General features: G+C 53.1%; 15 protein-coding genes across 15 annotated transcripts; 6 read left to right on the forward strand and 9 right to left on the reverse strand.

The window, feature by feature from the left end:
* Positions 1-1,833: 1,833 nt before the first annotated feature.
* Positions 1,834-5,167, forward strand: JN550_013580 (uncharacterized protein; the record flags this gene model as incomplete). Its single annotated transcript, XM_049312183.1, has 3 exons — positions 1,834-2,178; positions 2,335-4,983; positions 5,048-5,167. The coding sequence occupies 3 exons, from the start codon at positions 1,834-1,836 to the stop codon at positions 5,165-5,167; spliced, it is 3,114 nt and encodes a 1,037-aa protein (XP_049164437.1).
* Positions 5,168-6,210: 1,043 nt separating this feature from the next.
* Positions 6,211-8,617, forward strand: JN550_013581 (uncharacterized protein; the record flags this gene model as incomplete). The annotated part of the gene is made up of 8 exons (XM_049312184.1): positions 6,211-6,384; positions 6,539-6,734; positions 6,804-6,898; positions 6,962-7,075; positions 7,166-7,766; positions 7,900-7,980; positions 8,040-8,424; positions 8,488-8,617. 8 exons carry the CDS (start codon positions 6,211-6,213, stop codon positions 8,615-8,617), a joined length of 1,776 nt encoding a protein of 591 aa, XP_049164438.1.
* A 6,947-nt stretch (positions 8,618-15,564) lies between these two features.
* On the forward strand, positions 15,565-16,719 carry JN550_013582 (uncharacterized protein; the record flags this gene model as incomplete). Its single annotated transcript, XM_049312185.1, has 1 exon — positions 15,565-16,719. The coding sequence occupies one exon, from the start codon at positions 15,565-15,567 to the stop codon at positions 16,717-16,719; it is 1,155 nt and encodes a 384-aa protein (XP_049164439.1).
* A 2,221-nt stretch (positions 16,720-18,940) lies between these two features.
* Positions 18,941-19,589, reverse strand: JN550_013583 (uncharacterized protein; the record flags this gene model as incomplete). Its single annotated transcript, XM_049312186.1, has 2 exons — positions 18,941-19,294; positions 19,365-19,589. 2 exons carry the CDS (start codon positions 19,587-19,589, stop codon positions 18,941-18,943), a joined length of 579 nt encoding a protein of 192 aa, XP_049164440.1.
* A 2,797-nt stretch (positions 19,590-22,386) lies between these two features.
* Positions 22,387-23,616, forward strand: JN550_013584 (uncharacterized protein; the record flags this gene model as incomplete). The annotated part of the gene is made up of 4 exons (XM_049312187.1): positions 22,387-22,413; positions 22,463-22,811; positions 22,866-23,253; positions 23,334-23,616. 4 exons carry the CDS (start codon positions 22,387-22,389, stop codon positions 23,614-23,616), a joined length of 1,047 nt encoding a protein of 348 aa, XP_049164441.1.
* A 634-nt stretch (positions 23,617-24,250) lies between these two features.
* JN550_013585 (uncharacterized protein) lies at positions 24,251-25,277 on the reverse strand (the record flags this gene model as incomplete). The annotated part of the gene is made up of 2 exons (XM_049312188.1): positions 24,251-25,039; positions 25,104-25,277. The coding sequence occupies 2 exons, from the start codon at positions 25,275-25,277 to the stop codon at positions 24,251-24,253; spliced, it is 963 nt and encodes a 320-aa protein (XP_049164442.1).
* Positions 25,278-31,834: 6,557 nt separating this feature from the next.
* Positions 31,835-35,419, reverse strand: JN550_013586 (uncharacterized protein; the record flags this gene model as incomplete). Its single annotated transcript, XM_049312189.1, has 4 exons — positions 31,835-31,980; positions 32,047-32,780; positions 32,982-35,271; positions 35,374-35,419. 4 exons carry the CDS (start codon positions 35,417-35,419, stop codon positions 31,835-31,837), a joined length of 3,216 nt encoding a protein of 1,071 aa, XP_049164443.1.
* Positions 35,420-36,379: 960 nt separating this feature from the next.
* Positions 36,380-37,267, forward strand: JN550_013587 (uncharacterized protein; the record flags this gene model as incomplete). The annotated part of the gene is made up of 1 exon (XM_049312190.1): positions 36,380-37,267. The coding sequence occupies one exon, from the start codon at positions 36,380-36,382 to the stop codon at positions 37,265-37,267; it is 888 nt and encodes a 295-aa protein (XP_049164444.1).
* A 195-nt stretch (positions 37,268-37,462) lies between these two features.
* Positions 37,463-38,501, reverse strand: JN550_013588 (uncharacterized protein; the record flags this gene model as incomplete). The annotated part of the gene is made up of 3 exons (XM_049312192.1): positions 37,463-38,034; positions 38,093-38,287; positions 38,339-38,501. 3 exons carry the CDS (start codon positions 38,499-38,501, stop codon positions 37,463-37,465), a joined length of 930 nt encoding a protein of 309 aa, XP_049164445.1.
* Positions 38,502-39,549: 1,048 nt separating this feature from the next.
* JN550_013589 (uncharacterized protein) lies at positions 39,550-41,717 on the reverse strand (the record flags this gene model as incomplete). The annotated part of the gene is made up of 4 exons (XM_049312193.1): positions 39,550-40,510; positions 40,558-40,925; positions 40,976-41,280; positions 41,330-41,717. 4 exons carry the CDS (start codon positions 41,715-41,717, stop codon positions 39,550-39,552), a joined length of 2,022 nt encoding a protein of 673 aa, XP_049164446.1.
* A 553-nt stretch (positions 41,718-42,270) lies between these two features.
* On the reverse strand, positions 42,271-43,528 carry JN550_013590 (uncharacterized protein; the record flags this gene model as incomplete). Its single annotated transcript, XM_049312194.1, has 2 exons — positions 42,271-42,687; positions 42,749-43,528. 2 exons carry the CDS (start codon positions 43,526-43,528, stop codon positions 42,271-42,273), a joined length of 1,197 nt encoding a protein of 398 aa, XP_049164447.1.
* Positions 43,529-44,146: 618 nt separating this feature from the next.
* Positions 44,147-45,502, reverse strand: JN550_013591 (uncharacterized protein; the record flags this gene model as incomplete). Its single annotated transcript, XM_049312195.1, has 1 exon — positions 44,147-45,502. One exon carries the CDS (start codon positions 45,500-45,502, stop codon positions 44,147-44,149), a length of 1,356 nt encoding a protein of 451 aa, XP_049164448.1.
* Positions 45,503-46,130: 628 nt separating this feature from the next.
* JN550_013592 (uncharacterized protein) lies at positions 46,131-47,102 on the reverse strand (the record flags this gene model as incomplete). The annotated part of the gene is made up of 2 exons (XM_049312196.1): positions 46,131-46,862; positions 46,941-47,102. 2 exons carry the CDS (start codon positions 47,100-47,102, stop codon positions 46,131-46,133), a joined length of 894 nt encoding a protein of 297 aa, XP_049164449.1.
* A 1,680-nt stretch (positions 47,103-48,782) lies between these two features.
* On the forward strand, positions 48,783-49,712 carry JN550_013593 (uncharacterized protein; the record flags this gene model as incomplete). The annotated part of the gene is made up of 1 exon (XM_049312197.1): positions 48,783-49,712. The coding sequence occupies one exon, from the start codon at positions 48,783-48,785 to the stop codon at positions 49,710-49,712; it is 930 nt and encodes a 309-aa protein (XP_049164450.1).
* A 2,459-nt stretch (positions 49,713-52,171) lies between these two features.
* JN550_013594 (uncharacterized protein) lies at positions 52,172-53,218 on the reverse strand (the record flags this gene model as incomplete). The annotated part of the gene is made up of 1 exon (XM_049312198.1): positions 52,172-53,218. One exon carries the CDS (start codon positions 53,216-53,218, stop codon positions 52,172-52,174), a length of 1,047 nt encoding a protein of 348 aa, XP_049164451.1.
* Between the last annotated feature and the right edge of the window lie 2,860 nt (positions 53,219-56,078).

Genomic DNA, 56,078 nt, shown 5'->3' on the forward strand with positions numbered 1-56,078 from the left:
TCTACTTTGGGTGCGACTGGGCTATGATTGCTGGCCTGCCTGCCTGCCTGCCTGCCTGCCTAACGCTGGACCACATTCGTTCACGGTCGTCGCTGTTCCAACCGCCAACCAACGCTGCCAACGCCAGTTGAGAGACAACGGGCCAGACTAGCACTTTACGCGTTGAATCAGAATCAGGTTCACGGACGGAGGAGAGACAAATCGCGGGAGGCGGCGGTCCAACAAGTCGCAAGCCACTGGCCCCTGGTCTCCCCTGCAGTCCCAAGTCACCTCCTTTCCAGATGGGTCGGTTTGTTGCTATTGTTTTTGTTGCATGTTGGTTGCTGGCGAACCTTGGGTAGCGCCCGTTCTATTGTCCGGGATCCATCCGTCGTCTACTGTGACGACAAAGTGTTTGTGCCCTCCTAACCCGTAGTGGATGTGAAAGTGCCTCCGTCGTTGCGGTCAAGGGACTCAAAATCTCCAGGTGCCCGGCTGGGTCCCAAGCAGGCGGCTACGCCAGGAAGAGACAGTGCCGCCGACTGGAACGACCCACCGGGCTGGCGGGCTGTTGGCGGGCACTGGCTTCCCGATTGAATCCCTAATGGCCGCGGGGGCTGGGGCTGGGGCGGAAGAGGAAGGGGTAGGGGGTTTCCATGTCGGCCTGGTTGGCCTGGTTGGGCGCTGCGGATTTACCGTGTATGTACTCCCGGTACCAGTACTGTCTGCCCTGCCCTGCCCTGCCCTGCCGTCCGATGGGATGGATTGGATACAGATACAGGTACGTACGTGTGATGGACGAGAGGGATGGGTGGATGGGATGGCTCACGCGCGCGTGCGCTGCCCTGTCGCTGGCTGGCTGGTGGGCGGGCAAGCCTTATTAGCAGTCTTGGTTGGAGTCTACCATGTAACTATGTAGGAGTAGGAGTCTGGGACGGACCAAAAGGGCACGCTACCAGCCCAGTTCTCAACTCATCTTGTTCACAGTGCATGCCTGAGCAGCGACTGCCACCTGCACACCTACTCGTGGCCGTGGTCGTGGTCGTGGTCGTGGTCGTGCTCCCTGTCCGTGGTACTTGCTCGTTCATAGTGTGCCTATTAGTTAGCGAACTAGTTTTCCTCAAGTCTTCCTCCTCCCTCTACTAGTCCGCCTCGCCTCCCTCCATCCCACCTTCACCATCCCCATTCCCATTCCCATCCCCATTCCCAGTCCCAGTCCCAGTCCCTGGCCAGGTCCAAAAAGTTCCCCATCTTCCGTCTGGGCCCACCGCCAGCACAAACACAACCCAGGCCCACGGTTCAGGCCCCCCTCCGAAACCACGAGCAAACTACAACCTCGACGGCCCCCTTCGATCAATCCTTCGATCTCCTTGACACGACACGACAACACGACATTTGAAGAACACGATAAGAAGACACGATAGACACGATACGACACACGACACCGGCGGGCGTCGCCTTCGTCTCCGTCCACGTCCTCGGCCGTTTCTGTTCCGGCTGCAATACAGCGTCCCTGTTCTTCTGTCTCGCTTTCTGCCCTTCCCTCTCTCTACGTCCCGCTCCGCCCGCCACCCACAGGTTCGAGAAAGAACGACAGGATACGTGCCCAAGGTTGGCCGACTACCCACTTGCACGCTCCCTTGCGACTTCAACTCCTGCTACGACATTTGGGGCGACGACGGAAACGCACTCACACAACGTACTACACTGCACGGCACGACCACTCGTCCCATCCGACAGAGCAGAAGTAGAAGCAGAACGATAACCAGGGCAAAACCGACTCCTTTTTCCCTCGACCACCCGAACAAAACACATGCAGTCGGCAACGGCACTGTGAGGGTCAAAACCGTCGACATGGACCAGCAGCCTTCGCAACTGCTGCCGAGATCGCGCCCTCGTTCCAGCCAGACCACCGTCTCGGTCAACTGGGACGACGCCGACTCGCTCTCGCCCCATCCCCGCATCAAGTTTGAGGTTGCCGAGTGCATCGAGACAAAGACCGTCACCACAACCACCACCACCAAGAGGGCCTTCCCGCCCATGTTCGTGCGCGAGCCCCGGCCCCTGCTGTCCCTCGACTCCAAGGAGTACCCTCTCGCCCGCCGCCCGACGCCCCCCGAGCTGGCCAACTTCACCTTTGACCTGGACGAGCACGGCTCGCTTTCGTGGCCGACAGACACCGATGTTGACCATCACGAGGTACGCCCTTCCTCTCCTCTCCCCTTCTCCTCTCTTCTCACATTTCTCTCCTCTTCCACCCCGGCCTTAGCGAAGCCCGCTCCCCGCTCGCCTGCCCACGCTTCCCCTCATCCCCCTTTCCCTCCCGTGGCTGACCGGCGACACGCCACATTCCAGTCCTTCCAGTCCTCCCAGTCCGCCAGCGATGGCTTCAGCCAGGAGATCAAGACCGAGCCTGCCCTGGACTCGGAACCTCGCCGACGGCCCTCCAGGACCCTGCCCGACCTTTCCGCACGCAGATCCCACAAGATGAGCACGCGCTCGTCCTCTCCCAGCGCCAGGGGCATGGCCAAGAGGGCCGCCTCCAAGTCATCGCGTTCCCATGCTAGTGCCGTGTCGGACAAGCTGCGGCGAGCCATCGCCAACGGTGCCCGGAAGGAGAACGACCACGACGGCAGCGCCAGGCTTGGCGTCGGCCTTCCCATCACTCCGGACACGTCCGAACTGGCAGGATCCAGCGCCGGCGGCCCGGGCCGTCCGCCTTTAAGGCTCCGACGCTCCAACCTGGACACGTTCGAGACCCCGGACTCGGATCCAAGCCAGGTGCCCCAGGACGAGTACTTCAACATATCCAGCCCCTCAGGCAGCGACTCTCACACCGTCTTCAGCAGCAACGTGGCCACGCCTCCCGTTACGGACGCCGATGTCGAGCCCTTCACCGACGCCGACGAGTCCCTCCAGCAGTCCATCCGGGCCCTGCACCACCCGCGCCCGATCAACACCCTGGCTGCTCAGGATGCCAGCCTGCCTAGCCCGCGCTTGTCCCCCACCTTGCAGGCTGCCCAGCTGCACTCGGCCGATCGGGAGGACGAGGACGAGGATCTGTCGGTCCTGGCCAACGACGACGGGCAGAACATGGCGGACGACGAGTACGGTGAGTCCTCGGCCTTGGTTCAGACGACGCCGACCGCCCTCCAGCGTTTTGGCTCCTCGCAGGCGGCCAGGTCCGGCCTGATGGACAGCCAGTCCATGCTCGAGACCTTCGACGCCATGCCCGCCGAGATGAAGACTTTCATGATGTACCAGCTGCTCCGCAGATGCTCGAGGAAGGTCCTCCACGTGGTTGCGGGCGTTGTCAACCCGGCCCTCAAGTGTGATATTCTCAAGGATCTCCCCCTGGAGCTCACGCTGCACATCATATCCTACCTGGACTGCCGCGAGCGATGCCGGGCGGCCCAGGTCTCCAAGACGTGGCGCAACATCATCGACAGCGACGAGACGGGTTGGAAGGACCTGCTCGACCGCGACGGCTTCACCCTGCCGCCTGGCGAGGTCGACCGGGCCGTCAAGGAGGGATGGGGCTGGCAGGACCCCGTCGGCCCCGAGGGCTGTGAGCGCGACATGAGTCTCCAGAACCGACTGACAGCGAGCGAGGCCGAGCTGCGCGCGACCAAGCCCGACCCGCCGCCTCAGAAGTTGCGAAGTTCCAAGCGTAAGAGAGCTCTGAACAACTTCGGCTCGGATCGATACAAGCGACGCGCCAGCGCCCAGGACAACGTCATCCGGGAGAAGGAGCGGGAGGACAAGTCGTTCGAGGTCAAGACACACCGGTCCGAAGGCCCCATCACGGCCGCCAACGCCGCCGCCGTGGCCGTGCCCGACCCGCACATCGGCCTGTCATCGCTGCGGAAGCTCCACCTGTTCAAGTCGCTCTACCGCCGACACTACATGATCCGGAAGAGCTGGACCAGCGGCAAGGTGAAGCCGAGCCACGTTGCTTTTGCCGCACACCCTCGCCACGTCATCACCTGCCTGCAGTTTGACGAGGACAAGATCATCACTGGCAGCGACGACCAGCTCATCCACATCTATGATACCAAAACGGGCAAGCTGCGGAAGCGGCTCGAGGGGCACGAGGGCGGCGTCTGGGCGCTGCAGTACGAAGGCAACATCCTCGTGTCCGGATCCACCGATCGCTCGGTGCGTGTATGGGATATCGAGAAGGGACTTTGCAGTCAGGTCTTCTACGGTCACACTAGCACTGTCCGGTGCCTGCAGATTCTCATGCCCACGGACACGGGCCGTGTGGAGAATGGTGCACCAGTCATGATGCCCAGCAAGCCTCTGATCATCACAGGCTCGCGCGACAGCCAGCTCCGCGTCTGGCGCCTACCCGAGCCCAATTCGCGCCGCTACATCCAGACAGGCCCGCCAGCTAATGACGCCGACTGCCCCTATTTCATCCGCACCCTCCATGGCCACGCGCACTCCGTACGCGCCATCGCCGCCCACGCCGATACGCTGGTCAGTGGGAGCTACGACAACACGGTGCGTGTCTGGAAGATCAGCACCGGCGAGACAGTCCACGTTCTCCAGGGCCACACGCAGAAGGTCTATAGTGTAGTCCTGGACACGGCACGTAACCGCTGCATCTCCGGCAGCATGGACAGCTACGTCAAGATCTGGGACCTCGAGACCGGTTCCTGCACACACACCCTCGAGGGCCACACCCTTCTCGTCGGCCTGCTGGATCTGCGTGACGAACGCCTGGTATCGGCTGCAGCTGACTCTACCCTGCGCATCTGGGATCCTGAGAGCGGCCGATGCCAGTCCACCTTGACGGCCCACACGGGGGCCATCACCTGCTTCCAGCACGACGGGCGCAAGGTCATCAGTGGCAGCGACAGGACCCTCAAGATGTGGGACATTCGGACGGGAGAGTGCATCCAGGATCTGCTCACGGACCTTAGTGGGGTCTGGCAGGTACGCTTTGACGAGCGCCGCTGCGTTGCCGCCGTCCAGCGGGATTCGCTCACATACGTCGAGGTGAGTCCTCAACATGTCTATTATACTGGGTGACTTACAGGTAAAACTAACTCATTGTCATCAGATTCTCGACTTTGGCGCTGTACGCGATGGCAAAAACCCCGAAGAGCTCGGCCGGCGAATATTACTAAATCCTTCCGAGGTGCAGCGTCTGACGGCTGGCAATGACAACGATGACAACTAGGAAACATCTTGACCCTGCGCTGCCGACAGGCTTGATACCAGCTGCGACATCCTCTCACATGCATACACAGCCGCAAACACACAAACACACACACACACACACACATACAGAGATACACCCAGAAAGCAAGTTTGAGCTTTGAACCCCCTTCCAACTTTGGCGTTCATGGACACAGTCAGCCATTGCGATAAAAAGATACCTCATCACGGCTTTGTATTCACGAGTTGCGTTCGACATACGTTCATATATACCACTTTTTTGCGAGCATCGGCGACATTCATCCGGACAGACTCTGTCACGGCGTTGGAGAAGCATACATCACATAGAGCACATCATGTTGCTCATGCCCATTCCGAGGAGGAGCGCACCGGCGATTGGCACATTCGAGTTCATGATAATGAGGAGACCTGTTGATTGGTACGGTATAATATGGAGGGCAGGGAGGTATACAGGAGTAGCGATACACCAAGGTCTGAGCGAGGGCTAGCAACCGACCCCGCATCTCCATAATTACGAGGGATTCACATCTGTCAGTTTGGCATGGAGTTCAGGGCTGTTCAGCATGCGTTGGTCGGACAAGCGTGCAGAGAAAACCTCGCAGCATATCATGCGGGACTGTTTTCGTCCGGCGGATGCCATCATGTGTATTTAGTACTAGAGGATCGGTAATGACATAACGCTACTGCACTCAGATATTTCTTCCTTTTTCCCAATGGCGATAGTGTGTACACTTGCACCTACCTCGCACTTGTTTACGCAAGGCCCTATTCTTGTTACTCGGGCTGGCTTCTATCTCACTCGATGCAACTTTGTGGCATGCATGCAACACGGCCAATAGAAGAAATGCCCCTAAACTCCAAGGAGACGAGGGCGGGGTTGGGTTCGGTGCGAGGCCATGCTGAGGGGACGGCTGTGTAGCAGGCGTTGTTAGCGGTATAAATTCTCAAACATTGTGGTAATGTAAATGATAACTAGGCTTACTCTTCTCGACGTACACTGGCTGAGAATTTCTAACGAGGATTGAATGAAGAACCTAGTTCGAAATGTCATCCCGAGCCGTGTTTCGCACGTCGATTCTGATCGTAGCCTTGATGTTCCTAGTCGCTACCACAACCCATGCTACGATTATCACCAACGACACGGCTCATTTGGCCGATGGAAGGTTTGATTATATCATCGTCGGCGCGGGTCTGACAGGTATCACCGTCGCCAACAAGGTAATGCAGCACCGTGCAGCGCCGACCTTCCTTCCTTCCGAACCGATAGCTGCATTTTGTTGTGCCAGTGCCTCTATCCAGGCCCCTAGAAACCAGCCGCTGTCCCTTGCTTTGAATTGGCTGTCGTTATGCTTTTCACTTACTATTTTTACAGCTCAGCGCCGCCAATCACTCAGTGCTGTTGATTGAGGCAGGGCCTGATCCGAGCTGGAACCCAGCCGTCTACAATGCCGAGGAGCGTGGTGACTTGAATGGTTACTGCAATTGGCGCTATCCGGCTTACAATGAGTCTGGGGTTCGTCTAGATTGGGAAATCGATTCTGGCAAGTGTGTTGGGGGTGGAACGTCAAGTAAGTGCTGCACACAGCCAGAAGGCAAAGATAATGGTATCCACTGCAGAAAGCTGAATATCACGTCAGTAAACGGGATGGTGTGGTACCGGCCAACAGAGATAGAGGTCAATAAACTGCAAGATCTTGGGAATCCCGGGTGGAATTGGGCTGCGCTGGAACCTGTGAGTGTGTGCAAAGTCCAGTGACGAGTGGAATCGCGTTGTGAGAATGCTGATGACAAGCAGTACATGCAAGCAATCGAGAAGTTCCATCCCCCTGATGAAACTCAATCCCAGCAAGGTGCAGGCTATGATCCTGATGTGCATGGCTATGTTGGAGTCGTCAACGTCTCATTCCCGGTGCGTCTCGCCGTTGCTGACTCCTTGGAACCCTGCCGTTTCTAGCACCCCTTTTCCTCCACTGCATGGCCTTCCTAACACAACTGCCAGACGCCGATGCGCATCCCGAAAGCACAAGTAATATATAAGCAAGCCCTACCTATAGTGTTCCCAGGCTTGACAGTCGGTAATGACCTCTCGAACCGCTCATCCATTGTCTCGGCTTCCAGTTCATGGACTATCTGGTACGACCCCGTCAGCGGCAATAACCGCCGCTCTTCGGCCGCCAACGCACTACTGTCGGCACCTGACCAGAAACGCGCGAGCTTCGTTGTCCTCACAGACCATAAAGTCGACAAGGTAGTCTTGAACTCGAGCCTGAGAGCCACCGGCGTGACATTTGCGTCGAGTCCAACAGGCGAGACATCGACAGCCTACGTGAGCAGGGAAGTCATACTGGCGGCCGGGTCCCTCGGAACTCCTCCCATACTCGAACGCTCAGGAATAGGCCGTGGCGATATCCTTGAGCGTGCTGGTGTAAGTCAGCTTGTTGACCTGCCCGGTGTCGGTGCCAATCTCAATGATCAGCCTGGCACGGGAACGTCTGCCCTGGTGCGAAAAGACTTATGGAACGATACGGGTCTCATTGACGGGAGGAATCTCTTCGCCCCTGAAATCAGCCTGGTCAATGTGGATGAGCTCTGGGCTGCTGGTAGGTGTACCTTTTCCTTTCGCGGTGGGGTCATAGTGCTGACTTCAGGGGCTTAATGATGCCGAAAATGAGTCTCGGCACGTGCGTGACCTTGTATCAACGGAGGCCCTGATCAGCCGGGCACATGCTTTAGTCAATGCTGGTTCTGCTGCAACTCTGGAGGGCGCTCAGCGTGTCTTGAATACTTCCATCGATTTGATTCTGAACTCCAGGCGTACGTCCCCTACATTTGCGTCGAGTCTCGAGTGCAGCACTTCTAACGAAATATCTCAGTGCCTGTTGGTGAATTCGTGGCGGAGTCCTACCCCACGATACTCTTCGCCGCCTTCTGGCCTTCGATGCCGCTCTCGCGGGGACATATCCACATCAACGCCTCAGATCCATTTTCCGACCCCATCATCACGCCAAGACTGCTCACGGATTCTTTTGATCAGGCTGTTGGTGTGGCCCTTGCAAAACGGTCTCGGGACCTCTTCTCCAGCATGCCGTTCGCCGAAGTTGTCCAGGACTCGTACTACGACCCGCATATCGGGGTAAATGGGACCGATGAGGAGTACTTAGCCTGGTACAAGAGCACCACGTTTGGTGCGAGTCACTGGATTGGAAGCACAGCTATGATGAAGAGGGAGTGGGGTGGTGTTGTAGATGCCAAGTTACGGTAAGTTGCTGTTGCCCTTCTTGAGAACCTGCTATCACATCTGGAAGATGCTGAAACTTGTAGGGTCTATGGGGTCCGGGGTCTGCGAGTCGTGGATGCTGGCACGTTACCATTCCAGATCACGAGTCATCCAATGGCTATGCTGTATGCCATTGCACAGAGGGCAGCTGACATCATTATGGGCAATATTTGAGACAGGTTTGGTGTAGATTATCTTCTACGAGATACCGCTCCACCACGATCAAGCACTTTTGGTCAACACTGTTCGCAGATAGTTGAGTAGTTAATATTCATCATTCAACCTGGTAGCCTTGTCTCCCGTGTCACAGCCGCAATTCACGTGTTGAGCAAAGAAGTGGATGTGGGAAGGAATATGAATTTCGCAGAATGCGACTTGACAGCACAACAGCTCATTATGATACATTGGGGTACAGGTTGTCAACGGTCTGATTAGTAGTAGGCAAACTACTACAAGAATCCAGGTCGGAGGACGCAATGTAGCTGTTGTTATATCACTAGAGTGTGGAAGAAACATGGTACCTTGTGTCGGTACCGCAGTGTATCAGGGAGTTTCCAAGCTGCCAGTCGGCAGTGGTATGCGACACTTACAGCGCGTATCCTATCCGACCAGTTCTCAAAAGGCTTCACACATACCCGTACTAGCACGCCACGGCTATTCCACACATACATGGATATACACTAGACAATTCGTGATACTTGCTTGTCGCTCAATATAGATGTGTGACCTGGATCCCTCTTCAATTGATGCTGCACTCCGGATTTCCTGCCTTCCCACTGGGATTTGTCTCATTATAAGCTACTAGCAGGCAATATATGAGCCGTTGGCAATCCAACAGCCCTCAAGGGAGGCCATCGAGTTCTTTGCCCGTCTGACCCTTTTACGTGGCGACCTTTGTTGGTGCGTGAGGCTAGGAGATAGAGTCGTCAAAGACGCTTCCGGCAATGAGCGCAGGTCAAAAAATGCGCCACTCTCAGGAAGCCTGTACGCATACTTTCACACGCTTGACAAACGCCAAGCCAATAGCTGACTATTAGACAGTCAGTTCGGTTGCACAGCAGTGGGTTGAATCCATGGCCCCTTACGCCTGCTGCTGCTATCCCCAGTTCACAAAAACAAGCATTGCTCGGGGCCGGTAAATATTGACGCAATAACACCAGGTTTCCACCGTGATTGAGTCGTGCTTGGCACGATTGCTATAATCTTAGGTCGAGTAGATCAGAGCAACTTGGCGTCTAAAGGCTGCTGCAAGACCGATTCTTGAATACACACTTTTGTGAGATGAATGGGTCACTTACGATATGACAGGGATGTTACAGAGAAATGCCCATCTAATGAAAGAAACGTTGCCATCTGAAGCGCCTCCACTGTCTGTGAACAAGCCGGCTACTATTTTTACTAATGGCAATTTCACACGGCGCAACTTGAAACATGGACGCCGCGTCCTGGGATGTCTGTCCTTGTGTTTATTGCGGCTCTTTGCATCTCCTCGCACCGGCACGTCTGATAACCGCCTTGCAAGCATGCTTTTGCTGCCGCAGGTCAAAATTAGCGACGGATTGAGCCGGTGCCGCCGCAATACATACTTCCGATCCCGTTTCTGTAATTGGCTGTGCTGCCGCAGCTGAGAGCAGGCCTTCGATTGGCTGGCTGGGAACAACGAGCGAGGGGCTTGTCTAAAACAGTGCGCGGTAAGCATCTTAATTGGGTATCTGGCCGGGGCCGTTGATAATTTGCGGGGCCGGGATCCTTGGTAACTTAGGGTAGAGCGCTTGAATTGGCCCCCAGACAGACTGCGAAAAGCACTGCTGCAGAATTCCATCGCGCAAAGTGAGACAGAAGCGATGCATGGAGAAATTGTGGTATTGGATAACGGTGACTCGCCAGAGCCTTGCCCGTTGTCCAAGGCAGGCGCCTCAGCCACGCTGCTGCAGCGGGCCGGCGACATGTTTTGATGCCCTCCACTATCATGATGGAAAGGGTGTAGCTCTAGCTATTGCGATTTGGATCCTGGTGCTTGTTATATGCGAACGAGAGCGCCAATGGCGTCTTGCCTTTGCCTGGCTGTCGCCCTAAGACATTGAGTCCACCTTGTATGAGAGGCCGCTGTTGCACAAGTAAGCATAGAGCCCTGTCGGTATACGCAGGCTTTGAAGCACAAGTGAGGTACTGTAGTAAGACCTTCGATACTCGTGGGCATAGAAAAAGATGAGCTTGAGCCTTCAATGCTACGGAACCTGCGAGAGGTTCACGATCTAGAATGTCGTCGGGCGTCGGGAGCCCACGGCTTGGACTCGGCAGTGCCGCGGCAGAGCCAGTGGCCAGAGCGTTCTCGCTGCTTATTGGGCCTACGTAAACATAGTATGCATCTTGAGTGCATCTTGTCGCGGGCTCGGGATCCGAGGCTTCGTGTTGCAAAAGAGGTGCCCACAAGTTTCGTCGGCCTTTTCCGGGCTTGCACATGGTTTGGACAGCCATAATGAATCAAAGCTACGCCATCATGGGCGAAGGTTGAAGTGCAAACCTCGCACTCGCTGACCCTGTGGCTGTGGCTGCTGGTGCCCTCCCCTGTCCTGCTGAAGCTCTTAGCGGTAAACACCGGGACTTACATATTCAGTTTAGCTTGGATAGCCAAAAATCCATGCGCATCGAATCATGAATTATACAATGCGCATATAATCATTGTTTTTAGACGCATGCAAGCAGGTCATGTCCTTGGTGCAGTCTGTATCCAGAATGATCGTGTGTCTTTTACCGCGTGAGGCCTCTATTATTGAGACACGCATCACCAGCGACGACAGAGCTGGTGACTGAATGTCTTACCAAAGTCGCAATATGGACGCCATAGCCACAAGGTCACCCACCAAGTTCGCAGTGAGGACAGCGCGTGAACGGGCTACGGCTATTGGAGTAGGAGGCCTGACTCGGGACGTTTCGTTTGTGATCCTTCGGGCCAATGGTGGCTCAAGGAGGAGGGGTCACGGCATATCTCCGATGCAGAGGACTCCAGGGATGGATTAGCCAGGCCATACTGCCAAGCTAGCGAGGGCCATAGTTGCCGAACCAAATCGTGGGGCAACAAAGATTCGTAGGGCGATCTGGCGGTGAAAAAGCACCGGGGCTCGGATGAAGGCTCAACCATCTGATCTCCAGTCCCAATGGAGCCCAGGAGGCCTAGTTCAGCCATTCGTTTCTGGTGTCTTTCACCTCGTGAAGCGGGATGCTTGAAGGTATTCATGCACTGGAATGCGGGGGCGCCTTACTTGGACCAGGGTTTGAGTCAGGAAGAACAAGATGCGGTCTATAGATGGTCACTGAGGACTCAGAACGCTGTGGATATAGACGCATGTAAGGGAAGAGGGATGGCCGAAAACCCAGACGTACCCGCATTGGCACACATTCCAGAGGACACGCCAGCGCCGCGGAGAGGAGTGGTAAACCCTCAATCACCCAGCCATATGGGCCTGTGTCGAAACAGATCGCCGAAGAGGACAGGGCAAACCACAGCGATCGTGCAATCCGAGTCTCTCCACGTGGCCAGCACGAACATCCATACGTCTATGCATCGTAACGATATCCTCCAATTTAGGCCCGGCCAGGTGCACGCATAAAGGCGTATTCCTATACGAAGCCTAAAGAAGATTGCACATAATGCACGTATGGCAGCACATTGACGCTCCCCTATCGCATCAGTACCAGTACGTACTGACAAGTGTCCAGTGGGGCCAGCTCCTGCGTCGAAAACTCGGGATCAATTAAAGGAGAACTACAAAATAGGGGTCGAGTGGTTCACATCAAATAAGCCACCAAGGCGATAACTTGCGCCACATGCGCAGTGCATCAATACATATACCATAGTAGTTGCATGCCCCTATGCTAAGCTCACAAGTATGCCAGAGAGTTGCCTGTTTAGGACGCGGCTAACTCCCATGGCTGGAGTAGCATTGCTTCTATTGCCCCATATCTCGAGCCTCGTCTCTGCTTTTGAGCTTTCTTGAGTCGTGACGGTGGCGCGCCGCGGCGCGCCAGAGGGAGTCGTGGATTACTACTCGTGCCGGTTGGTGGCAGGCCCAGCAGGTTGGCGGGCATGAAAAACGTCCATCGATGGCCAAGCACTGCGAATGACTGGGGGACATGAGGATGTTTCGTTTCACAACGGCCATAGCCCCCTGTACGAGTTTCCTACATATTGGGTGGCCCACTAAGAGTTAGGGATTACGCCGGTTACATATCCAAATTCAACGTTATGCTACACTGGGCAGAGACAAGATTGATTGGATTTAATATCGCCCGTGCCCTGATCTTCGTTCCTGAATAAGGTCATGCAACGGTGACATTGGGGTTTGTCCGGCTCGCGGTCGACAACCCAGGCCTGCCAGGCAAGCCGCTGGCGTCGGTTGGTACCATTGCAGATCTGTGACTGGCAGACGGCCACTTGTCTTACACCAAGACGTTACTTGTATGGAAACTAGACACTAGACAGTCCCGATCTTCAACAAGGCCGCTCTCACACAGGGCATCTTGGCTCCAAGAATACATACGTATATACGTATATACATGCAGGCGGACTCATGAGAGCAACTAGCCGGCGGTCTTGGACCACGATAGCCAGCCGTTTGGCCCGGCATGGCGTGGCAGTTAGGATTCCCGCTCGAGGTTGAGAAGCTGTCGACGAATTGATTGGCTGCCTGGGGGTTGGATCTGGCCCCCAGAATTGGCTGCGCGCTGCGCTGGCCACTGGCTGACCAGCCTGACCTACCAATTGCGGCTGGTGGCGGGCTTCCAGTGGATCCCACAGGCTTGGATCGTCTGTTTCACGTCTCGCTGTCTCTGGGCCACTCCCGCCAATGGCCCCTCCGCAAATCTCTCGCCAGTCCAGCATCTTTAGCCATTCATCACGAGCTTCATGCGGCGCATAGCGGATACTCCTGTCCCCATGGCGTGCCATGGCAAAGCGCCAACCACTCAAGTGACAGCAACGCGGGCCATCCAGCCATCTCAGAGCATCGGGCGCCTGTAGGGGGGGCGTGTCGGGAGCACGGCGATTCGAGCTGGCGACCAGATTAGCATCCCTCTGGCCCAATTGTCTTGGGACTGGGCAGGGCCCAAGAGACAGAAACCTCGAAACGGGAATCCTGCCAGTAGTGCTGGCGGCGGGTATGAGTAGAATCAGGGGACGCAAGTAGATATATGACACCGGTCCACCCTTTTTGCAATCTCCCTCTGCCCTTTCCATCTCAAACTAGTAAACGACCTCTCCACGTGTGCGTTGAAAGGGCGGAACAGCGTCCACCGGGTTAAACTCCTTGACACGCTAGGCGACGACTTATCACGAGCTTACGATCCGAGTTGCGTTGCATCGGGCCCCCCCCCCAGACTCTGGCTAGTCTCAGACGTGTGCGAATCGTTTTTCTAATTGTCGACAATTAATTATCAGCATACCTTTGGAATTCCCCTCCCCTTGCTTCCTTTCATTCGATCTTTTCAGCCATTTGCACTTCTAGCCTTCTAGACGGAAGAAGGCTGTTTCCCTCCCTTGAGAGTGATCGATATCGACATCAGCATCGACTTCGCCCAAGACTCACCGCAAGGCAGAACTTATAAAACAGGCTGTGCCGCCCGACAGGTACGGGAAGATCGGAGACATCTCAACAGCCCGCCGACAAGCATTGTGTTTGCAGTTGTGTCCAGTGGCATTTTCCTTACTCAGCCGAGCCCGCAGTGTGACGAGGTTATTTGCGCGTCCTCTTCGCCATTCGCCTCCCCGTGATCTGCCATCTCGTCGCGCAGCACCCCGGCTATTTGACACCGCCTCAGCGCAGCGTTCTCCCTCTTCTCTCTCCCCTTGGTGCATCCACACGGCGCTGGAGAATCGACCCAGCCCATCGCCGACTCTTGCCGGTTCGGAGAAGAACTGCACACCGTCTTGCCAGTCTGTCAACGTGTCGTTCACGATTTTCAGGCATCACCAGCCAAAGCCCGCCGAGTTTCCGCAGGCTCCGGATGCTCCATTCTGCCGACCCCCAACAATACGAGACGGTCAAGCACCACACACGTTCACTCGTATTCTCTATTGACTAGAGGATTCGCTTGTGGATCAAGCTCGCATCCCACCGGTTTTGTAGCGATTATTGCATAATAGTTCGCCTTCGCCTTGGCCTTCGCCTTTTTTTTTTTTTTTTCTTTTCTTGCTTTGCCCTTCCATTCATTGGCAACCTCGGCCGTGAGCAGTCTCTTGGGACTCAGCCACATCCCAACTTGCAGCAACCCTCGGCAACACCTGACATCGGCTTCGCAACATCCCGCCTGCTCCGCGCTGGAGGCTCCGAGTTGCATGCGAGACCCCGTTGATCTGATCCGGATCCTTTGGTTACTCGACCAGCCGCAGTCCGCCATCCGAGGAATTCAAGAACTGAGCCATCTCTGCAGGACGAATACCACCCTGGTCGGACAAAGCCGTGCCCAGGACCCCCTGCGCAAGGAAAACCCCCTACGACCGACAGGTGGTGCTAAATCCACCATCCCTGCGCCTGCCAACCCCCTGGACCCCCCTTCTGCCCCTCATCAGGACTGCTCACAGGACCGCCCTGTCCACTGTCCAGCCCAGCCCAGGCACTTGCATAGCGTCGATCGCGGCCAAGCCCAAAGCATCCCAACGCGCTGGCTCAGCCTCGCCCACACTGGCGTCACCCACTTACGCATCTGCCATTAACACACAACGCAGGGGCCCCAGTCCCAGTCCCCCATTTATCAGTGGGACTAGCCCAGTTCATCCATCTGAGCATCCTTCAGCCATAGTGGTAGCGTTAGCTTACCTCTGCGTGTACGTACTATCACGCCGCCCTAGTTTGGCTTGAGCGACACCGCCCGCGTGATACCTGTCACTCCGACTTACTACACACCCAATCCTCATTGTGCACTTGGCTAGTTGGTTCTTATATTACCACCCGCCTTCCCGCACACTTGCAGTACTTCCCCGGATTTTCATTTCGACTTTCGTCACATCTTTCTGTATTGTTGTGTCCCTTCTTGGACACTAACAAGCCACCCGCAACCGTACCACACCTCCCCTCGGCTTTCATACAATATATAGCCGCTCACATCACACATCACATACCACCATGGCGTCGTCGATATCAGGGCTTAGCTTAGCCGAGCTCAACGCCGCGGCTCTTGACCACTTCGTATACCAGCCGGTGGACACCGCCATGATTTCATATCTGGCCCAGGCTGCTTGCGACGTTATACAGTGTGACCCGGGCATGATGCCGCCCCCGCCACCCGTTAACAGATCACACCTACCCCCGACACCACCGAGGACGCCGTCTCCAAAGGCGATCCGGGTCGACGACAGTGCCCTCCCGTCACTCGACGAGTTCATCACTCAGCTGGTCGTCTCTTCCAATGTGCAGGTCCCTACCTTGATGTCGACGCTGGTCTACCTTACCAGGTTACGGTCCCGTCTTCAGCCCATGGCCAAGGGTCTGCGTTGCACTTCGCATCGAATCTTCCTGGCAGCGCTTATACTGGCTGCCAAGTATCTCAATGACAGCTCTCCAAAAAATAAGCACTGGGCAAACTACAGCAACATCAGCACTGACAGCTGCACCTTTGGGTTCAGCCGAACAGAGGTCAACTTGATGGAAAAGCAACTCCTCTTTCTTCTGGACTGGGAGCTGAGGATCACGGAGGAGGATCTGTACCGAGAGCTGGATGTTTTCTTGGCCCCCATCCGAGCCACCATCGATGCCAAGTATGCTCGTCGTCAACAACGCAAGAGGGAGGAGGCACTTCGCAAGCGGGCCGAGGCCGAGGCCTGGGCTGCGGCTGCTCGCTTTCCGACCCCTCCGAGCTCTCGAGTCAGTTCGAGATCGCGACCACCGGTCGTTATGGAGCAGGAGAATGTTCGCTTGGTGCACGACGCCTCAACTCCGCCAGGTCTTGCCTACAGCTCGGCGGCAAGCTCCAGCAGCTCGTATGCTTCTTCAATTTCCTCACGACAACACTCACGGTCCAGCACCCCGGTCTCAGTCGTGGAGGACCCTTACGTCTACGCCGAGGCCGAATTTTACGAGTCGCCTGTTGAGATTGTTCTGGATGTACCGCAGCCGGCTGCGATACGGAGCCACAGGAAGGGCGACCACCTGTTACCTTACGAAATCAGCGCTGAGGAACTGAGGGAGCTCCAGGATGGTGGGAGCAAAGCGAAACGTGCACGAACGGGAAAAGGCATGTGGGGACGGATGTTTGGTGGCAACGCCGTGGCAGTACGGTGATCAATAGCATTGCATCAGCATGGAGTTCGGGTCGTGTTTCGAAGAAAAGAGACTGATTTACTTAGAGAGCGGCCCGGCGAGGCCCAACACAATACCTGGAGGCGTTCACGGGGATCAGGGTTATATCTATATATCTATATATCGATGGGATTGCATTTACTGGAGCCTGGAGCCGGAGTTACCGGCTAGACTAGCGAGAAGCATACTTAGCGATCGGGTTGATACCGAATTGTTTTCTAAGATGCATGAGGCAATGGGTCTGCGGAGTTCACAGGCAGTCAAGCATTTGCATCAAGGATGGCATAGTGCCAGGGCACATGGTAGCATCTAGTCTTAGAACCGATGCAAAGGATTAAAAAGATAATACCAACCCAATATCTTGAAAAAATTGTGGAAGAAAGGAAAAGAGACTCTGATGTAGAATTCAAGCTTCCAAACGAGCCGGTGACATCAGTCTCTGTACAGCCTGCAACTCTGTCGCAGTCCTCACGCCACCGTCGGCCGAAAACCCTGGTCACAACCCCTGTCTCGCTTCCCAATTGACAGACAGACTTACGCAGTACACTCCCTTGGGTTTGCAGGAGACAGGATCGCCTTCCCAGTAACTAACAACTTCTTCCACCGCTGCGTCCAAGCACATCGCGCCTTAAAAATCATCGTGGTGACCCACGCCCGAAAATAGGCATTCGTCACCTTCAAACAAGATCAACGATGGAACTCTGGTCCCACAACCAGGAATGATTCAACATCCCCCAGGATGACACCAGTAATCCATCGCCGCAGCGCATAGGCCCCACAACTTCGAGCCCAAGTGAGCTACGTATACCCGAGTTACCACGCTGGTCACTAGACAGCGTTCCTGCGAAGACATGGAAGCATGTGGCTCAACGCTGATACCGATCGGGGGCTTCAGGTCGATCCTTTGGCTCCTCGCAATTGCGTAGTGGGCATCACATAAGGGTTACCCGAAGGGAGCGACAAGGTCGCATTCATTTCAGGCGACAGGATTGTACAGATCATCTCAAAGTGGTATAGAGCCACACTGCACCTGAGGCTGTACAGCCCCTCGCTTGAAAATGACGCCCCACCTGCCTGGCGATTGGTTATAGATCCGTTAGCTTGGGCCAAACATGAGTAACTGGTGATGTTTGGCTTGCTTGTCTGGATGCTCAAAAGCAACCCGGGGGTTGGATTAGATTGGATTAGGTTGGAAGGCTACGGATCACCAAGGAGTTTCCGCCATCAATTCCTTACTACATCGCTGGTAACGGTAGATCATGTCGATATATTCAGGGTTCAGGGTTCGGGGTTGGCTAAAGCGGCTCAAAATCGACTTACTATACTTGCATACGTACATCGTGTTTCTTAGCCGTCAGGAAAAATGTCAAATGCCCCTCGATGAAAGACATGCGAGACTTGACGCCGCTTGGCCAACTTCAGATCCTTCCGGGAGCTGAGACCGGGAAGAGTGGAGAACCCGAAACTATGCGCCGGATGTCTTTTGATTACTGTACAATTGCGAAAACATGATCTCCAAACATGCGCGACTTCTGCCACCCGTGGTGTTTGTGCGTATATTCCTTTTCCTCATGTTTCGCTTCCTGAACCTATTTATAGAGGGGTGCGGCCATGGCAAAGGCGTATTTGCAATTACAATAGAAGTATGACGCAACTCAGCACTAGAGATCAGTGACATATAGCTGCTAGAACATTTGGCTCCCACTAAGACTGGAATACAGGGTGCGTCAGCCGTACAAGAATAGTGGCCGTCGTATTACCAGAGCATTCCATCATAACCAAGGTTTTGATGTGCAGCGATTGTCCTTGCGATGAAAGTTTACGCTCTGATTATGGAACGCTGATCATGTACATTGATCTCCCAAATATTTGGCCAAGGTTGAGGACAGCTGCTAAGAGGATGTGTTGGATTTGATATTACGTCCAAGACCACAATATGGTAGCCTCACGTTCTGCCTGGGTTTCTGCCACATTGTACACCTTACGCAATATCTGCCCTCCAAGACCAACGTAAAAGGAAGTCCACTCAAGTTCAGCCTCCAAGTTCAACTCCACAAAATAAAATACTCGTCCAAAATCCGGCCAGCGACAGTGGTCATGCGTGATTCCTAGATGTTGAATTGGGTTATGTGATGAGATAGCATCAGGGTACGGTTTGACCGTCATGCATACGATGACAGCAATGCACGGTGGCTAATGGCACCTAAGTGTACTGCCAAGCGCCGTACTGAGCAGCACTTTCATGTTGGAGAAGGCCAATCGCTGGCACACAGCTGCTAGCATCCAACTGAGCTGTCTGCACGAACAGTTGATAGCTCGCTCCGGTACCGTCCATGAAACTCTGCACATCGCGGCAGAGAAGTATCCCGCCGGAACCCATGCCATCCGCTGCCAGGAAGTCTACAACGTGCACGGCAGGCTCACAAGAAGAGACAACAGTCTTATTGAACCACCCCGTTATGAAGGCTCCTTGGGGCACATATGACGAGTGAGCTTGGGTGTACTTGACCATACCAGATGAGTCAACATAGATTTGCTGACCACCAGGAACTTCGACCTGTGTCAGAGTCAGTTAGCCTCACGCTCCAGTAACACCCCAAACCGTGTGCTGGCGAAACCATACGTACTGCCATGCCAGACATGCCCTCGTAGACCAAGGTCCCTTGAACAGGTGGGCAAGTCCCGACTTTGGACGGGCAGTAGGTCGAAGGCTCGAGAAGGCCCAAATAGAAGCCGTTAGTAGCAGCTTCAACATCGGCCCCGTCAATGACTGTGCCAGGTGCAAAGACGGTCAGCCTATAGGTCGTGGCAGAAGCAAGTGTGGCGAGGGCGCTGACAACAAAGTGCTTCATTTCGCTTGTCTTGATGATTCACGACTTGGAATTCCGTGTAAAATGAAAAGAAAGGAACGAAAGGGGGGAATGGCTTCCAAGTAGACAAAGAGAGGCTAGCCAAAAATGAAGAAGCGACAGCAAGCCTACGACGAGACGAAACTTATCCGCGTGAACCAGTCAAGGTTGGGAGGGTAATAAGATTCACGAAGGGTGTTGGATTTAATTTGTGACTTTGGCGACCACACCGGTGGCCCCTGGTACGACTAGCGCTTGCCTGTAAGTCATAAAACACTTTGAAACTGAAGCATGCACGTTCTACTTTATTGAACAAACCCAACGGAAGCCGCAGTCAACCGCACTTGAAAACATCAGGACGAAAGTGCGATGGATTCGAGCATAATAACAATATTTGCTAATGCGGTTTCATGTTTGAGTGGATCACGCCTGCGCTCTGATGACATCTGGTGCAAAAAGAATAGTGCTTGCTACAGCGCAACAGATCATTAGTTTGTTTGACTCAAAAGACTTGATAATGCTCCCCAAATTGTAATGGGGCGCTTTGATAATTTCCGTTACTGAGTCGGGGTTTGGGAAGGCAGTATGATCAGGAGAAGGTTTAATCCGATCGCATGAACTCTCCATTATGATTTTGTACGGTTGCCATGGTTCGCTAAATCGAGTTGCTAGGAGTACCTGATGAATCCATGGATGGCATGCAGCTCGTCTAGTCCTTTGATCAGACTTTGCGCGACGGGCTGTCCCGTGAGAATGACTTTGCGAAGTCATGAATGACGAGCGCGTAGAGAACCAGAAATTGCCAATTGCTTTTCAGGAAACTCTAAACTTGTCAGTTCATTAGTAGAGAAAAGTATACATATTTGACTAGAGGCAAATTGAAAAATGAGTCAGTAGTTGGAGGGGAAAGGTTGAACTAGGCCGCTCAAGACACTAGCTGGCAGCAATGCTGCTACTATGTAGTCTGAATCTGTTCTCCAGGCTCTCTCAGGATGGCTTTGACTAGGTATTTTCATATTACAGCCACGATGTGTCATCCCTGGTATCAAAAGCCATGACGGAATGCGGGCAAATGTAGAAAACGAACCAGATTGTTCACCGCGGCATGCAATTAACGAGAAGCTCATACAGTTTCTATTCGGCACCTGTAATTCCCGCTGTTGTGTTATTTCAACTTGGATAGTCCCCGATTGTATGGATATTCCACCTATTCCAAAACATATTCCAATGTGATGCTCTTGACTCCAGGAGGGTTACGGCTCCGCAGCGTTACGTAGGCCAATAAGACAAAAAAAGTGTTTACCGCTCTCTATAGGTGGAAGGTTATGCGAAATCGTGACGACAAGGCTAAGAAGTAAGAAAGGTCAAGGCGATTGTAAATTGATGTGTCTCTCTTTGCAGATGGCACAGGAGCTCATGCAGAAGCGTATGCATGCTGCTGTCCACGTCACTCAATGTTGCCATAAAGCCGTCCATTTCTACTCCTATGATACACCGAATGATCAACTCATTACCTCATCCTAATTTTATATGTTGAGTCCCAAACTTGTATACTGTAGGTATGAGGTTTGGATGGCAACTTTAAGAGCTACCCTGTATCCCCTTTTATGATTGGTGGAATTTTGTAGCAAGACTGTATGCGGGTGTACCCTGGGAAACCAGAGTTCTTTGGACAGAGAGGCCAATACACAGTGGATTGCAGTCAGTATCGATCGTCCTCGGTTATGGCGGACTGCTTTTTATGGCAACGGTAACAGCAAGCCTCACGCTCATCGCTTCACAGGGACGCATGAATGCTGGTATGATAAACGGATTAACCTTGGCAGCAGGGTAAGGAGGCACTTGTCATCCTTGTAACCTCAACCAAAACTGTCTGTACAGGGCCCGGAGACGTTATTCTTAGAGATGAAATAAGCCTACGACTTGACAAGGTGAGAATAGAAACCTTGTGAGCACTGTAGTCCGTCTGTGAGCCCGACGGCCTCACAGCAAGATGAGGATAGGGGTTTTGTGGACACAGCCAAGGACCCTTGCACTTATCGTGAAAGGCTCCAAGCTAGAGCAGCCATGTCGTCCAAAATTGACGTTTGTGCTCCTTTAGCCAAATTTCCCTCCAATGGGCGCATTGCCGCTCCTAGCAGTTAACTACCGCTTTTGTTTTTGACAAATACAGGGTGGATTATCTATGCCAGACAAAAGCCACACCCGCTCTGAGATTACCTAAGATTGGGGTCCAATAGAAACCTGGGGTTGGTAATGCGGAGTGCATGAGCATGCAAGGTTGTTGAAGCTTAGCCCGGCGGCTTACATTCCGCTCTGGTCACGATGACCCCAACTGGCGAAGGGCTGGCCTGGAGTTGAACGTGGTACTGAGTTGCTGGATGGAATTCTCAACGTACATTTACGGTTGTGCGTGACCGGTCCAATCCAAAGAATGTCAAGGATCAACAACAAGGGTCTAGCCTTAGGGGCAAACGAACCCTGGTATAGAAACATTTCTGGTGCCTGCAACGGTCAGCCACGGAGAAATCGTCTAGAGCACGAATGTACTGAGCCTCATCCCCATCCACACGGAATAGTAGAGAATATGCGATTCGCCAACGTTCCCAGCTGCAGTGCAACGCTCAAAATGCACGGCTATAACTTCTGGAAACTGAAACAACGGCTGTTATTCGAGGAATATTTCTTGTATTGGCCGTGGACCTGTTACCACGCGTATTGGTTCCTGAGCACGTTGCTCGCGATCAGAAGGTTGAAGCAATCCCGATACTATTGCAAGTAGAAATGTATAAGAACCTCAATGTCGTCGGGGGCACATTGGTCTCTAGTAAGTGATCGATACCAACATCTCAATCCTTCTAACACCCCCTTCCTAGTGTCTCTTTTCTGGTCTGCCTTTGACAATGAAGTTTACTTCTACCGTGCTTGCCTTGGTCGGCCTCGTTGCTGCCGCACCAACTCCCACTGAGGACGGTCACCTCGACGCCAGAGCTGTTGAGAAGAGAGCGTCGATTACCGATGCTGCCAACGTTGGCTATGCCACGCAGAACGGCGGCACCACCGGGGGTACTGGTGGAACTACCACCACTGTGAGCACGCTTGCGCAATTTACCGCTGCTGCCGGCTCGTCGTCCAAGGCCGTAGTGGTCATAAGTGGTGCCATCTCCGGCTCTGCCAAGGTCAAGGTTACATCAAACAAGACCATTATTGGAAAGTCCGGAGCCAGTACGTCGCAACTCTTGCTCAAACTAGATTAACGGTTGCTAAAGACATAACTAGGCCTCACTGGAATTGGCCTCAACATCAACAAGCAATCCAACGTCATTGTCCGCAACCTCAAGATATCGAAGGTACTGGCGGACAACGGCGACGCCATCACCATCCAGGCTTCCAAGAACGTCTGGGTCGACCACGTCGACGTCTCGAGCGACCTGGACCACGACAAGGACTACTACGATGGTCTTATTGACGTCACTCACGCGTGTGACTACGTTACGATATCCAACACCTACCTCCACGACCATTGGAAGGCCTCGCTCGTCGGTCACTCTGACAGCAACGGCAGCGAGGATAAGGGACACTTGACCGTTACCTATGCCAACAACTACTTCTCGAACATTAACAGCCGTGGTCCATCCTTCCGCTTTGGCACTGGTCACATTTTCAAGTAAGACAACTCCTGTGCTCTGTGTTAGGCATGAACATGACGCGTATGGGGAAAGAGTATCTAAAGCTAACAAATCGTAGCAACTACTACTACAACATCATTGGCACTGGCATCAACACCCGCATGGGTGCACAACTCCTCATCGAGAGCAGTGTTTTCGAGAACTCCGCCACGAAGGCCATCTTTAGCGACGACAGTGACGAGACCGGGTATGCCGTTGTCAACGACGTCAACCTCGGCGGCAGCACCAACAGCGCCCCTGCCGGCTCCCTCAAGTCTGTCCCGTACTCATACAGCAAGCTGGGCTCCGGCAATGTCAAGGCTTCAGTCAAGGCTAGCGCTGGTGCTACGCTCTCTTTCTAGGTGACTCACTGTCGGATGTGTAAGATCATGAGCAAGTCTCTTGGTTCATGGCAGGGAGAGGATGATATTCGATGGAAACCGCCGGTGATGGAAATGACGGGAGAATTAGGGTCACAATCACTTAGCTTTAGTTCGTCTGTAAATATTGCGCAGGGAGGGGTGATGTTTGAAGGTCCTGCTGTATATAATCTCAGATTTGTGTCATATACAACCACAGCTTCGAGCCACTTATTAAACCGTTCCTCATCGTGACAAAATAGCTGAGGTTATTGCATGATTCTAAGGGCAATTTACCAGAGTTGTTGGATACATCATTCACAAGCCCTTGGGTACATAACGGGTGATGGGAATATCTTGTGGTATGGTTGATCATGTTCAAAAGGTGATGTCCAATATATGCACTAGATATTACCCGATTTCAACAGGTGCGTTCCTCCACTTCAGCTCATTAAGTCCACCTTTTCGTTACTGTTCGTGAAGACCATTCCCAGACACCCAAGACAAGATAGATCGACGGATGTGGTTTGGCTTTGCCCCATTTGCCATACTTTGCTTTCCTTCGTCCCAGCATTACTGATCATTATTATGCGACGACTTCTACCATCATCGCTTCGTCCGAACTCAGTAGTTACGATTACAAGCAAGCAAAAGCGAAGAGAGCGACGACCAAGGCGCCCAGGGAGGCGGCAGTGGTGCGCGAAGATCCGCTCGAGGCAGGGGCGGAGACGGTAGCAGCCGGAGAGCTGGCAGAAGCGGATGAGCTGCTACCACCGGCACTAGAGGGGACGCTAGCAGTGACGCTTGGGGACGCAACCGTCGAGCTGGGAACGGCAGTGCCGGTAGGGAGGGAGACGGAGCCAGTCTCGGATGGGGCCGGGGCAGCAGTGGTGACAGGAGCGCTGGCGGTGGCTACGCTGGTAGCGGTCTGCGGGGGCGGCACCTGGATCTGCCCATCGCTGATCTGGCTCACGGGAGCGCTGGTCGGGTAGAAGGAAGTGACAGGAACAGGAACCGCGGTGGTGATGACTTGAGGCTGGCCATCGGGGAGGGCAGTGACGATGGTGGTCTGGACGACAGTCGTGCCAACAACCTGGCCATCTCCGATCTGACCAGCAGTGTCGGAGGAGCCACACGGGAGGGCAATGATAGAGACAGGTTCACACTGCTCAGCCCAGTGGGCGTTGTACAGGTTGTAGAAGTCGCCCGACAAGCACCGGTAGAAGGTCTTATTGGACCCGAGGGCCAGAAGGTTGTCCTCGCAGACGGAGAATCCGCTGGTGTAGAGGGCACCGGCCTGAGGGGGGCCATCGAACTGGAACTGGTAGTTGGAAGCGATGTAACCAGTGCGGTCAAGAGAGTCGTATGTCTGGCCATCCTTGAGAGACATGACCAGAACGCCGTTGGAACCACACTCAGCACGCGGCTGTCACAAGTTAATAACCATTCCAACCAAGTGCGGTGGGACACCAGTGCGCATGGGCACTCACCTGGATATCCCTCTTCTGATAAGAGACCTGGGCGACGGTGATCTCAAATTTTCCATCGAGACTGGTCTTGCATCCCTCGGGAGTAGCACCCTCCGGTGGAATCTTGTCAGTGACACCCTGAGGTGCAGCCAGGGCAAGTCCCAGGAGGGTCGACGCGACGCAAACAGCCTTCATCTTGGATGCTGTAGATATATGGAACCTTTGGTACAGGAAATGTGGCGACTGGTCCGATACACAACAACGACGGTTATGTCCTGTGCGATATTGTATACAGCGAGAGTATGTAGCGAACGAACAGGGGAGACTCCTAGCGATTGCTTCTGACTTCTCAACGGCTCTGCTTCTGCTTTCGGCGGGAAGGTAGGAAAAACGATGAAGAGAATACACCGGGAGGAAGGAATCGAAGGAAAGAGACATTGGCTGGCTGGCCACAGGTTATATACCACTTGTATGCATGGTACTCGCAAGCGAGATCAGTGACCCCCCGCCCTTGCCCAACTAACCTATCATGGCATGCGTGTGTGTCGGTCCAACTTGCTGTTCACAGCACACCAACCTCGACTAGAATGGATGTACATGTGTAAGAGGGTGAGTAAACTGATCAACCCCCCGGTCCACGTCCTGTTAGTTTCCAGGATAGGCGTGGTTGGCGGAGAAAGAAACGGGCGGCATAGCGGCAGTGGCCGGGGTATGCTATGTACTGGGCGTGTTTCTCTATAGGGACACACCTCCCCAGCACAGGGGACAAGGGGGGTTTCTCTGGCACCTTCAGTGGTACCTAGCTTATCTCTCGCAACTACAAACACAATCGACCTAGGGATGATCTGCTCCTCTGCTTTGTGGCCATTCAAGACCGTTCAATGGCTGGGCACTGAAAACAATCGGCTGGACTTTGGTGCTCCCCCCTGCTGACCATCACGAAATCCTTGAGGCAGACCATGTGGTGTCGTGCACACTGAATTGACTTTCGATGACTCAACACGTGAGTTATATGCACGCTGAAGAAGAACGCCGAAGTTGACGGCTGCGAGCCCCGAGGCGAGGCTTCGTGGCATGAAGGTTCGGCTACTGTGGAAACCGGATGACGGCCACATAAGACGACGCAACAGGCACGATTTGTCCAGCCAGCAAGGCCGAACTGAGGTGAAGAATAGAGTGATCCTTGGGTCCGCCATCATCTGGTAAAAGGCCTCAAATGGAGTGTCGACTCTGCAACTCTCGGACAGATCCACATGGGGGTTGGCCATTCGCCAGCAAATGTTGTTTGGCCCTGAGACAGGAGGGAACCCCTCGTGAACTGCGAGCCTCCAGCTCAAAAGTCGGTTGCCGCACCGCCACTGGTAGAGGCGCGACTCCTAGTAACTTTAGTCTGAGCGAAGCGTCCTGAGTTGCGAGACAGTGGCCATAACTGAGCTGGGTATTGCCTGTATCTGCCATTGACTTTGGTGCCACGAGACGCCCTGTCTTTGTTGAGCAAGCGGACCCAATACTGAAGCATGCGGCAGCGCGTGTGAAGTTAAGCTTAGCGGCAGACATATTGGCATTTGGCACCTCGTCTGAACGCAACGGAAGTAAATAATAAACATTTGTTCCGCCGTAACTTCTGTCAGCGGCGGATCGTCGTTGATGCCTGCAGGCAACATACTTTCGCAAGCCCTCAAGAATGCAGTGTCATCTGTCAATGGCATCTAGTTTGTCGATGAACATTTCGATCGTGCATTTCACATGCGGTCAGAAGAAGATGGCTTGGGCCCCGGGGTGTGGTGATGAACTACACCATGGCCCCCCCTCAGTGGATTTGGGATGCCTGTCTGCCAGGCTGGGCGGGCGGCAGCTAGGCACCTAAAGCAATTCATTCAAGCCCGTTTTTGGCAGCTCGGAGGGGGCCATCAGCCAATGGGCCTGCTGGCTCCCAGCTTGCCAGCGATATGCCAGTATGCCGAGGGCCCGATCAGCAGTGATCGGCCGGCAACGGCAGTCATCAAAGTCTCCACTGAATCCACTGGACCCACTACCTAGGTACGTAGGTGGGCTCCAGGGCTTCTGTGGGACCTGGGCCATCCGCCCGCCGGCACCCAGTTTCTACTGAGGGGCGCGCTGAGCTGGGGGATTCGAGTGCTCTCAAGACGCCCATCCATTAAATCCCAAGCCCGCAAAAGACGGCGTTTGACTTTTTCACTGCAGTAGCCGTGCTTGGGAAGCCAAGGCCCTCTCGACTTCCGGACCTTTAGCTCGGTACATGTCACGTTTGTCCGCGTAAGAGGCGACATCCAGACCGGTGGACGTTGCCCCAGCTATGGGTACAGCGTGCACGGCGTGGCGGCTGAGGCAGACAGACGGCTGACTGGTTAAGTTAGCTGCTGCTATTATGCCGGGTCAGGCCGCCTGTCCCGTTCTCGAGATACGATCAGACGGCCATGACGGCCAATGGGTGCGGTTCATCCGTGCAGCTTCGCCTTCAATTCCAAACCTACCAGCAAAGTGTATGTCGGCCAGGCTCTGTCACATCCTGCCAATCCTGTCATGTAAGCGGAACCATCCCATGTGCGACGCCTGATGGAGTACGACAACCATCCACCAGACTGCTTAGACTGCGAGCGGCCTGCGCCTAACAGCTGCATCTTGCAGCTGTCACACTCCATCGTGGTGTTTGTCATACTCGCTTTGTCCCATTTCCTTGGTCTCTCGTGTTGTTCCGCGGCTCACGACAGGACGTCGCGCTGCCAATTTTGGAGTCGTGCTGTGTAACTACAACTGTTCGTCCTGGCCCATGCCCCGGAACATAAAACTACAATTTATCCACCACATATTGCGGTGACATTGCGCATAGCAACCGGGAAAACTCCTACATCGCGGCTGCATGGCGGCTCCTTCTCCGACGAATTCTCCTCGCACCCATGAGGTCAAATAGCTGGAGGCGAGGTCGGGGTGCAATGATCTGATATAACCCCTCCGCTTCTCCATGTTGCATCCCGGTTCGTAAACTGTAAACCCTGTGTCCGCAGCTACTGTGCATGTATTTCATGGGTCGCACGACATGGTATTATTACTATTCGACCATGTCTGTGCCGTCTCACGAACCTCCGCAGGCAACCCGGATTCTCCTGGGGTTCGTTGTCTTTTCCGTCCATTGCCATCCTATGTGATCGATTCAGACGTACCAAGTGATGAGAAAGGAATCGTCATCTGCTCAGGCATTTGCTTCAACATCACGGTCTTCGCAAGGGAGACTCTCATATGGAAACATGTGGTTGCATTTCCCACCGCCGGCTATTGACACACCCTCCCTGGGCGCTAGTGAGTACTTGGTCGAGGCCGTTTCAGATATTTCCTAGGCCAAGAACAAGCTCTTGTGGACTCTTATAAATTATGGGCACATCAACTGCCAAGAACGGCGGCTGACAGGGGATAGGAACCATCCAATGCGGCAGGGGAGCGCATACATCCACCCAATCCACTGCCTCAATTGCCATGCAAGAAGCAGGGGGACGACTGCAAACTGGCCTGGGGGAAGGAGCTTGAGCAAGGAGAAGCAAAATTCGGATGCACAAATCTCGATCAACGTCTCCATTTGCGGCGCCATGGCGTCCCGATCACAGCCGTGGGCCGCCCCAAGCTCGACGAGCTAAACCACCAACCTCTCATATCCCTTGACGAGTGACGATGTGATTGTTAGCCAGGGACGGCACCTGGTCCTGCTACAGGCTAGTCAACTGCTCCCAGTGTGTGTTGTCCTAGCGCCTAAGAAGCATCGTCTTCATAAGCACCGATCCATGGAGGTTTGTATGTGCCAATATTTGACCTACCTAAGCTCTAGGAACGTTATAGATTGAGGACAGGGGATGGTGCACCATGACCATGCCCAGGTTCGGACCGACACCCCCAAAAGGCTCAGTCGCTTGTCGATGCCAATCCTCCAGTGCTGTTCCAGTCCGGGGCCCTGTGGCCTTCTTCAGACTCGTCAAGAAACCTCGCAACGCGAAACTATCAGGGGGGCTGGCAAGCAGGCAATCGGCTATTGCTGGTCTACATAGTACGCATGGTTAAGGAGGGAAGCCGACTCGATCTGCTTGATAGGATCCCCCGGGGAGTTTGGTCCTGTAGTATGGAGAATGATCTGCTGATATCGGACGCACTGATGTCATGAACTTGCTTGACCGACAGCTGGAGAGTCGAGGCACTAGGATAGCTACTCAAGTAGACTGCAGTGTTGAGTTGAAAAGAGCCTAGCACGGATTCGCGGCTGGCCTGGTCGAGACCCTCTCGACCAGTATTCCGCTCGACTTGCAGCAGTGCAGGCCTATGGTGAGATCCTCCCTGCTACCCTGGCCTGTCGCACCAGGAACGCACTCCTGCAGGAAGCTAACGACTTGCCCAACAGAGCCAACACCACCATTCTCCTAGGAATTCAATCCCTCCTAGGTAATTCCAACTGCGTTAGAACATCCGCGGGAGACAGGTAGAGGGCGGCCAATGCGTGCCGGCAAGGTCGTTTGGAGCTTCTTTCGCCGCCACAGGATCATTCTATGTATATAATGTGATGCACTCTTTCAATGCCGTACCTTTGTCAAACACCACCGGCGCGCCGGCGACTGGCACGCAATGCTGCATGATCACCTGGGATTGCAGCGTCGCGTGCAAGATCATACTGCTACGGTACTCTCCATCAAGCAGCATAAGCGATATGACCAGAAGCCTTCGGAATAGCCGTGCAGTCTACCAGTCTGTGCTGTAGCAATGACTATTTCGTTTCTCTGTTTCTCCAGATATTGTACTCTACCTGTCGTCCGGAGTCATATGCCGCGTTCGTTAAGACTTCCGCTTCCCAGCTCTGGACAATTCGTCGTCGCCAACTATCTACTTGCCTCCTGCTATACTACCCAAGTGATATTACCGTTCCTTTCCACACGTTTCTCGGGTCAAGTTCATCAAAACAAGGCCGGCGACAGTTCAAAACTGGGCACCCTCTAACACAAACGTGGCTCATCCTACCCGTGACACCTCCATCTCCAGAAGCCGTTGACCCCGCAGCAGGACCAGGCGTATAATCCCAAGTATTCTCCATTCCCAGGAGTCTTGATCTCGATGGAGACATCCCGCCATGAGTACGGACACAAGGGCATCCAGAGCCAGGTTGGCTGGCGTTGCTCACTGGCTCGAGCTCTGCGCTTGTCAGGACCTATCAGCTTTATCTTGCACCGTCCTGCCCCACGGAGCTGTAGACCATGCCTCGTGCTCGTGGCCATTTACACAGACTTACCTCAGGTAAATACTTGGACTCGATACTACCCTGGTTTCGCCCGGAATGCGAAATGAGAATCGTCGCATTTGATATTTGCGCAACAATGGATTGAGAATCATATAGTCATTACCATCCTACCCGTCAGCCGATCGACCTTTCGTCTGGAAGATCTCCCCAGTGAGCTTCAGCATGGTACCCGCCTGTGGCAAGGATCTCGCGAAAGCGGTTGCGGGGTATGCATACTTCGTACCTCGTAGGCACAGCAGTACTCGCACATGAAGGGCTGGGGAGAGTAGCAGGGACGAGTGTGTGGGAGGCGTTTTTGATGTCACCCACCCAGCCGCCGCGCCCGTGTTTCGATCTGCCACCCACCTTGATCGCCGCCGCCGCCGCTGCTAGGTTTCGGACTTGCAGCACTGGAAACAGGCCGATCGAGACACTGACAGTCCTCGCTGTGCGTTTTATCTTTAGTACTTTCCGCGCGCCGACGAATTGTAGTGTGTTACAGTCGGCAGAGTTGACGAGCTGGTGCATATGTACTTCGAGGTTGACAGGAGGCACAATATCGCCAAGCGGGCCAAGGATACCTCTGGACTATAGCCGCGACGCCGTGGTGCTTGAGCCTCGCTTTGCGATGCGCTGCATTGTAATGACGGCTAGTCAGCCTGCTGCCAGCCCCTCCCATTGGCAAGCGCTTGGTCGTCATTGTACACAGTAAGCTCCTCGAGGTGGCAATATCTTGTCGTTCACCACGACGGGTGGGGTGGTCTATGTGGTCCTGTAGCAGCTTTGGCGAACCAGAGTGACACGGTGAATGCCCCTATGATTCATTGATTTCCCCGGTTGGGAGAGGACCGTTTGCCCTTCCAATATGTGAAGCCGACGCCATGGTACTGAAGACTCGGTGCCTGCAAGGCCTTACTGAGGGCGTTGGAGCTATCTCATTTTTGACGTGGCCGACCTCGTGAGCTATCTCCGCGCTGCGGATTGTAGCGAGTGCTGCTGTTGCCTGTGAACTAGCAGGCAAGGCTGGTTGATCAGATTGTAAGACCTGGCGCAAGTTTAAATACTACAAACTACCTATGCAGGTCGGTGTAGGCTGTTTTGCGCTACCAGCCTGGTAAGAGTCCCCGGAGGACACTGAAGTATATGGTTGTTGAGCCAGACAACAATCGCCGTGACCCGCGAGATACATTTAAATCATCTCTATTCTTTGATGTGTCTTTCACATCATGGTGAGGCAGTCATCATCGTGGACTGCGACTCCCTATGCTCTACGCAAGTACAAAAGAAAACGGTTGTCGAGACCATCTATCTACTCGGGGATATCATCCAGTTTTTTCCTCTTCATGTGCGTCCGCTACCAGTCCTTCCGCCCATGCCTCATGCCTATAGTCATGCCATCATACCGTCATCGGCCGGGAGGGGTATATAGCCTCGGGTTTCCTTCGTACCATGTGTATCTTTGCTCTCTACCAGCGAAAGATGTTTACGCAATACCCAGCTTGCGCACCAGATTCTGCAGGCCCTCTCTGGTTTCGGGCTCCAGTTGCTCCTCAGGGGGTGCGAGGACCTTCTGGAAGACGGGGACCAGGCGAGGAGTCAGCTCCTGGATAGTGGGGTTTTGAAGCTCATCTGTGGATTTTTGTTAGCTCAAGCTGCTGGCGAACACGCATCTTGGGAGGGAGGTCAAGGACTCACAGAGCTTAGCAATACACTCATAGACCGGCTTGTTCTCCTCGTAGTCTTCCTTCAGGGGGAGGAGGTCGACCAGGGCGGGGAGGACTTGAGCCAGAGGGACCTTGTCCGGGTGGGCAAGGATCAAGCGGCTCATGCAACCAGTAGCGTTGTCTTGCAGTCTGCTCTCGCTGATCTGCAGCAGGGGCTCCAGCTTGGCCATGATCTGGCCATAGGCCGGGAGATAGGTGGCACTGTCGTCGGAGTGGTAGCACAGCTGGCCCACAGCGTATGCAGCGTTCGACTTTGTCTCCTTGTCCTCATCGGAAAGGCGGTGCAATAGCGGCGGCAGCAGAGTCTTGGTGTATGGGGTGACTGCACTTCCCATGTACGCCGTGCACTCAGCAATGACACCAACGGCGGTCGAGCGCTCAGTGGCCTCTTGTGAGCTGATCAACTTGACAATGGGCTTCTCGAAGATCTTCCACACTTCGGCGAACTGGCCACCAAAGGCTGCAGCCAAGCCGATGACGACATCGAGGGCCGTGTCAACGACAAGCCAGTCCCACTCGGAACTGCCCTCGGCGGTCTGGTTCTCCTCCTCGTCACCCATATCCTGCTGGCAGGGGTGGGACCGGGTGATAAGTGTGCCCAGGACGGTGATGCTCTGCTCGGTCAAGCCCTTCTGGCTGAGAATGGCCGGCCCGCAAGCCTTCAATGTGGCAGCAACATTGCGGTTAATCTCGGTGACAACATCCCTTTGCTTGGTTAGCAGGAGTCCATAACCAACTAGGCGCAAAGAATGATGCGTATGTGTAGATTCCATCAGAAGTAGATTTCACGTTTTCTCAGCAACCGCAATTTGCGTCTGAGTGAGCTGGGTATAACGTATAGTCGTCATCATTTGGAGATAAGGGGGAAATGGAAAAAGAGTCTCAAATGGAAACAATTTGACATACCGGTCGGACTCTTCTAGCCACAAGGACATCGTGGCGGTGGAAACGACCTCACCAAGCTTGGCAAGGTTTGCAGGGGTCTCGAAGTTGGTAGGCAGGCCGGGTTGCCACTTCTGACCCGTCTGTTGCTCCATGATCTGCCAGACGCAGGCGTAGGTGCGCCAAAGAGTCGAGATGGCAGCCTTACGGCAACCCTCGTATGTGTGCTCGACCAGGGGCGTGATGAGCTCGATGGCCTTCTCAAGATAAGGCACACTCTTTTCCTTGGCATGAGTAATAACATCACCCAGAACCTCGACGGCGACCTCCTTCTCCATGGCGGCTTGGGAGATGCCCATAATGTCATCCCAGTCATCATCGTCATCATCGTCCATTTCATCCTCATCGTCAGAATCTCCCTCGGCCGGCTTGACCTTGATCTTCTTGCCGTCGGTAACAATGTCACCTTCGACCAAGCCGGCAAGCTCCTCGTCGATCTCCAGGTCTTCTTCCTCGAGCTCGATGCTGTCGAACAAGCCCTTGAAGATACCCTGCAGAGAGTCGCCGAGGTTGCCTTCGTACACCTTGGAGAGGGAGCTCCAGAGGATGAAAGTGGTCTCCCTCAGTCTGGGGTTACCGAGACCCAGGGCCTTCTCGCTCGAGATCAGCAGGGGCATGACGTAGGGCTGGAAATCCTCGGCACCGACACCGACGGCAATGCGTCCCATGGCGTCGCAAACAGAGCTTCGCAGCTGCAGCTCGTCCTCGCCATCTTCAGCAACGACGAAGGGGGACAGGGCCTCCATGGTCTCCTTGAGGAAGGGCTTGAAGTCGCCCTCGATGGTCAGAGCGATGGCGCCAATGGCGCCGGCCGCAGCCGACTTGACCTTGACGTCGGAGTGGCTCAGGAATCTACCAACACGGCTGATGAGACCCTGGGCGTACTTGTTCATGATTTCAGCACCGAGGCCCTCAGCCATAGTGTCGATGGAGCCGCACACGGAGCGGATGATCTCGACATTCTTCTCGTCGTTCTCGTCCTGGGAAGCGGCCTCCAAGTTCTTGACCAGGCCAGTCATGATGGTCTCGTGGTGTGCCTTGAAGGTCTCGGCCAAGTCTTCACCCATACGCATGAGGCAGACCAGAGCATCGTGACGGACGGCCCTGTTGGCGTCGTTCAGCAGCTGGAGGACGGTAGGCATCAGACTCTCCACCTGGGTGGCCACAAAGTCCGGCGCTCCCTCGGCGCAGGTACCCAGGGCGATGACGGCGGCTCGTCGGTGTCCGACCTCCTGCGAAGCGGCAAGCTTCCTGAAGTCGTCAAGAATGGGGACGACGACCTGTCTCGGGGGTAGATCGGTGGAGAGCTGATCGATCAAGGCCAAGGCGGAGCGTGGAGGGGTCATGTCATCCTCCTCGTCGTCCTCCTCGAGCTCGGCCAGGATCAGCAAGCTCTTGCGAGTGATCTGGGTGGCCAGGTCGGGGATGGCCTGGAGCTTCATGCGGCGGTAGTGGGCGCACTGGGTCAGGAAGGCAAGGGCCTGGTTTCTGACGTCGTCGTCGGCGTTGGTATTGGCCGCCAGGTCCATCATGAAGTGGACGAGGTCCTTGAAGTACTTGGAGATGAGGCCAGACTCGTAGCCGAGGAAGGACTGGAAGACCTCAAAGGCCTGCTGGGTGCGCTCCTCGTCGTTGTTGTCGATGGTGTCCTTCAGCACGTCGACCATGGCGGGGATGAACTCCTGGACGGCGGTGACGGCGTCCTCGTCCTCGTCGGCATGGATGACGAGGAGCATGGAGCTGATGGACAGCATGGTGTTGATGCGGACGTCGCGGCTCTGGGGGTCGCGGATGGTCTTGCCGAACAGCTCGAACATCTTGGACATGTGCTCGGAAAAGGTGGTGGGGTCGGCCTCGAGCAAGCTGAAGATGATGTAGGAGCCGATCTCACGGTGGGCGACATCGTCGGCCGTGGTCAGCTGGATGACGGCGGGCAGCAGTTCGGGCCACTCCTTGTCCTCGAAGTCGAGGGCGGCGATGCCGGCGATGACACGCGAGATGCCGTGGCGAACCTTGGGGTGCTGCTCGCGCACGACGGCCTGAACGACCTCGTTGCGCACGCCGTTCTTCTGGTCGGCGGCCACCTTCTTCCAGTGCTTGGGCACTAGACGCAGAGCCTGGACAGCGGCGAGCTGGCGCACGGTGGCGTCATCGTGGGCGATGATGACATGCAGAAGTCCCAACAGAGCCTCGGGGCGAGGGTAGTAGTTCTTCTTGAGCTCGGCCGTGGCAGCCTTGACCTTCTGGGTGTCGGCTAGATTGGGGGAGCAAGGCCGCAGTTAGCACAGGAGCTGATGATAGCAAAATGATTGCAGGGCGACCCGTCATGGGATTGTTCCGCCGGAGGTTTACTTACGGATAGTTGAGGCCTGGAGCAGCTCAACCAACTTTGACTGATCCATGGCGGATTGCTGTGAACGACCGGCTGACTTGGGAATCGATCAAGCAGAGAGTCCCGGGGGATTGTCAGGAAAACCGACGATGGTGCGACAGCAGTAGCAGCAGCAACAACTACAACAACAGAGACACACAGCCGTGATACGGTTGACGGAGGGGTATAGGCAGTTCTGAAGCTGTCCTCGATCCCAATCTCACAGAAAAGTCCGAGGAAGTCTGCAGACGACCACGGGATGGGGGAAAGAAAAGGAGAGGAGGTTGACGGTGCCAGCCCAAGGTCTCCCAATTTCCTTCTTGTAATTCGGCGGGCAGAAATTTTTCAGAAAAACATAGCAAAAATTCGGGGTCTTTGGTGGATAAGATAAGCCTAGCGCCGAAATCCCCCACCTGCCCACCTGCCCAACCTGCAACCTCGCGGGAGGTCATTTCGCGAAAGAGGGGCAATGTGTCAAGGCCGGAGGACGCGACTCTGTTTTTTGTTTTTTCTTTTCTTCCATTGCCTGACCCCCCCCCCTGGCCCAACCCCATCTTCCTTTTTGCGGTGGTGAGCCAGCGCCTGTGGCGTTTGTGCTGCCACTTAGGCGTGGCTGGTTGAGCGACCCCAACGCCACCGGGTGGACAGTGAATGGGCTAGCAGATGGGCCAGCAGATGGGCCCCCTGCAGCCTCCGGTCCTCAAGTTAACGTACCCTGGAGCCTGGAAGTTACTGTAGCTCCAAGTCAGGTAGGGAGCACATGCAGGTTGGATCCGGGGGTTAGCTTTAGGTAACTCAGGTAGCCTGTACCTTTACACACACCATCGAGCAGCAATCATCCGTCTGCCATCCATTGTCTCCTTCATCGCTCGCTCAACCCACCACCCTGCACAGTAGTTACGGACCGTTGCCGACCGCAACCGTCGTGAATCTGCTGTCTAGTCCGCCAGCGCGTCCGCATCTTCACCAGTAACGTATCTCCCCAAACGGAATGTCGGAATACTGGAAGTCCACCCCCAAATACTGGTGCAAGCACTGCAGCGTCTACGTCCGCGACACCAAGCTCGAGCGCAGCAACCATGAGTCCACCGGCAAGCATCAGGGCGCCCTGAAGCGCTTCCTCCGAGATCTTCATCGCGGCCACGACCGGGAGGAGAAGGAGAAGGAGCGGGCCAAGCGCGAGATCGACCGGCTGAACGGCGTCGTGGGAAGCTCCAGCGGCAGCGGCAGCGCCAGTGGCAGCAGTGCAGGTCCCAGTTCCAGCGCCCCGCGACTACCGGCAAATGCGCGCACGACAGAGACCCAGCGCCAGAAACAGTGGGAGCAGCTGGCCGATCTGGGCATCGATGTCCCGACGGAGCTCCGAGGCGATATGGCCATGGCAGGCGACTGGCAAGTCACCAACATGCGCGTCGTCGACGACACCCCCAAGACGGACGAGAACGGCAACCCCAAGGTTGACGCCATAGCCACCGGAGTGCGGAAACGCGTGAGGAAGGAGGGCGAGGAAGAGGAAGAGCAAGCCATGGCCGGTCTCTTCAAGAAGCCCCGGAAATGGGGCCGCGATACGAAACAGGCTCCGGAAGATGATGCCGAGCTGGACGCCCTGCTGACTGGTTCCCTGGCGCCCATCAAGAGCGAAGAGAAGATAAGGGCCAAGAGTCCCGCGGAGACCAAGCTCAAGAAAGAGGAAGACCATACCCCAGTGAAGGATGAGCCATCAGAAGACGATCGCGGCGTCCCTGATATGGTCAAGGCAGAGCCAAGAGCCACCAGTGATACCTTGGTCAAGCCTGAAGAGGCTTCGGAGGCCGGCGGTTTTGATGTTCCCGCCGTTGTTTTCAAGAAACGCAAGCCAAAAAGCATACGCCAAAAGTAGCAACATCACGAAGGGGCTGGTCAACAAAAGCTTGGTAATTCCGGTGAGGTAATTACTTAGGTAGGTTGTGCAAATATAGGGTCACCTCCAAACTGCTTCATGCTGCCATACACTATCCTCATACAGGTAAACCAGGGTGAAAAGTGCAAATTCGAAGTTCCTCCGCATCTAGAAATAGCCGTCCCAGAGGCACAGTTACCCACGTTCGTAACCTCCATGACGCTCGTTGCTGGCCGATCCAAACGAGCCTGGAATAAGCTGGTTGGCAAGGTCATAATACGCTTTCTCGTTATACCACCTGTCCCCCTCGGTCGAGTCCTCCCTTGACTTGTCACAGGTTGACGCATGCACCCTTCTGGGAGCGATGTCACCCAAACCCTTGAACCAGTAGCATCCGTCCTCATCGAAACCCATAAACCTCATCCTCGCTGCCGCCTCCACTGCCGCATCTTGGGCATCCTCTCCCACTCTAGGTTCTTGAGCTATCTCCATAAACTTCCTGCCTGCTGCGTTCCAGAACTCCACGACGTCTTCGGCCGGGAGGTGTTGCGAGGCCCGGCAATACGCATCTTCCAAGTTCTCAAGACCAGCATGCATCCAGGCAGACGCCGCCTGTACATGGCGGTCATAATGCGCATAGAAGTCCTTCGTCAGGTCGCGTAGCGCTTCAGCGAAGAGACCGTAGTCCGTCGCAATCCCAGCATAAGACATGCCTGCGATCAGCACGTGTTGCTTTGCTACCATGATGGCGCAACCTTTGAACTCTCCTATTTATCTACATCAGCTCAACGTTGGGAAGCACATGGCTACTCCGGTATTACCTACGATGATAGCTGGACTTCCAACTGTCCATGTTTCTTGCCCAGTCGAGTGCAAGTTGAGTCCTCTGGTCGCCGAAAACTGCCTCGTACCTCAGCTGCAGCAACACTTGCCATGCGCGTTCCCGAGCTTTCCCTTGCAGTGGCATCTTAATCGCGAAAGCGGTCAGAATCTGATGCTGTCGATCGTCTTGTGTCGTTTCTAGACCGCATCTGAGATTTAATACCCTTGAGTATGACCACCCTTACTTACTGGGATACCTGTGGCTGTTATCTCTGGCCAAGTCAACCAGGAGCTCGGCTGTGGCCCAAGGGGTCCACGAAGAGTTGACCAAGTCTTTCCTACTGAAAACGTCTTTGAGTACATCAATAGTGTCGACCTCAATTGGCGTCAAATCGCGTTTTAGAAACGGCATTCCGATGGGGTTGAACTAATGTCGTGAGGCAAATCGATCTCCTGGCGACTCTCTAGACGAAGACTCATATGTGAAAACGTGCCGTTGCGTCGATAAAGGCACTAACTAGCAGCAAAAGTCGAATACTTTCTGAACTTTTTCTAAGAAGATTGGTATCCGCCATGACTGGGACCCGTTGACTACTCCATTGCTCTGCGGTTGACAGGTCCGTTTTTGACCACATCTTTCTTTCTTTGTGTTGGCGATCCGTTAAATGCCAGAGGCCCAACACCAGATATGCGCAATTGTTGTACAACATGCGAAGATTGAACCCAACTCAGCTTCTATGTATCACTGGAATGTAAGCATCTTGTTAGGTTGGTGAGTCTAGGTAGAACTAAGCTCGTTGTCTCGGTGTCCAATCCCTACCGCCCCCAAATGTTCACCATCTTTGCGTTGGGCACGCTCAGCAGTGGTTTCAGCTTATCCGGCGTACTTGAAGAAGCTGGAGCTGTACGCGGCCTCGGTTGTCATTTCATCGAGGGCAGCCAGACTGGCATCCATCGACATCCCTCTTCCAACTTATCGTCACCAGGATTTACTCCACAGTAGGACCAGGCTCACACACTGGAACCTGGGAGAACCAATTGATGTCATGCCTTTCAAACTGCTTGAGAGGCTCAGGTCGCATGCTACGAGTTTGATACTGTAGTTGGCGTGGGAGAAGATGCGCTCGGAAAATTTTGACACTCGCAGGTGACAATGGGGGACGTTGAACGGTTATGGAGAAAACTTTCTTTTGCTAGTGTTCTTGGTGCTGTGCCGGTATTGAAGTACTACTATGCACAGCAAGCTACTCAAACAACCAACACGGGCTTGCAGAGCGGCTCGAAAGTGCACCATAAGCCATAAACGTACAAGGCAGGACCGAGGCCAAGGGATCGAAACTCTGTGATGTGGCCCAGGTGGTACACCTGATATGCCTATCTGTCGTGGTGCATATATGTTTTTGCCTCTTTAGACGAGAACATCAGCCGACAGAATCAGCTTCCCGGCTTTATACTCTCATTTAAGAACTGCCTAGTTCCTCATCCATAGCATTATGGTTATGACTAGTTGACAGCAGCTCGATTGATCTCCATCCCCTGTCCTCACTGTTTCCGTTCGCAATCCTGTATGCTCTGAGTCGCGACTCATGAGCCCTTGCACTTAAGGCAGATGCTTGCGAATCGCCTTGAAGATCAAGGTCCTCATCTTCTGCATGTTCCAATCGGGGGTCGTCAGCCTCCCGGAAGGTTTCGTACGGTCGCTTAGCTGGTAACAGGGGCTCATTTTTGTCGTCATTGCTCTGAGAACCGTTCGAGGCGATGGATATGATATCTGTGCGATCCGGGTCTACCCGCGATGATTCATGCAATAGGGCCCCATCTGGGTTTCCTGAACGATCGCACAGTTGCGACTGATCGTTTTTCGGTGAAGAAAGCAATATAGGACTGGTAGGAGGTTCTCCGCAAGCTGAGCTTGGTGTCTGTTGACTCTCCTCGTCGTTGGCCTTCTGGACATGTGGATTGAGAGAGGCGGACCTCTTCTTAATCAGTTCCTCGACCAGTTGGTCGTACTCAAATATGTTCCCTGAGCAATATGGGCCAAAGAGCTTACGCATCGTGATACCGCACTCCTGCCAATGCGAGATGTCAACCGTGCACGGCCATACATCTTTTGGTTTAAAGGTTTCAACGAGGTGGCGCAATTCGGGATATGAAGAGTGTCTGGCATAGGGGAAAGTTATCCGGTTTGGCAACTTGTCGGCAGCCGCCTGCGACCGAGGCAGCGACCTTGATAGTTCTTTGGCTGTAGCCACAGACCTGACCATGGAGAATATTATGCTCCCCAGTCTGGTCCGTACGTCCTCCGAGATTTCACTCATCGGGACCTCGGCTTCGGGAAGGCGACTCTTGGCGACAAGACTACGAAGCAGATTCTTAATCTGCTCTTTAGCACATACCGAGAGATCTCGACTCTCGCCGATCCTGTACTTGTCAGAATGTACCAAGGAACAGATCCGCCATCAACTCACATGTCAAAAAGGGGCTGCAGGTGCTCCAGTGTAAGGTCTTCGACATCAGCCTCCTGCTCCAGGTCGTCGCCTCCACCGCCAAGTCCTACCTCAGCCCAATCCATCCCATCTGCAATGTGAGCGACTATCGGCTGAATCCAGACAATGGGCTTTGTCTGCATAACGGAGCAAGATGTTCCCTTCTCGCAACTGTGAATGCGAACGTTCTCATCCAGTGTCAAACAGCCCTCGTGTCGAGTGTTGCCGCAGTTGAAGCCCACGAGATATGGGGCTTCTTTCGTATGGTGGAAGTGAGTACTAAACCTGTCCTGCGACGACTTGGTGACAAGCGACTTGTAGACACCCATCTTGTACTTGTCGACATGAATCTACTTTGGGTCAACAATCACCCGTCTGCCACTTGTAAGCGTGATCGTACCTTGGACTTTAACGCCTTCGAAAGTGCAATCCAGACTTCTTCATACCCATAGGTCCATGCCTGCATGCAGAACACGGTGTCGTCAGGGTACTTAGAGATTTTAGTGAGCAGCTCCTTCAGCCCCTCCGCCTTGGTTTGGAGCTCATGGTTGCTGAGCATAGAGGTGTCCAGGTAGATGCGGTCAAGCAGGTTCAAGCCAGATGCGTATTCCACAAGACATGGATTCCTGGCAACGGCGTTCACCCACCAGGGCTCACTTCTGATGTCACCTGTGTACAGGACAGCTTTTCCATTGCCCTCGATCACTTTGGGGATGTTAGCTTTAAGCAAGCGTGGCTATGGTTCACAACATACGAAACATGACAGCACCAGGGCAGTGATTCGCATCTATGAGGGTCACTTGAATGTGGTTCCCTGGCGCCAGCTCCAGCACGGTTGGTGTATCAAGTGGGACTGCTTTCAGGAGCGACTTGAGATGCGTGTATGTGCGGACTGGAGCCTCGCGCAGCCCATTGGCGTAGGCAATACGACTAGGGTGCTTCTGAAGACGAAGAAGGATTTCGCGTGTCGCTGCAGAGCAGTAGATGAAGTGAGATCTCAGTGTCTCCAAACCAGCCAGATGGTCGCTGTGGACGTGACTCAAGAAGCAAGCTAGAGGTGGACGACTTCGTTCAGGCTGAGGACGAAAGAAGTCGATGGCGATTCCTGGGAACTCGTGCACAATGCCGTTGAACGTCGACATCTTGGCTCGGGCTCTGGAGTTTGCCAGAAGTGATGCATTGCAGATTCTCTGATAAGTAAGAGGAAAAACCTACGGACGTTGTTTGCAACGCGCAACAAGAAGATCTGCGGCCGCGCTTAGCCGTAATCCCCTGTTGCCTCGAAAGGCATTGAAGTCGTGAGATCTAGGTTCTGCAGGCGACCGAACGCTGCAGCACATGGTGGGCCCAGTGCATCCTAGGCCACTAAAGCACAAGGAACTACCCACCAACCCCTAACTGCGGACCAAGTTATCGCTGTTACTTCGAACAACTCTTTGGACCCAACATGGTATGTGCAACATTATTACTTGGTAACACTACAGGGGCTCTTGTGATCTGCTCATTCAGCGAAACCATTCATGCTTTCTCGCGTTTGTTAGCATGTAGTTATGCCGTCTGGATGCAAGTTTGCATACGATTTATATACATGAACACTGTGGTATAGCCTCTGTTTGGCTCATCCACTCAGTCATTGCCAAGGTCATGTCCCTGGCCTAAGAAATCCACCGTATCAATGACGCAGAAAGGCTGTTCTCATTCACCGACGACACTCAGACGTGAACTACTGCGCTTCTTCAACTTTGCTCGTTCCCGTGGCTCTTCTTCCTGACCAACCTCGGCGCTGCTGGAGGATCTACTAGTTGCCTTGTTGATGAAATTGCCCAGCCTCCCTGACCTGGTCTCGCTACCAATTATAGAGGCCCCGACAGGCTTCCTGGGTACTGTCTGCAGCGGATCAGGCTCGAGGTCTTGGTTGTGAGACTGGGTCGGGTTCGCGCCAAGATGGTACTGGCTAGGTGATTGCTCACCATCCGGATGATAAAATCGGCGATTAGCAAGCTCATATCGGCCGGCCTCCACGGCAGCCTGGTCTTTGTCCGCCACCTCTCGCTTGCCAAAATGTCGATCGACCGACGAATTCAAGGTTCCTCGAAGAGTCTCACCGGCGCCCTGTGTTGAGTGTTAGCAGACGAACCCTTCATCCAAAGTTAGTAATCTCCCATGTACTTACGTGAATTCCAGCGGCGGCAGCTTTCAAATTCTGTATCGTCGAGCCACCGGCTTGCTGTTGCTCGTGTCGATGTTGGGCATCTTGTTCGTCATGAACATCTTGAGGTGGTTGGTTGCGCCCAGGATAGGAGAAGTTCTGGGAGCCTGTCCTACTAGGTTGTTTTGATGGTCCAGGTGGATGCTGTTCAGCCGCCGACGCGTATGGAGGGAAGGACTGCCTGTTTGAGCTACGTCGTGGTATCAGTGGCGTTTTCGGTGATATTGGCTCCCTCGGAGGTATGACCCTATGTCCTGGTGTTTCTGAGCTGCGTCGCTGCCGCATGATTTGCTCCCCACTCGCAGCAGGCACTGGCTCTTTGTTGCTGGTAGTAGGCAGCTCTGCCGCTGCGCGCGGCTCTTCTACTGTAGTCGAATCGCCGTTCGCGTTCGTAACGGTTGTCGTGGTTGTTGTAGTGGTTGTGGTCGTTGTAACGGTCTGCCCCATATTTGGGTTCGTCCGTGTCTCTCGCTTGATGGTAGGACTGGTATAGGATGAAGGCCCTTCAGATGTTGTGCCCGGCCTCACATTGTCGTCTCTTTGAGGGTTCGGCAACGCATTTGTGCTCTTCGAAGCGTCAGACTCCCCTACCGTTCGCATGGAACTGTTGGGTTCACTACTGCCGTATGCAGAGTCGTCATAGCAAGGCTTGGTGGTCGTGGTCTCAGCCGTCTCCGATGCTGCTTCGCCACCCTTTCCTCGGGAGAAGACCTTCCAGACAGGTCTCTTCTCTTTGGCTTGCATCTTGGTCGCGTTGATGTTGGGTGCTTAGAATTACTGTGAAAATGAGTGTGCATAGATAGATTAGTTTGATTAACGCAGAATTACTCGAAACATATTGAAACCCGCTCTACTCTGCTTTCGCAGTCGGTAGCTCGGCACACAATACAGGGTTCAACCAGTCTCCCAATTCCATATTCTGGGATGACGAGCAATGATGTCACATCACCCATCCCCCACATCGCCGTGACAGTCGATCATGCATCTACTTGGAGTCTAGCTCCATCCACTCCTACGGGATTCAGGAACCGTTGATGTGCGCACTACCGTGACTAACTACTGCAACACCAAGCTTCTTCTAGCATTTTAGCGTATGGGAAACCGGGACTAAGATTGCGTATGTTATAATAAAATAACCACTGTAATGAAATATTGGACTATAACTCCGTATATAGACCACGGGCCTGAGCTCCTCGCAAAGCAGGTAACAGATATCAAAGTGGGTATGGGAATTGTTCAAAGCGATCGTGAATCTAGATATTTCTTTCTGGGCGAAGCAGGTCGTATCAGCTCTGCTGAATGGGGCCATGTTTATAAATGAGAATAAACACTTACCTTCAGCATAGGATCTACTCGGGTGGATCAATAAGGCTTTCGCTTTGCGAAGTGCATCATGCTCTGCCCTTGATCATAGGCCACCACATAGTTCCTCTGCCAAACCGCGCCTATGATGAAGTTGTCGGCCCCTCCGTCGGCAAATGCACTAAAACATACATTCTCGTAACCAGGAAGTCCGTTCAAGCTCCGCACAATCATGTCCCGGGGATCCATGGGCATTTCCACACCCCCAATGACGTATGCAGCGTAGGGTGCTTTGGCACTGCAGTCAACAGTGTAGTAGTCCAGGGTCTTGTTATACACGGCTGGTGGGTCAAACAAGGCATTCAACGCCTTTGCCGCAGTTGTTGGGATGAAATTTGGCGAAGTTCCGCTGTCAACAATGCTTTCAAACGAAGCAGTGGTAGCAAGTTCCGTGAAAGACCCGTTCGCTCCGTACTTGAACTTGTTTGAAACAGTGTACCACGTCTTCTCGCCAGTTCGGGGAAGAATAGGCACGCTGGTAAATGGTGCATCGTAGTATGTGGCCGGTACCAGACCTCCGACAGCCATCAATCCGGCAGGCGCCAAGGGGGAGGTTCCTTGCGCAACACGATCGATCACAAGCGTGAAGATAGCGCTGGAGGCAACATTCTCCTTGACCATGGTGGTGAATAGCGGGTCATACTGGACAGCTCGGCCAGTAGCGCGGTTCTGCGCCGACGTGATTGCGGGATACCCAAGACCCAGCAGTCCGGATGTAGCACCATCCCCTGCCCAAGCGGCATAGTTTACGAGCGATACCTCTTGCTTAGGAACTGTCAGGCCAGCCAGCGTGATTGGCGCATACCCCATGTCACCTCTCAGTGTCTCCATCTCAGGAAAATAGCTTATACTGAAAGATTGGCTTGAGATGTTCGTAAACGACCCCTTGGAGCGATCGTATAGAGGCCCAAAACCACAGGCATCTTGGCTGAGAGGGACCTTGGTATCAATGTCGACACAGCGAAGATCGCTCGAGACTACCCATGTATCCGCGCTGCCCGTGTCGATGAAGCTGATGAACTGCTGTCCGGGTTTGCTGCTGTCAACGTTGCCCCAAGTCAGATTGACGACCGGATAGATGCCACTGAATATAGTGTTCACCGTTTCTTTGCCTGTGCCAGCACGTTTGTCAAATTGCGATGCGGCGATACGTGCATGCACTGGACTGGTGAAATGATCTGGTTTAGGATTATGGAGCAATTGGACAATAGCTGAAGCCGGTGCTTCTTCGATGGCAACATCACTTCTCGTGAATAGAGGACCGTCGTATTGGGAGTTTGGATGCTGACGGGACACAATAGTTGCGCCAAGCCCAAGGGCGGGTAAGCCAAGCGCCAACACCAAGATTGAAACCATTTTGAAGAACGCAAGCCGAAGAATATCGTAGCCAAGAGTTGACATTGCCCAAAGGGAGAGCGAACTCTCAATCTAATAGGGTAGCCCCATTGAGAATTTGATCTGGGGCGCTTTGACCGAAATGGAAGGTAACAGGCTCGAGATTGCTGGGGCCAGTCAATCGTGCCCGAGTTGCCCTTTTTGGACAACAGGCCCGAACATTCTACTTTGACACTACACATACGGTTACTGGCAGTATCGAGCCCATCAAAGAAAGACAACAGAAATCAATGCCCTATGATTGGATCAAAGCAGGATTTTTTTTTTTCCGTGTTGCGACCGCGTGCGCTATTAATCTCTGTAAAACGTGCCACACATAATCTACTACAACAAAGGGGCAGTGTGTTTTCAAACATAGTAGAGCACCATTTGCAAGGGCTTTATGGGTAGTTAGAGACATAGTCCTGGTTTTTCATCTATGTAAATGTATATCCCATGCAGACAAAATGTAAACAATTTGTTATGACTGCAGTGTTCATGGCGGTGCATAGATGAGATCTAAGACCATAGTCGAACCAGGCCAGAAGCAGATTGTTTATAGGAGTCATAGTCTATAAGCTTTGAGCAAAGCTAGAAGAGAAAGAGCTTTTCAAATCAATCCCCAGAACTTCAGCACCTCATCTGCCTGGAAAGCGGGTATATGACCACCACCTGCCACCTCGTAACCTCTCAGCAAGGTTCCATCACCGTAGTCAATCCTCTTCCAGTTGGCTACTGGCGTATTCGAAGTGTTTTTCGAAAACGTTAGCCCCATAACATTACTCCACTGGTCTAATTGCGCCTTCAGGTTGTTGATCGTAACCGCAGTATCAGCCGTGCCATGAACGACCATCATCTTCGGATAGGTTCCATTGTATCCGGTGTCGCACCCACGTGCGAGGTCACCCCACTGCTGTGCTGTATACGTGCTGGCTTTCTTGCCAAGAGGGCAGCTGAGGTCCGACGACATCGGCGTCGAGATCGGTGATCCTGCCCAACATGCTGCCGGAACGCCAGACCACGAGGCAGCGCCTTTAAAAAGGTCTGGATATGTCGCAGCTAGCACATTGGACTCCATGGCTCCAGAAGAGCCACCAACTACGAAAACCTTATTCGGATCTCCATTGTAGGTTTTGAGTGCCGTCTTGACTAGCCCTGCCAAGGACTCAGAGTCGCCACCTCCATCATGCTTCAAAGATTTGGCGGAGTGCGCGTCCCAGCAATTCATTCCACTCTGAGACTTTGAGGTTGGGTAAAGCAGCACAAGGTTCAACTTATCAACGTATGATGGGAGAGTGGTCATGGACTGATACATCTGTCCAGTGCCTCCACAGGGATGAAGCTGCAATAAGATCTGTCAGTCCTAATAGAAACTTGGTCTGACCACAGGCCTAGAAAGTCTGCCAATATGGCTACTTACACCCAAGATGATTGCAGGCTTTCCAGAAGAGGTTGATGGGGTTATGACTATGGAAGACCCAAGACTGGTAGGGTTTTCTTCCCATGTTGCAATCGCGGACGTCTTGCTGGCCCACACAGACGGCAGAAGGGCAGCAAGAGAGATGACAACCCGAAGATACATATTTAAAATCGGAAAGGCCTGTTATTGGCTCAAATAGAATAGAAAACTCAAGTGCCAAGAAAATGATATGTTCACAAGCCTACAGGCCGTCAGGGTTTTATACATATCTCAATACCCTTTTGACCGTGAGGACAAGGTCGAGTCGCTCTCCAGAGATGCCTCCCGGTGACTTCTCCGTGTTAGAGGAGATTATGCAACGGCAATTGATGTCGGCATCTTTGCAAAGCTCCGTCCTACTTAGACGTGCTTATTTTTGGAATAGATGGTAAAGTAGGATTCCCAGGGGCATTCTACCATGGTATCCTCCCCTGGGAAATACCGACATTACTTAGGGAAATTTAGAGACGGAGGTGGAAATCCCCGGTTCTTTTCTATCACTAGGGTAAATGCATAGATTGTGGTTGATGATCGTCCGGCTAATTGGGTTCTGTTCGGCTAGGCACGTCAGCCAATCGAGGACGGACGACTCCAAATCATTGCCACCGACGACGCGTTCAAGATTAGCTGAGAGACAAACTATCCTTAGGTTAAAATCTAAAACGAGCGCGCCAAGAGTACTTCCGAATGCTTTGCACCTTGACGCCAGCATCACGAAATGTATGTATTCGTCATGTGTAAGACACAGTACGGTCTCTTGTGATCTTCGCAAGGTAGAATCAGATAGACTGTGAGAAGTCTCATCGCCTGACTTTCTCACATGAACACATCGTTGTCGTGACCAGTAAAGACAGCTGCCACGTATTGCCACTCAACATCATTCGCCTATGGAGGCATAACGCAGAATTAGCAAGACATACTCGAGTTTGTGGGTACGGGGCAGGATAAAAACAATATGTATAATACTTTAGTAAAGCGGAAAAAAAAAAAGAAAAGAAACACTATTCATATTAGGGCCTTTTGCCCACATACAACGAATATGTACTATGTATTGTCTACAATAGACCCAAGACCAGCAGCCACACCACATAACTAGCCACTATGTGTCCAATCAAGAAAGGAGTTTGCATCATCGTGAAGTACAGACGTTCGACATAACCCTCCTTCAGTTGGCCCCTCATGCGACATATTCCGGTACTAGGCGCAAGAATAAGAGGCCTTGGACGAAGGATTGCGCCAGGTTGTCTGTAAGAACAGTATGCCCAAGCGCGAGGTGCAAGATTGGTACCCAATCCGGCCTGTGGCTGCAGCAGCATGGATTTCCTGTTGCTCTTCGCTTACCGCAGATTCGTTCTTCAAGCATTTAGTGCATGAGTAACAAGTCTGGCCCATTTGCGAGCCACAAAAGCGATACCTTCTGCCGCAGCGAATGCGGCCAAGCCATGTGGCTTCCCTGAATCTTCGCCTAGTCACCGCCTTTCGGGGTGAGTACAAGTAAAGTGGGCGCGGTACTGTGATTGAGCGCCCCATTAATGGGCCCACTTGAACAACTCATGGGCTATCCACATCACGTTGGGCAAGCTAGCACGCCTGTTCAACAGAAGCCCAGCTGCACAGGGGTCCTCTTTAAACTGTCGGCGTTGAGCTCTGGTCTTCAGGATTCCAAGATGCTCGACGTAGCCACAATATATTTGATTGAAAATTGATCGTATCATAGCGACGACCACTACTGTGCCATCACAATCGAAGTTGACTGCTGCAACAACGCTAGACACGAAATACACTAGGAGTCATTATCCAGAAATGGATCTTCTGGAAGCCTTGATGAAAGCACCTTCGAAACGCGACGGCAAAGTGCAGAAGAAGCCTGGCAAGCATGCCGAGAAATCCGCGTCAGTCGTCCGGATGATTCAGGCGGGACATCACATATGGAAGGCCACCAAAGATCCGGCGAGTATACCGCAGGCACTGGCTGCTATTCAGGAGGCTGTACCGATTTTTCAGGTTATGGCAAAGTCAGTTTGCGATACTGCGAAAGTCGCAACATCTTTCAGCAGCATCGCCACAACTCTAGGCACGGTCGGGAATTTGATAATAGCCTACCAAGGAGTCCAGGCATTGAACTTGATTGCATCGAACCTCAAAGATATCAACAACACGCTGCAAGCCCAGACCGCTTTGATGTCGATTGAAAAGTTCCCACAGGCAGTCTATGATCTGGTTGAAGAAGCCTTACACAACTTCCCGGACACCGATGAGGTCTCGAATTGGTTCTTCGTCTATCACCCAGACACAATCTGGACTCCAGGATTTCACCGGCTGATCATGAACCGCGGTCTACACCGCCGGTTCTGTGGACACTCCAATCAACTGGATGCCGCTGTCGTGTTCATGCTTGCCGCTCGAGACTATTCAGAGCGGGCTACTCGCCATGGCAATAAACTTGGGAAACAGCATCGAAGGGTCAAACTTCACTTGCTAATTCCCGCCTACCAGGCTGTTGTCATTAAAGACCCTATAAGGTTTCCAGAAGCTCTGGGTGACTTTACGATTCACGGCAAAGTCCACAACAGCCGTCCTTTGGTGTGGATCAACGTTCCTGAAGACCAACAAAGCCATCTCGATGGAGTTGGTAGGTGGCAGGCGCCGCAGAAGCATTGGCTTGAGACCATGTTCATTCCGATCGAGGTTCTCAAGGCACGTGAGCTAGGACGATCTACCAACAGCGAATGAGACGCTCAGAGGATAGCCATCATGACTGCGTGGCTGTGCCAGGTAGTCTGATCGAGTTATCGGCATAATTCCACTCGCTCAAGAGCACGGCCAGGGTATAAGGTTCGACAAAATAGCCGGCGAGAAACTAATATTCATTCCAGTACTGGTATAACTCGACAAAGCAACTCGTGAAAGACATCTCCTTGTATGCAGCCGACTTGAATTCAAGGATATTGGAGAATACAGCATGAAATCTCTTCGCACACTTAGGGTAACACTGGCACACTGGCGATTTCAACTTCGACTTCGCCATGGGCTGACGTGCTATCCGTGACGGTATAAATCAACAACTCAAATCAGGGCTCTGACTATACCTAGCAGAAAACAGGGTGCTAGCATTATGGAAACCATCGATTCATGAACGCACAACTGAACAGGGCTATCATGACCCTGTGTAACTATACAAGTTCTATGCATGAGAACCGTCCATACTAAAACGCCATCATTTCGGGTTCAATGAACTCCTACAGATCGCTACCTGACCATTCGTTGGGCAGAGCAATACGCCGTCCGATCGGACAAGGCATAGTAACACGCCGGAATTCGTCACCTAATCATACGCGAGAAAGAAGTGCCGCGAGATCCTGGCCTCATCCAATATGGTGTCGACTGTTCTCAAGCTCGGCTGTGCGTAGGAGGAGCGACTTGTTGTTGTGGCTCAGGAAAATGGTGTCAATGATAGGCAGTCTCCCTCCGTCCGGCGACCGTGTCGTCGACAAATCTACGAGCTTCTTGTGACATCTGATTAGATGCGGCGCGGTAAAATACAGGAGTTGATCAGCGTGACGCGCCCATCAAGTGTGCTCCACTTTTGGTGCCACGCGTTCGGTAATAGGCTTCATATCCGAGATCGAGATAACGAGTGACGTTAATTGCCCGTATACCAAAACAGTGTCACCATCGTCAAAGAATAGTTGCCATAAGTGTCTTCTAATTTTGGTAGTAGCCAACTTATCGTAGGTGTCGTGTTACCCAGTTTCTCCTGGGCGATCGTGTTACGCAGACACCGCCTTGACGATGACAGTCCTCTTCATGTCTGCCGCTGCGAGCTGGCCATGTTTCTTGTCTCAAGCAATGTACTCGACTGATGTGAGAGGTGGACTTGCTTACAGCATATCTTTTGCTCAATTTTGGATCATATATCGCGACAGTTCCATTGTATGCAGAAGACGATGGTTCGCTCGCAGGTCGTTATAGAACAACCGCCTTGATGTCTGGCCTGTTGTCTGCACGCCTCCTTGACACTGGAAACGAGATCAAAGTACTGTGGATGTCCTCTGTACCTGACCAGAAGTTATCCAACGTGCTAAACACATGGCTGAACGGCTCAGATGATGCACCCACGAGGCCGCGCCAGGCAGCTGGGCTCCAACACGCTGCAACAGGAGCCATGGACATCGTAGAATCAGATACTGTCTGCCCTCAGGCATATGCGGCTGACGCTGTCCTCGGATGTGAGCTTGTAGATAACTGTCATGGACGCCACTTCGTGGACTTTCCCCAAGACCTCCACATCTGTGTGATCAACACCCTCCATTTGGGCTGATCTCGCAAGGGGTTACGCCGGTCTCATCGTTCACAGTCTCATATATATCATCAGATGGGCCCTTCTTGAGAAGCTTGCAGCATTTTCTCACATAACCCTGTGTTTTTCGCCCATTCTGGCCCATATACAAACTTTGCTTTACCAAAGGCTTTGGTACTCTTGGGAAATGGGTGTTTAGTCTTGGATACTGTGCCTTATGTGTCATGTACTCGGGTTCAAGTTTTCAGGTTCCTAAATTCGCGCCTTTATTGCGGAATCACAGGTTGAGTTTGAGGGATTGTCACTGTCTTTATTGTCGTTTCACTTCTAGCAACTACTTTAGACCGCCAAGATTTATGCCTGAAGGTATCACACAATAAAATTCAGGACTTTGGATCGGATCATGGTGTATTGAGACACATGAAGAAGGTGGAAAAGTCTTCGAGGCAACCGCTGTGTCTTGGGAGACGAAGTCAAAGTTTCTAGGCCATCCCTTGAAAGATGATAGTTATTCTCTTAGAGTGACGCGCCTTGATAACTAACCAAAACATCCAGAGGTCGTTGATTTTGCAGAGGATGCCTACTTATGAAGTCTTACCAAGTTCGTTACAAGGAATCAGCAATCTCAAGACACGGCATAGCTAAACTGCGGGTTGTGACCTTTGCACCGGCAAAACCTTTCACAGGGCTGCTAGATCTGATGCGACCAAGCTGCGTAGATACTGTGTTGGGTTGGAGCGGGGAGTTCAAAGATGAATGGGGTAAATGTAAGCTTCTATAAAATACATGTACGAATCTACACTCTGTGGTATATGATCCTAACTACGAATGGGAGAAACGAATGGAACGAATGTGATGAAGAGTAAAGGTGCCCCCAACCTGCCGACCATATCTAGTACTTGCTGATCGCATCTAGATACGCCTGCCCGGACACGGATAATGCCGAGCCATCTGACTTTACGGGGAGCCACACGGTTCCGAGCCCACCGCCGTCAGTATAGGCGTAACCAATAATGTTCTCGTTTTTCTCGAAAAGGTCAACGACATCGGAGATCCACTGCGAGATCTCACTCTGGTCCGAGCAGGGAGTGAAGTCGTCCTGGTCGTAGACGCAGCCGAACTCGGTCACCAAAATGGGCTTGCCGTATGTGGTCCAGTAGTAGTCGACATCGGCCTGGACGCCGGCCATATCGGGCTTGTAGACATGGATGGCGGTGTAGTCCCAGTCGCGGGCGAGACTTCCAGCCTTGAACTTCTTTAACCAACTCTCTGCCTTTTGCATACACATAGCCGGGCTCCCTAGCAGAGACCCCTGCTCACCCTTAGGGGCGATGAGCTCGTTCCACAAGCTAACGCCTTCATCGACGTCCATATTAGCTGAAGTATCGGAGGCGGTGCAGTCGGGCTCGTTGAAGCCGAGCAGGTACTGGGGAACTGTAGTGAGCTGTTGGAACTCGGCAAATCGCTTCTCGTCTTGCTGTCCGTTGTTGCCGGAGCCCCAGAGCATTGCGACCCCTTCTAGGTTACCGATCGTTTCGGGACTGGGCGTCCAGTCGTACCACCAGCCTAGGTGTTCCTGCCAAAACTTTGTGGCACGCCCGCCTGCAGATCCAGCCTTCTTCCCTCCAGGTATGAGAGCAGTGCCATTGGAAACCGAGACCGAAGACTGCGCAGATGTCGAAGGATGGGCAGACGCTGATTGAGTAGACGTTGAGGATTCGACAGAAGCCGATAATTGGACAGAACCCGATGATTTCACAGGGGCTGAGGGCTTAGTAAAGGTATCGTGTCGGGGCCAGGCCGAAGTCGAGGAAAACGAAGCGACTGATGGGGAAAGAGAAGGTTGAGGAGACGATGCTTTAAGGGAAACCGCGTGGCATCTGGCCGCTGAAGAGACGCCCAAGAAAAGTAAAGTGAAAAAAATGGCGTGCAGTAGCATAATGAAGTGAAATATCCTCCCAGAGGTAAATGAGTGGCACAGCTACCTACTTCCGCGAGGTGCACTGCTAGTCTGTGGCATTGAGTTCGATTGTACTCATTCATTCTTATATACCCAGGCCAGGCCGCAGGGCAACACCACACGGCTACTGTGTTGCGTATGCGGTCAATGATAATCCGGAGTGGCGGTAGTGTACGGTCGAAGGAATACTAGCTTCGTTTCGTTGCTATTAGTAGAAACGCCCTGACTGGGATCTGTGTGAGTGGTCTATGCACCAGTACAGTATAGAGTTTTGGCTAGCATCATTTCTCCTTTCCTCCAATTTCCCGTACACCCTTATTAGATCCTACTTGCCTTCAATCTCCTATCAGTCCGAGTCATTCTCATTTAGATTTCTCGCTGTCCGTTATAGGGATCAATCTCATAGGCTTGTAATATCGCTTGCTCGGTAGGAAGATCCGCTGACGCCATTCAGTATGATGGAGTCATTGAGGGCGTCCTGATACCCCTGGCCGTTCTATTCCCAAGGCGCGTTCCTACGTATTTCACACGACCTTGCTAGACATCCGCAGGTTGAGATGGTTCTTTCCCACAGCCAGAGAGTTCCATTCATGTGTGCCTTTTGATTGTCTGTGGGTGGTTGACTCTATCCGTTTAGGAAACATTAACAAAGAGGCCATGCTGCCACTCGTCCGTAGGATTACAGCACAACGCATGAACAGTATGGCGGCAAGTAGCTCAGTGGGAAAGGCTGACCGCGTCTGAAGCCATTGGCATTATGAGATCATGGAAATGCGTGGAGAAGCGGCAGCGTGGCTTTTGGGCTGGTGTTGAACGCCATCGCCTATAGGGACATATGCATAGAATCAGGGGTCAAGTGTGATATTCCATGCATGTTCCAGGCAGATTGACCGATGATAGAGACGAGTCCTAGCAGTTTGGGTGACTTGTCACGGAGAAGCCGTGCATTCTGCGACTTGACGTTGATGCGATCGACTGTCTAGCGTCGTGCCCTCCATCGTACCATAGAGCACCTTGAAACAACGATACAGCTAGGGTCCTCGATGCGGCCAGTATATGTCTTGCAGACGAATCACGATCATGTCAGGATGGCACCAATTGCTTACGATACGGGTGGTGAATACGACGCTTGCATGCCATACTTGTTCCCACAGAGCCACCAAGTCCCACTTCGCTCAACAGCGACATCTCATCGCATATAGGACTGGGTCATATCAGCGGCGAGTCATGAGAATTCCCTTTGAATTGGAACTAAAATCCATCAAGATCTAGGCAATAAACCTTTGTTTGGCGCAAATGACAGAAGAATTCTCCAGCCTGCGAATTTGTATGGACCTCATCTTAACAGAAGGCTTCTGTCGACCCACTGTGTATGGTATAAGGTAGGACGCCAAATTCTTCTGTCATTTCAGCCAGACGTCAAGATAAAGAAATAAAATTACATCAGACAGATTTCATTTTCAATGCTGAACCGGAATCATTCCAAGTTCAAGGGATACGAGCTTAGTTCGCGCAAATGACAGAAGAATGTCGCAACCAGCCAATTTGTATGGGACCCACCTCGACAGAAGCCTTCTGTCGACCCATTTTGTATGTAAGAAGGCAGTAAGCAAAATTCTTCTGTCAAATGACCCAGGCCTTGAATAAACATGCAGGAACCGAAAGTGTTCATTTCCTCTGTCAATGCCAATTGCGAATTTGATTGCACATCTCTACGGAATGAAGTTGTTTGGAAGATCTGTGATTGTCGCAGCCAGTTTACTGCCCTTGGCATGTCGGCGCTACCACTTTGATAGAAAGCACCGCGCACAGAGTTTCACATAGCCAATCAATCTCTCTCGCTCCTCGTAATTGATCAAGACGCCGCAACGAGGCAATGCGAGGTGCAGAGGTCCCGCAAGAATGTCTCGCAACCTTCACCGTGTCACCATCGTCAGCCTGCAGTGAATTGTGTTGCATCGTATGGCTCCAGTCCACGACTGCTTTCCATCTTTCTTGAAGAAGTGAGTATATCGGCCTAACCCATTTTGCGTATATAGCACTAGATGGTCACCTGAGTCGAGACATGTGAAAACCACACGGGATACATGAAGGCAAGCTGCATGATACGGCTAGTTCAATTCGGCAGAGCCGCATCGTATCACGTCTTGAAAGATTTTTCAGTTGGAAAAACTTGCGCACTGTTTGGATGGCCTGCAAGTTTCGCGCATCCGTCATGAAGTTGTGTCAAGCTTGTTGGGGGAGACCATACCGGATAGCCGCCAACCGATACTGTGATGAACACACGAACTGCACCAAGTGCGCCAATTAGATATAGGCTCTGGGACAAAGACAGATATATCGTAGAGGTCAGAAACTACTGATGGTGGTTCATTAAGTTGATATCAAGGTAGCGGTCCATAGCGACAAGGTTGCCTTGCGTACGAGTCAACGACGGCGACATGGACCCAGTATGTCGCGGACTAGCAAACAAACATGATATTTCAAAATGCGAATGCATTTGGAGACCAGAAAAACGGTTTTCAGCCAGCTAAAGTTTATACGAAGCGAAATGACAGAAGAAATTTTGGGCCTGCGCACCACAGCCAGATTGCCTCGACAGAAGGCTTCTGTCAGGCGCCGCCCATACAAATGTGGTGGAGAGAGATTTCTTCTGTCATTCGCCCACACACCCGTTAGGGTTTGGATAGGGTGTATTTACTATCAAAACTGTGGTCAGTTTCGGGTCGGGAAAGGAGATGTCGTCATTGAACGACGATGCTAAAGACCTTGCATCAATGTCTTGACAATGTAATTGCGTCAACGCAATTGATACTGCTGCAAGGTGAAACTTAATGTA

The sequence above is a fragment of the Neoarthrinium moseri genome, assembly GCF_022829205.1.
Source record: "Neoarthrinium moseri strain CBS 164.80 chromosome Unknown scaffold123_Wmoseri_CBS_16480, whole genome shotgun sequence".
NCBI lineage: Eukaryota > Fungi > Ascomycota > Sordariomycetes > Amphisphaeriales > Apiosporaceae > Neoarthrinium > Neoarthrinium moseri.